We start from the raw sequence: 58490 nt of genomic DNA, 5'->3' as shown, positions 1-58490 counted from the left end.
GGATTTATTGGCACCCGAAAGAAATGTATATCGGAGATTTCTTCCTGCCGATATAAAATATTATCTTAGTCACATTACGGAAAGGTCTATAAAGTAGAGTTTGTGAGCCTGCGACGCCACGCACTCCGTGACTGTGTTAATTCATAAACTTTGCTTTTTGATTAAATATCACTTTAACGTTGGTATTTAATTTATTATTTTTATCTTATCGTGCGATCCGTGTGTTTTAAATACGAAATGTTAGCTATCCCGTTGCAACGTACAGACACGCTACCTAGTTATAACAAAGGTGTAGAAATGTGTTCGTGAAAAATACTTAGTTCGATCAACTGCACGCATGGTTAATTTGTTTCACATGATCTGTATGTCTCTTGTTCATCACGCACGCGTCTCTGCCTTCGTCGATCAGTTGGTGGCCCCCTCCTCCGGCGCCGACGAGGTGACGAAGACGTGCGCCTTGAACTCGTCCATGCGCGCGGGGTCGAGCGACACGGACAGCTGCACCTCGCCGTCGCGCCTCCCGCCGACGAGCACCATCTCGCCGTCGTGGTTCATGGACACGAGCTCCACGCGGGCAGGGCGGCCGAACCCGAAGTCGGACGCCTCGTACACGCGGAACCGCGGGCTGGCGGCCACGTTGCAGAGGCGCGTGAAGGGGAGCCCCATCATCTTCTCGAGCCACCGCTCCGTTCCCGCCAGCGGCGCCGCCTCCATCTCCGCCACGGCCGCCTGGATCGCGCGGGACGCCGCCAGCAGCCCCCGCGCGCCGTCGAGCAGCAGGTCCCCGGCGTCCGCCATCGCCAGGACGCCCTTGATGCAGTTGCCCAGGTAGCCGTCCCCCACCGGCGGGTCCAGGCGCGCGCGCAGGTCGGCGAGGAACACCAGGTACGTATCGTCGCCGGCGACCAGGCCTTTGGACCGCACGAACGACGTCCAGCCCAGCGCCGCCAGCGCCACGAACGTCGACACCGGCTTCTTGTTTCTGCTGTGGGTGGTGGTGGTGCTGTTGCTGTTATTACTGCCGTCGGCGACGACGGCGTCGTCCTTGTCGTCGGCCGCGGCGAGCGCGTCGATGCGGCGCTTGAGCGCCCGGATGTCATCGCCGGAGAGGTAGAACGTCCGGCGCGCCAGGCGGAAGCGCTGGCTGAAGTCGTAGTCCGCCACGATGCTGGCCTGCATGAACACACAAGCAAGAGGTCCCGTGAGCGAGTCCATCACGACAGACAGACAACACACAAAAACCGTGCAGGTACTACTGGACATGTACAAAAAAAGTTGTAAGCTTGGCACTGTACACGTACCACGGGCAGCTTCGGCGCGATCATCTTGAGCATCTGGCGCGCGGACTCGTCGCCGTTGGGGACGCGGATGGCCTCCCGACCGTAGTGCGGCGCGGGGAGGGACTTGGTGACGGGGGACCCCTCGTGAGCGGCGGACACCCAGGCGGCCATGAACCGCCACACGGCCTGGCCGTCAGCGACGGCGTGGTGCACGGAGAGGCCTAGCGCGAGTCCGCTGCCGCGGCCTGGGAGCCGCGTTGCCTGCACGGCCAGCACGGGCGCCGGGAGCACCTTGGTGGGGAGGTCCGGCACCAGCGCGAGGAACGCCGGGATGTCGTGCGCCTCGTCGCCCGCGAGCCCGCGCACGTCGAAGGTGTCGGTGTCGGTACCGTCGGCCTCGGCCTCGACGAAGGCCACGCCGGGGTCGTCGGCGCAGTCCACGACCACGTCCCCGGTGGCGGCCACGTACGCCAGTTTTCCGGCCAGCGGCAGGTACACCGCCAGCGTGGCGGCGAGGGAGCTCTTGAGGTGCGCCACCGCCGCAGTGAACTCGTGACCGTCGCCGTCGACGTCGCCCCCGTCGGGAAGCTCGTACAGGAACACCCGCTGGATGGGCGGCAGCACGACCCAGGGCGTGTCGAAGAAGGACAGCTTGACGACGACGGGGTCAGCGCCGGCTGTGGCGCCCTCCGCCGGCGCCGGCGTGATGCGGGACACGGACAGCACGCGCACCGCCGCGGCGGCGGCGGGTGGCGCGCCGCCTGTGGCGTTGGCGTTGGCCTCGCCCATCGGTGTCGGTCGCCGCCGAACGGTTGTTGCTAGCTAGCTAGCAGCCGTAGGGGAGAGGGGGGAGTGCTATCGGTTCGGTTCGTGGAGCACACGACGACGGGTGGATTGAAGCCGCGCCGACCGGTGTTTTCGAGGACGAGGAAGACGAGTTCAAGTGCGCTTTTTGCGCGGGCTCGTCGTCTCTCTCGCGGGTAGCTCTATATAGTTCAAGTACAACGCTGGATCGATGCCGATTGGAGGAGTGGACCGAGGTTTATGCCCCAAGCTAGCTAGGAAACCACCGTATCCGTATCGATCGCCATGTCTCGTTGGATTGGATTTGGATCTCACCACCATGCACTGAATTAATTTGAATTGAATTCGTAGCAAATCAGGCTCGAACTGGCCGGTAGATAAATCTCCGCGACCGGCCGGGCATTATATACGTCAAGAAAACAAGTGATACTGCACGCGTCTGTCTACGTAATCTATCAGTTGGGGTTGGGCCGGCCGGCCGCGGGCACGTTACGGATGCATGCGATGAACGAACGCCAAACGTAAGCAAAGTAGATGGATCCGGGCGGTGGATACGCGCACGCAGAGACATGTACACACACGTCGACAGTGTGAGCTCAGGTTGTACGTGGCACGTCTCTCTGGATCTCAGCTCCCGCTTTCTGTTAGCCGAACGGAACATACCACATGCTGGCCGTGGCCGGCCGGCCGCCTTGCGCTGCCGCTGCTACACGACACATTGTGCCAGTTGCAGGAGAGGCAGAGAGCGAACGAGAGGCTCACGGACGGCGCGGTTGTTTGGAAGCTAGCTACGTATATACTAGTAGATTACCGGAGGAAAAACATCGTTGTCGACGACTTTATTTGCATTGATGACAATGGCAGAGCAGAGGAAACAAGCAGAGAGGCCGGGAGCGACGCGAACGTCACGATCGACGGCGACGGCGACGGCGTACAGGGCTCGAACGGTTGTAGTATCGTGACACAGCCCTCCGAAATAACATATTTAGGAAGGCGTTTTTTTTCCACTAGATATTAAGCACCTCAAAGGTGAGCTACATCAGACAGTTTCGTCAAGCACACCACATGAGAAAACCCGAAAATCCACATTTTTCTATCAGGATCACAAATGAGAGAATAAACACCATGTTCGTTTGGGCTTATTTTTAGCCAACGAACAGTATTTTTTCCTCACACCAAATCAGTCAACAGTACTTTCAGCCATGGCTTATAAGTCAAACACGTCCAAGCGAACAGGCTAAAAGCTTACAACATGTTAGACATTTCTTACATCACTTTTCATGCAACATCAGAGTATAATATTCATTGTTTATAACAGCGCAAAATAACCATGTTATCAGAGTTACAGCGAAAAAATATATATATTCATGATATGATGAAGCATTGACATATAAGCTATGAAAACAGATTATAGAACTTCTATTTATAAAGACATTTAGTGAGAGTTATAGATAAAAGCTATGATCGCAGCGTAAAGGAATCCTCTCTGAGCCCACCAGAAGAAATCAACACACAAGAGTCAGTTCTAGCATCCGCCTGTCATCTGCAACAGAGGAAAAATAAAACCTTGAGTATTCAATTATACTCAGCAAGACTTATCCGTCAGAGGAAAGAAAAGACTCCAAGGGTATGCAAGGCTATCTGGCTTATGAGTTATTTCATCTACGGGAACATTACTAATCGTGTGTTCTTATATTTAATTTCATTAGCAGTCATCATTAGTTCATTAACTAACCATTCTATGTAAGCATTTGTGCTACTTTCAAGCAGGTGATAAGTAATTAGAACTATTTTACCATCTTTCATCTTTCAGTTCTTACTATGGTGCCAGATTGTAGACAAGTCGTACCGGCTTACCTGGCAATTCGCAAATCAATGTGCCCAATTGGCTACCCCGAAACACATGCCCCACCTATACCTTAGGCACAAGCAGGACCAACCCATCACTCTCCTGTCAAGGGGTCTAGGTTCTCGTCCAAACTTAGACTCTAAACCCCCACACCGGAGTCCCGAACTCAGTGTGGTGCTTAAACCTCCACCATCCCCACCTTCAATTAGTCGGTCCGGAAAGAGCCGAAACCTACGATAAGAGAGCAATTAGCCTTCCCTGCTCCCATAAATAAGTATATGCTCAGAATAATAAATCTGTGACCTAACTGAATCCAATGCAACGGATAGTCCTTAACCGACATAGACGGAACAAACACAATCCGAATCTCGCTCGAATGACAAACCAAGTCCAGATCCAAAGTACCATTCTGCCTGGTCTCCAATTATCATTCATATATATTTTTCGGATGATAATAATATAATAGCAATAATAATATATTTCCTATCTCTCGCGAGTGATAGGCAATCACTCGACTTCTACCGAAGTCCTGTAGCATAGCAATCTACACGATCCCATCATACTAGTAGGACTCATAGAATAAGGATATATATATACATATATATATATATAGGGAGAGTATATTCAGTAGCCACCTCTATTTACGATAATTTTATATACTAATTTACGATAATGTCAATACATATTTACGATAGTTGGGTTACTATAACACATGGGGATATTTTTCATAACATTATAGTAAGCCACTTGGCAAGGAGTTACTATAATCTCATAAATTAACATAGTAATTATCATAACTCAAAGTGGCTATAGAATAAGTTATTTTGTAGCCAGCTATAGGGTACAGAATATATATGCAAGTGGGTTTTCATTCAACTCCTTAAAACTTAATGCACGAGCATATAAGGAAAATAGACCCTAGGCCCATTTACTTTAGATTTTGATGTTTGATGACCAACACAACCAAGTTGGACTAATGACTTTGCAAGAGATTGTTTTATAGTTCAATAAGGTGCAAGACGTGACTTGGACGAAGACGACATGATGATCCGATGATCAACACCATAAGCAAGACCCTAGGAGCACAAGTGAAGACACAAGATATCAAGCAAAGTCCAAGCACGAAGATAGGAACCAAACCGTATGTAAGATCACGAAGAAACGAGCTCACAGAGGTGACCGAACGCTGGAGCGGACGCTAGAGGAAAGTGACTGGACACTCCGATCAAGAGGCTCGGCAACAGCAGGCGTCAGCAGCAGCGACCGGACGCTGAGTACTGAAATTGACCAGACGCACCGATGGTACTGTTCATCATCACTGGCAATATATTCAGTACTGACCGGACACTGGCGGCAAATCGACCGGACGCAGAACTGCAACGTCCGATCGAGTACAGAAAGGATCCAGAGCGGCGAAATTACGACCGGACGCGTCCGGTGGCATGTGACCAATTCTTTATTATCTATATCAAATTGTGTAACTATGTTCATGCTTTAAATTATATTTAAAATGTTGTATAAAAATATCATTTTACATGTATATTTACTGATACAGTGAAAACCATTTAAACCATCTTGTCGGTCGTCTAAACTGTAAACAGAGGGTGGCTGACTGTTTAGTTTTTAGCGTTTAGGATAACACAATGACATAAATATATAGTAAAAACATAAACATGGAGTTAGAAACAATAAAAGCACAGTACTAATAAAACAAAGAAGATTAGATCGATCTACCTATATACCGCTGCCCGCTGGACAGTGCAATGATTCTTGGATACGAGATGGCGTCACATTAAAGCATGATTACATGCATGTTTCTTCAACATAACGTGCTAACATGCAAAACTCTTCTTTTCATGGACAAATGGACCCAAAAAAAAGACCATTTGGCGTTTTACACATGCTTTAGGAGGCCGTCCATAAAGGAATGTATGTTTCGCTTTTCAATAAGTTAAACAATTTAAACTTTGACTAAATTTATATTTAAAAGTACCAACTTTCATGGCACAAAATAAGTATAATAAAATTAGTTACATAATATTTTTCCATAATTAATTTATTTAAAGATATAAATGCTAATCCTATTTACTATAAATATGATCAAATTTAAGTTAGTTTGACCGGCACGGATCACATAATTGCTTTCTTTTTTACAGAGGGGGTACTTGCTAGTAGTCATACATAAATTGGGTCCTTTCCTTGTACCGTGTATAAATCATGATCGTACGATTATATCTGAAGGACTGGAACAAGGGACTATGGACTAGAGGAGTGTGAATGGGAGTATGCCTCCAAATTTTCTGTTTTCAAGAATTAAATTGTGGCCTATCACTACTACAAAAAACATTCATAGAGAGGTCTCTTTTTGTAACACCCTAAAAATGACATTCTTTTAAAATAGCTAAATTGATTTATTTATGCAAATAGGTGTGCATTAAAATATAGGAAAATAGTGAATTTTGTGGAATTAAAATTTAATATAAGGTTAGAAATTTCTTGATGCATACATGCTGCTGCAATATCTAATTTTGTGATGATTGTTTTGGATTCAAAGTTTAAATGAATTCAAAACCTATTTGAAAACGCTTTTGGTAATCTATTTGGAAAAAGAAAAGAAAAAAAATGCAAAATCCATTTTTCCCTCCCTTCTTGATTTTCGGCCTGCAGCCCAGCGCCAGCGCCAGCCGCCAGCCCAGCACTGCTGCCAGCCCAGCACGGCCTGGCAGCAACCGCCGCCGAGCCTTCCTCGTGCCGCAGCCGCTGACTGCCCGAGCCCGCCCGTCAGCGCGTCCCCCACCTTCGTCCCGCGCCCGAGCCGTGCGGAACCACCTCTGCAGCAACCGCCGCCGCTCCTAGCGTCGTGGGAGCATCGCCCCCGCTCCTCGGCCTCGATAAAAAGGAGCCGAGCCCCCCCCCCCCCCCGCGCGCCCCAGCTGTTCCCCCGCGCCGTTTTCGCTCGCTCGTGCCTCGGAAGCCCCACAACCGCCGCACGGAAGAGCTCCGCCGGCCACCGTCCTCGCCGTCCGCGTCGCCGCCTTCTCCGAGCCTCCCTGTCCTCGTTCTTCCCCGTGGTGAGAACCCCCTGGCCACCCTCTACCTCCCGGTACCGTTACTTTCATTTTTCATGGTTTATAGAGCCCTGGCCGCATGCGCCCACGAGCTTTGGCCGCCGGCCATGGCGCCCGCCGCCTCATCTCACTCCTCCGGCAACTTCCTTGCCCTAGCCGAGTTCCCCTCCTCCCCAGCTTTCTCCCGGTGCCTCCGGATTTCCGAACCGTGGCCCATAGGCCTCTAGCTGCACGCTCCAGTGACCTCCATGCCGCCGGCAATGGAGTTTGCCATCAGCGTCACTGTTTCGGCCAGCCACCTTCTTCTCCGTTCCCCCGGATCCATTCCTGGCCGCTCGTCTCTAATCCAACGGCCGAGATCATCTGATACCCCTTTGCGGGTTATTTTTCTAAAGAGACCCTCGGTTTTCATCTATTTGAACCCGCAGTCCAATGCGTAGTTCCCCGAATGCGCATTCTCATTTTGAAAACGTAAACTTCACTGCTTAAGTCTAAAATACGTTTTTAGTATTTACAGAAATGTCATTTGAACTGTTTCGCTTATAAAATTGTCGTTTTAGCTCCGAATTGATCCATTCAAATCGCGTTAGCTTCGTAATTCCATAATCTACATGTTAGAAGCACTGTTAGTCAAGTTTGGAACTTTTTAATTTCCTGGTTAGATTTAATTAAATATATTGCTATAGGAAATCTCGTTTAAATCATAACTTTTGCATTTTAGCTCCGTTTTTCGTGAACTTCGCGTTGACGTGATCGTAGCGAGACGTAGATTATTTTCACAAACATTTTATCTTGTTTTCTATACTGTTGGTGTACTATTCTAATAATAGGAATGTTTGCTTTGCATGAATGCTTTTGGAATGTTGTATGTTGCCGTGTTGGTCGCGTTCAGACGGTGAGGAGAACGTTGGAGATCAGAAATTCTTTGACGACCAGTAGGACCAGCAAGAGTTTGTGAACCAAGGCAAGTATAGCATGGGCCTACCTTGATGTCCTATTTCACTCTAATCAATTACTCATTTGCATGTGTCTAATTTTGATACCCATAAGGACATCCTAGTGATTGTTTATCCTGTTCCTTGTCTCCTATGGGTTAAATGCATATGGGTAGATTGCTAGTGCTCTAATTGAACTTGATATACATGATGATAAATGATTCTATGGAACTAAGAGTTTAACATGAAATATATCAACTGTTCCATAAGGCGAAAGTGCAAATGACCTCTGATCATGTTGCTCCCGGCCCTCCTTAAGGACTTATCTGTCGGCAAAAGCTGGGACTGACAGTGCAACCGGGAGAGTCATATGGCTCTGACTTTAGCTCAGTAATAGGATTCTTTTTTAGCTAGTTAGAGGTTACCTTTTGGCACAAATGGGGCTTGCCACGTTGGGTATAGGGCTGCCTTTGTTCTTATGAGTATAGCCACGATGGATATGTGCCATAGGAAAGGGGGGTTCCTACATCTGCCTGCCAAGGAAACCTAGCGGCCCTAACTTGTTAGAGAAACCTATGAAATGGCTTCATAGTGTACCCTGCCCGCTCACCTCGGCAGTGACATGGGAGTAATTAACCCGGGCATATGGAAATCACGACTCGCGGTGAATGTGCACCACCTCTGCAGAGGGTAACAAACTGTTATAACAGCCGTACTCACGGTCACGAGCGGCCTGGAAAACTCACAGAATAACTGGATACTTGATGATGATCATTTAAGTTGTTCTACGATGATATATGGTACACTTGACCCTGATATATATGTTCTTATGGGATTAAATGGGAGCTTAAGCATAATTTGATAATATCTAATAATAAAAGCTTGTCGTACTAAAAATGCTAAGTGCAGTAAACCAGAGTCAACCCTTTTTGAGCTTCATAACCCCATGTTAGCTTGTTAAGTACGGGATGTACTTATGCTTGTTTATTTTCTTTATTTGGATAAAATCCCGGATGGGTAACAGATGACAACGGGTATGAGGAATTTCCGAAGGATTTTTAGGCTTGTGGTCAACCAGTTGACCTTCCCTGTGATGGTGTTCCACGAGAGAGTTATCCTTTACTATTCCGTTATGTTGTGTAAGACTACTTAATGTATTTATTTGTGATGTAAGAGACACCGTGATGATACTTTATATGATTTGTCGACTTGTGTGTGTGACTGATTCCTGGGCACACATGAGTATTGTGCATTCAATTTTATCCTTAAAATTGGGTGTGACAAATTGGTATCAGAGACGTGTTGACTGTAGGACGCAAGCCTAGTTAGAAAACAGTCATTTTAGCATCTTTGCTCCTCTGGTTTCTTGCTTACTGTCTTATTCTTGTTATTTTATTAAAACATTTATGCTTTTCATACCTTAATCTATTATTAAAATTGTTGATTCTAATTCTATCTCACTTTAAATCTATAGATGTCTCATAACCCAAAGACTGCTCGTCTCAGCACCGCCGGCTATCGTGCCATGTTCACCCCGCGTGCCCCACAGGTGGAGATGGAGATTGTGATCATCTCCGATGACGAGGAGATGGCTACCCCGACGCCTACACCTGCTCCTACACCAGTCACCGTGCCAGTCTATCCTGTTGTAGCTACACCTGAGGAGTCGACGGCTACTTCCCCTACACCTGCACCATCCCTAGTTGTTCCCGTGGTGGAGGAGGAGATTGGCTGGAAGTGCAAGTACTACTTCAAGCCAGCCCTAGAGACAGACTACTACCACACCCTCCTCACTCACGTGCTGGATGACTACTACCCCGACTTGCACGCCTCCATCAGCTACCACTGCACTGAGTACCAGCACCCATTGGAGGCTACCTTCTGGAAGGTAGAGCTAGTGGTCACCGCTTGGAACGATATCAAGAATGGACATGAGGTGGAGACTGTCCACTGTGCCCCTGCCAGGAGAGCCCATGCCTTGGATGGCATGGAGGATGCAGCACAGAACGCCTACATCCACTACCATGGTCGTCGCTTTGAGGCCATGAGGGAGGATCGCTTTAGGTTCCTTCCTCGCAATGATCAAGAGGATGTTTGGCAGGTTTTGGCTCCACCAGAGAATGACCCAACTCTGAAAGCAACAGTTGTCCACGCTATGCAGGGAGTGGATGAGGAAGTCAAAGGAGAACTGCGTGCATCTCAGAGGGCTCAGAGACGTCTTCAGAAGCAAGTGGATGAACTTCGAGCACAACTTGGGCAGCCTTCAATCTACAAGAAGAAGCGCCGGTCCTTCACCATGATTGACACCGCTCCATAGGTGTTAGGTGCCTTGATCTAGATTACCACGTCGTTAGTTCGTGTTTCTTATTTAGTCTTGTTTGGTCTTGTGAACTTGGATGATTAGATGTTTAATTTGTGAACTTGGTTGATTTGGTATTTTGCTTGATTGCTGGAAGTTTGTGGGCATGTCCACAACTTCCTTAGATTGAAACTTTAAGTTTAGAATGAAATCTTAATGCACATGTTTCGCTTTATCTTATCTCTGCTGTGCTGATTTCTGGAGCAGCCTGTGTTCTTTACCTGGTATCTCGAAATCTGGGCTGTCAAAAATTCTGAAATTTTTGTGGAGATAACTAGACCTCTGTATCTTTCAAATGTTTCTGGAATCACGTCATTAGCAGTTCAGGTTTGTGAGATCTAGCTGACACAAGTTGGTGTTCCTGCGCTGCCTGGAACCCAGAACAGATTCGGTTTAGCCCTACTTTTGACCATGTGTGTGTCAGAATCTGTAAAAGTGATCTAAATGAAAGTTGTAGCTGATCTCCTAAGCTTTCTAACAAATCTTGGTGCACCTCTGTTGGATCCCTGAAACTCGAGTTATAACAGTTTTACTGAACTGCTGAATTTGAATCTTGTCCAGAAAATTCTCAGCATTGTGTCTTATCTTTTGTAAGCTCTCTATAATTGGAAAAAAAATCTCTAAATTTTGCACATTTGTTGGAAAACAGATGGTCGCAAGAGGAGGAAGAGGCAGAGGCCACGGTCGTGGGTGTGATGCTCTCATAAATCCACCACCACCGCCACCTGTGACCATGGAACAAATATTGGGAATGCAAGCGCAGCTGATGCAAGCTATGATGCAGCGCTTGGACAATGAACCTGCAAGAGGACCACTGCCTGTTCAGGTCAGAGATAAGCGTGGAGAGTTTATGAAAGGTCGACCACCGGTGTTCACCCATGCCTCAGACACTATGGAGGCAGATGATTGGTTGCGTGCTGTGGAGAAACAACTGAACATAGCACAATGCAACGACCTTGAGAAGGTGTTGTACGCTTCTAGGCAACTCCAAGGAGCTGCTCAGGATTGGTGGGAATCATTCCAGTTTGGACGTCCCAACAATGCTCCTGCTATCACTTGGCAGGAATTCAAGGACAATTTCCGGTCATACCATATTCCTGATGGACTAGTGGAACTGAAGCAGGAAGAATTCCGATCCCTCAAGCAAGGATCAATGACTGTGGCAGAGTATCAGGACAAGTTCGCACAACTATCACACTATGCTCCAAATGATGTAGCGGATGACAAGGATAAGCAATGTCGTTTCCTCAAGGGACTCTATGATGGACTGCAGCTCCAGCTAATGTCTAATACATACCCTAACTTCCAGTCTTTGGTGAATCGCGCTATCGTGATTGACGATAAGCACAAGGAGATGGAAGCTAAGAAGAGAAGGCTCCAAGGGCAAGCTTCTGGAACCAACACTCGCCCACGTGCTTATCCCCAGCAAGGTTTCCAGCAGAGGAATCAAGGACCAACTCACCAGGGAAACCATGGTCAGTATCCTCAGCGGAACCAGTTCCAGCAATGCCCTCAGTACCAGCAATAGTTTGGGAATCAGCGTCCCCCGTAACATACCAGCAATCCTGCAACACGCCAAGGAGTGCCCAACAATGCTCCTGTGAAGAGTGGTGCACCCAACAATCCCAATGCCTGCTACCGATGCGGAGAAGTAGGTCACTATGCTCATCAGTGTCCTAAGAAGCAGAACCAACAAGCACCTCAGAACCAGACCAGCAATCAGAAGTTCAACGCCCAACCACCTCACACTGCGAAGGTGAACTATGTGTCATCTGATGCAGCTCAGGAGACGCCTGAGGTCATGTTGGGTACGTTCAGCGTCAACTCTATCTCTGCTACCGTACTTTTTGATTCTGGTGCTTCGCATTCTTTTATCTCCCAAGCTTTTGTTAGAATGCATAGCATACCTTTGTGTGCCATGAAAAAACCCCATACTAGTAAATTCCCCGGGAGATAGTATGCCCACTTCTTATTGGAGCCCCTCAACTAGCATTTCCTTAAGGGGGGTAGACTTCAAAGTGAAGCCTATTGTGTTGAGAACAGTGGGAATTAATCTTATTCTAGGAATGGATTGGATGAAACAACACCAGGCAGTGATTCAGTGTCAGGAGAGATATGTGGTCGTGACATCACTCAATGGAGATAGAATCTGTGTAGAAGTGGTAGTGCAAGCTTAGCCTATACCCACAGTGAACCAGCTAGATGGAGAAGTCAATGAACAAGATCGTGTCGTGGAGGAGTTCCTGGATGTCTTCCCCGATGACTTGCCAGGTATGCCACCTGACCGAGACATTGAATTCATTATTGAATTATTACCTAGAACTGCACCAATAGCTAAATGTCCATATAGAATGGGAGTTAATGAATTAGAAGAGCTTAAGAAACAACTAAAAGAGTTGCAAGAAAAAGGTTTCATACGCCCTAGCTCTTCCCCGTGGGGGCACCTGTGATCTTTGTGGATAAGAAAGATGGTAGTCAACGGATGTGTGTGGATTACCGTTCACTTAATGAGGTTACAATCAAGAATAAATACCCTTTGCCTAGGATTGATGATTTGTTTGATCAGTTGAGAGGAGCCCATGTGTTCTCCAAGATTGATCTCCGATCTGGGTATCATCAGCTTAAGATTCGAAACTCGGACATACCTAAGATAGCATTCACTACATGGTATGGATTATATGAGTACACCGTTATGTCTTTTGGATTGACCAATGCACCCGCATACTTCATGTATCTGATGAATAAGGTGTTCATGGAGTTTCTAGATAAATTTATGGTGGTATTCATAGATGACATACTAATATTCTCCAAGACTGAAGAAAAACATGCTAAACATATAAGGTTGGTATTACAAAAGCTTAGAGAACATAAGTTGTACGCTAAGCGGAGCAAGTGTGAGTTTTGGTTAAAGAAAGTCTCTTTTCTGGGTCATGTTGTCTCCAATGGTGGAATAGCAGTGGATCCAGACAAAGTGCAAGATATACTGAATTGGAAACCACCAACAACTGTAAGTGAGATTCATAGCTTTTTGGGATTAGCTAGATATTACTGAAGGTTCATTGAAGGTTTTTCCAAGCTAGCCAAGCCCATGATAGCTCTGTTGGAAAAGAATGCTAAGTATGTATGGTCTCGATAAATGTCAGACAAACTTTGAAGAGCTAAAGAAGAGATTGACTACAGCTCCAGTATTAATCTTGCTCGATTTAAGCAAGAACTTCTCTCTATATTGTGATGCATCCCATTTGGGTCTTGGATGTGTGCTTATGCAAGAAGGAAGAGTGGTGGCATATGCATCTAGACAATTGAGGAAGCATGAGTTGAATTATCCTACTCATGACTTGGAATTGGCAGCTGTGGTTCATGCTTTGAAGATCTAGAGACATTATCTGATTGGACATAAGAGTGATATCTATACTGATCATAAGAGTTTGAAGTATATCTTTACCCAATCAGATCTGAATCTGAGACAATGTCGTTGGTTGGAATTGATCAAAGACTATGATTTGGAAGTGCATTATCACCCGAGAAAGGCAAACATCGTAGCTGATGCACTTAGCAGAAAGAGCTATGCCAATGGACTTCAGATAACATCTATGTCAGCAGAGTTGTGTGCTAAAATGGAGTATCTCAACTTGAGCCTAGTCACTAATGCAATGGAATTGGTGATAGAGCCTACTTTGGAACAAGAGATATGCAAAGGTCAATTGGAGGATGAAAAACTTAAAGAGATAGCAGAGAATGTAGTGCTTGGAAAGGCACCCGGATTCAGAATAGATAAGAATGGTACTCTTTGGTTCGAAAAAAGGATATGTGTACCTGAAGTGAAACCTATCCGTGATGCAATTCTGTAAGATGCCCATGAGTCTGCTTACTCTATACATCCCGGAAGTACCAAGATGTACTTGGATCTCAAGGAGAAGTATTGGTGGTATGGTTTGAAGAGAGATGTGGCAGAATATGTGGCTTTGTGTGACACTTGTCAAAGAGTGAAAGCTGAGCATCACAGACCTACAAGGTTACTACAACCAATGAAAATTCCTGAATGGAAATGGGAAGAAGTTGGTATGGACTTTATCGTAGGATTGCCCCACACTCAAAGAGGCTATGATTCAATATGGGTAATAGTGGATCGACTCACCAAGGTTGCCCACTTTTTACCAGTCAAGACTACCTATACTGGTGCAAGACTAGCAGAGTTATACATGGAAAGAATAGTGTGTTTACATGGTGTTCCCAAAAAAATTGTGTCGGATAGAGGCACCTAGTTTACATCATAATTCTGGCATAAAGTACATAGATCTTTGGGAACAAAGTTGAATTTCAGTTCTGCTTACCACCCGCAAACTGATGGACAGACTGAAAGGATCAACCAGATTTTGGAAGATATGTTGAGAGCTTGTGCACTTCAGTATGGTGATAGTTGGGATAAGAGTTTACCTTACGCAGAGTTCTCGTACAACAACAGTTATCAGAAGAGTCTCAAGATGGCACCTTTCGAGGCGTTGTATCGGCATAAGTGTAGAACGCCTTTGTTCTAGAATCAGACTAGAGAAACTCAAGTGTTTGGACCCGATGTCCTTAGAGACATGGAAGAACAAGTGAGGATGATTAGAGATAATTTGAGAGTAGCTCAGTCCCGACAGAAGAGTTACGCGGATATTCGTAGAAGAGAGCTGACTTTCGAGATTGGTGATTATGTGTATTTGAAGGTGTCACCAATGAGAAGTGTGAGAAGATTCAATATGAAGGGAAAGTTAGCACCAAGGTATATTGGACCTTTTAAGATCCTAGAGAGACATGGAGAAGTAGCTTATCAGTTGGAACTGCTGAGAGTTTGACAGGTGTGCATGACGTGTTCTATGTTTCCCAATTGAAGAAGTGTTTGAGGGTACCAGAAGAGCAAATTCCTTTGGAAGAACTTGCTGTTAAGGAGGATCTTACTTATGAAGAGTATCCGATAAAGATCTTGGAAACTGCCGAAAGAGTTACAAGAAGCCGAATCATAAAGATGTGCAAGGTGCAGTGGAATCGATATACAGAGGATGAGGCTACTTGGGAAAGAGAAGAGAATCTGAGAAAGACTTATCCCCAACTGTTTGAGTAAGCAATCACCTGAATCTCGAGGACGAGATTCATCTTAAGGGGGGTAGAATTCTAACACCCTAAAAATGACATTCTTTTAAAATAGCTAAATTGATTTATTTATGCAAATAGGTGTGCATTAAAATATAGGAAAATAGTGAATTTTGTGGAATTAAAATTTAATATAAGGTTAGAAATTTCTTGATGCATACATGCTGCTGCAATATCTAATTTTGTGATGATTGTTTTGGATTCAAAGTTTAAATGAATTCAAAACCTATTTGAAAACGCTTTTGGAAATCTATTTGGAAAAAGAAAAGAAAAAAAATGCAAAATCCATTTTTCCCTCCCTTCTTGATTTTCGGCCCGCAGCCCAGCGCCAGCCACCAGTCCAGCACCGCTGCCGGCCCAGCAACCGCCGCCGAGCCTTCCTCGCGCCGCAGCCGCTGACCGCCCGGCCCTGCCCGTCAGCGCGTCCCCCACCTCCGTCCTGCGCCCGAGCCATGCGGAACCACCTCTGCAGCAACCGTCGCCGCTCCTGGCGTCGTGGGAGCATCGCCCCCGCTCCTCGGCCTCAATAAAAAGAAGCTGAGCCCCCCCCCCCCCCCCCCCCCCCCGCGCGCCCCTGCTGTTCCCCCACGCCATTTTCACTTGCTCGTGCCTCGGAAGCCCCCACAACCGCCGCACGGAAGAGCTCCGCCGGCCACCGTCCTCGCCGTCCGCGTCACTGCCTTCTCCGAGCCTCCCCGTCCTCGTTCTTCCATGCGGTGAGAACCCCCTGGCCTCCCTCTACCTCCCGGTACCGTTACTTTCGTTTTTCATGGCTTATAGAGCCCTGGCCGCATGCGCCCGCGAGCTTTGGCCGTCGGCCATGGCGCCCGCCGCCTCGTCTCACTCCTCCGGCCACTTCCTTACCCTAGCCGAGTTCCCCTCCTCCCCAGCTTTCTCCTGGTGCCTCTGGATTTCCGAACCGTGGCCCGTACGCCTCTGGCCGCGCGCTCCGGTGACCTCCATGCCGCTGGCAATGGAGTTTGCCGCCGGCGTCACTGTTCCGGCCGGCCACCTTCTTCTCCCTTCCCCCGGATCCATTCCTGGCCGCTCGTTTCTAATCCAATGGCCGAGATCATTCGATACCCCTTCGCGGGTTATTTTTCTAAAGAGACCCTCGGTTTTCATCTATTTGAACCCGCAGTCCAATGCGTAGTTCCCCGAATGCGCATTCTTGTTTTGAAAACGTAAACTTCACTGCTTAAGTCTAAAATACGTTTTTAGTATTTACAGAAATGCCATTTGAACTATTTCGCTTATAAAATTGTCGTTTTAGCTCCGAATTGATCCATTCAAATCACGTTAGCTTCGTAATTCCATAATCTACATGTTAGAACCACTGTTAGTCAAGTTTGGAACTTTTTAATTTCCTGGTTAGATTTAATTAAATATATTGCTATAGTAAATCCCGTTTAAATCATAACTTTTGCATTTTAGCTTTGTTTTTCGTGAACTTCGCGTTGACGTGATCATAGCGAGACATAGATTATTTTCACAAATATTTTATCTTGTTTTCTATACTGTTGGTGTACTGTTCTAATAATAGGAATGTTTGCTTTGCATGAATGCTTTTGGAATGTTGTATGTTACCGTGTTGGTCGTGTTCAGACGGTGAGGAGAACGTTGGAGATCAGAAATTCTTTGACGACCAGCAGGACCAGCAAGAGTTTGTGAACCAAGGCAAGTATAGCATGGGCCTACCTTGATGTCCTATTTCACTTTAATCAATTACTCATTTGCATGTGTCTAACTTTAATACCCGTAAGGACATCCTAGTGATTGTTTATCCTGTTCCTTGTCTCCTATGGGTTAAATGCATATGGGTAGATTGCTAGTGCTCTAACTGAACTTGATATACATGATGATGAATGATTCTATGGAACTAAGAGTTTAACATGAAATATATCAACTGTTCCATAGGGCGAAAGTGCAAATGACCTTTGATCATGTTGCTCCCGGCCCTCCTTAAGGACTTATCTGTCGGCAAAAGTTGGGACTGACTGTGCAACCGGGAGAGTCATATGGCTCTGACTTTAGCTCAGTAATAGGATTCTTTTCTAGCTAGTTAGAGGTTACCTTTTGGCACAAATGGGGCTTGCCACGTTGGGTATAGGGCTGCCTCTGTTCCTATGAGTATAGCCGCGATGGATATGCGCCATAGGAAAGGGGGTTCCTACATCTGCCTGCCAAGGAAACCTAGCGGCCCTAACTTGTTAGAGAAACCTATGAAATGGCTTCACAGTGTACCCTGCCCGCTCACCTCGGCAGTGACATGGGAGTAATTAACCCGGACATATGGGAATCACGACTCGCGGTGAATGTGCACCACCTCTGCAGAGGGTAACAAACTGTTATAACAGCCATGCTCACGGTCACGAGCGGCCTGGAAAACTCACAGAATAACTGGATACTTGATGATGATCATTTAAGTTGTTCTACGATGATATATGGTACACTTGACCCTGATATATATGTTCTTATGGGATTAAATGGGAGCTTAAGCATAATTTGATAATATCTGATAATAAAAGCTTGTCGTACTAAAAATGCTAAGTGCAGTAAACCAAAGTCAACCCTTTTTGAGCTTCATAACCCCATGTTAGCTTGTTAAGTACGGGATGTACTTACGCTTGTTTATTTTCTTTATTTGGATAAAATCCCGGATGGGTAACAGATGACAACGGGTATGAGGAATTCCCGGAGGATTTTTAGGCTTGTGGTCAACCTGTTGACCTTCCCTGTGATGGTGTTCCACGAGAGAGTTATCCTTTACTATTCCGCTGTGTTGTGTAAGACTACTTAATGTATTTATTTGTGATGTAAGAGACATCGTGATGATACTTTATATGATTTGTCGACTTGTGTGTGTGACTGATTCCTGGACACACATGAGTATTGTGCATTCAATTTTATCGTTAAAATTGGGTGTGACACTTTTTTAGGGGCGGCTCAATCCAAAATCTCTTCTAAAAAATAGTTCCCAAAATAAGGTGTCTCTGTAAATGCATTTGTAAGGTTAGCTGTTATTTTCAGCAGCCTCTATAAATAGCCCCTACTTGTAGGATGGCTTTAGATCCAACCGTCTCTATAAATCAATTTATAAAGATGGCTAGATCTAGAACCGCCGCTAAAAGTGGACGCCCCATAGTAAAATTAAGTATTGAAATTTGGATTTTTCAAACAATCTTTCATGGAGAAACGACCAAAATAAAAGTTGTATATCTCAAAACATCGTACAACTTTCTAGTTGACAACTTTTTTATTTAAAATCATCTATCCAAGAAAAATTATATTTAAATTTCTCACCTCTAAACTTCAAATTTTTCAAACGGCCTCGGATAGAGAAATAACCAAAACGAAAGTTGTAGATCTAAAAAAGTTGTACAAATTTCTAGTTGACAATTTTTTTATTTAAAATCTTATACTCAATGAAAGTTATGTTTGAATTTTCTCACATTTAAAATTTAAATTTTTCAAACGATCTCGAATGGAGATCAATGACCGAGTCGGTCATTGTGTAGACCCCCAAAAATTATAAAACTTTGTAGTTGACATTTTTTCATTTGAAATCATATATCCATGAAAAATTATGTTTGAGTTTATCACATTTGAAATTCAAATTCTTCAAGGGACCTCGGATGGAGAAATAACCAAAATCAAAGTTGTAGATCTCCAAAAGTTATAAAACTTTATAGTTGATAACTTTTTTTATTTGAATTCGTTTAGAGTCCCAAATACTTATTTTAAAATCAAATAAAGATAAAATAAGGAGGACAAATATCCTAAATGGACACAAGTGTCTCATGGCTAGATTGGTTAGAGGAGGAGCACACAAATGCTGGGTCGCATGTTTGAGCCCCGATAGCTGCGCGCTCTGCATTTTTCATGCAAAAAAACTCGTGACCTGTCACGCGTGTGTGGGGGTCTCCTCAAATTATTTTTTTGCTATTTCTGAAAAACGATTTATAGAGACGTCTCGTTTTTTCATTTGCCCCTATATCTAGCCACACCTACAAAACAATTTCTAGGGGCGGCCTCTACGAATGGTCTACAGCCACACGCCCACACTGTATCACTACTATAAAGCGTTCACCCATGTCGAACCAAATAGGCGTGACTTGTTCTGACTCGTATGAGTGTGGACCATAAATCCAAGTCCTATACGAGATACGTAAATTGCGAAGGAGCAAATCTTTTCCTATCCCATTTCCATAGCTCCTAGGTAAAATTTGAGTGTATTGTGTGGCTGTTGAAGAGGCTACGAGGAACTGGCTGGGCAATGTCGTGGATAGGTTCTTGCTGGGCGCAACAAAGGAGGCCAATCCATTCCCTTGCCGCTCACCACGTAGTCGAAGATGACGGCGCATACACGAACAAACTCAGTTGCAGCTGGCGGACCGGTCTGCCTGCATCCTGGCCTGGCTGATACGGGCGGGACAGTGTGGTCCAGCCGTCCAGACAGACAAACAAATACGCCCTAGCTGTCTAGCTAAGGGCACGTGCAACGGTATAAGTCAGTTACTAACTCTAAACTAACTTCTCCAATAATACTACCATTTAGCAATAGCTCATAGTATGATTAGGCTCCACATAATATTCTCATATAATCTTAGAATATGTGTATAAGCCTAGCTCTTGATCAAGAGCTAGCTTTTCTCACTCTTTATTAACAATATAAAAAAATACTTAGAGTTAGCATATAAGTCAGCCATTGGGTGCCATAAGGGTACTCACAATGTAGACTCTACCCATAGTTTTTATACCTCAAAGACATCATCATAGGAAACCATGCTCCTCAATGCAAAGTTTGTAATCGGAATTTCTATAGATAAAGAAATTTATTATGCAACACAAAGAAAGCTGATCAGCTGTGGCGTATTACCATGTGATCCACACTATACCTCTCAACAGGTATGCAACATCGATAGGCCGGATAAGGATGTAACCTTCTAGAACCATACAGGATATGATCAACCGGCAACTGACAGCCTATTCGGTAGGGCTGAATATGGATGGCTGGGCTAGCTGGTACTGGGCTTATCAGCCCAGCCATTCGGCAGCCCAGCCCCAGCCGAATGGCTGGTTATAAGCCACCCGCTCATCCCTCCGAATCCCCAGCATGCGGCGCCGTCCCTCATCTTCTCCCCTTCGCGTCGGCGGCTAGGGTTTACCCGCACAGGCATCGCTCGTCGCCGTCTCTCCACGCGAGTCCCGGCGGTCGTCTGTGCCACGTCGCCGAGCCCCGTCGGTGGTGAGCAGGTCGGCTCCCGCCCGGCTTTCTACACCGTGCCGCGGAACCTCGCCGGCGAAAGCCAAGCTAACGTTGCGCTGCGCCTCCCTCCCCCAACCCGCCTTCGTCCTCACCGACTACCAGCAGCAAGGTATTCTCGATTCAATGTCATGTCGTAGCACCAGGATGGATCTGACCTGCAGGCGCTCCTCTTGCAGTTCTCCCCCCTTGCGGCACCGCCTCCATCGCCACGACCCGGCCAACTTGCTGCATTAAGGTAAAACCCAAGCCACGCCGCCACCGTTTTGTAGGTTTTCTGGATCTAGGGTTTGCAGTGCACGGTCTCTGCTTCTTGTTTTCCCGGATCTGAGCCGCCGTTTTGTAGGTTTTCTAGATCAACTATTCCTTACTTTCGCGGAGCTGAGCTCCACGGCCTAGTTATTTCCATCTTGATTACGCTGACCAGATTTAACTTTTTGCTTGGTTTTGTCATTGATTCTGTTATCAAATAAGGTCAGTATGACTCATAGATTCGACAACGACATCCATTACTCCATTCTTTTGCCAACAAGTATCAAATGTCGCCCTCACATTAGATTGTACTCCTAACTTGATCATTGTGCTGATACTGAGCATAATTACCTTGATATTTGTATATACTTCACATTGGGGCAATTTGCTTACCAACATACAATGCTTTAGTTTGCAAGTATTTCCACAGTATAAATTTGCAATTATTATTGCTTGCAAAGTTTACATGTATAGAATGCATGCCATTATTTTCTTGGCTAGTTTGCTTGATTTATGGATTGAGTTGGCAATATGTTCATCTTCTTTCCTTTTGCTGGTGAGTGGTAACAATGGTTCTTGTAAAAAATTATGTTGGTATTACAGTTTTCCCATTTTACCTATAAATAGATTATGTTGTTTCAGTTAGTTTTTAAATTATTACAGTAAACATGGTTCATTCTTTCGTGTCCATGCTTTCTGGCACTTATATAGATTATGTGCTTTGCTGATTTTTTTTATATATAAATTAGAAGCACAGATTTGTTGATTGCTAAATATTCGTGGGTCGCTAAATGTTTGTGCATGTTTAACTTTAAAATTGCAAATTATTATCTGCATATGTGGACATCCTTCGAACTGGGTGGTGTCATGTCATTTTTCCATCTTAGGTCATGTTGCTTGATTACTGTGCAGATCTGAAATGTTTTGCTACCCTTGTTCTATGTGAGACCGTATCCTATGTTTGAACAACATAACTGCCACTTCTGTAAGTTTTGAAAATTTCTGTTGAATGTAACATGAGATCTACTGGATACACTATCTGTACGTACCAAACTGTGTTCCCAATTTTTGTACTGGATTGTACCTTCTACTGTTCCTGCATTTTTTATGGTTTGACTTCACAATGACCTCTACAGTGCCGCTGCAGAGACTGCAGCGATGATTCATCCGCTGGGGCACACGGTTACCCACACTGGCAGCGTCGTCGACTTGGTCGTGCTCTCCACCTGTAGCCAGGCAGTACCACCTCCGGGGAAAACGCCGCAAGCGGTTTGGAAAGGCAAGTTCTCTTTTCTGTCGCCCACTCTCATCTTTGCGTACTGGAACTACCCTCCGTATGACATAAGATATGCATCCGTGTACATAATCCCTTCGAATGAAGATCCATGCATCAGATGAGCCAAGAACATGCTAGCTAAGATGACAGAACCTGCTCTCTGCTTCTTGACCTAATCAACAAGCAGAAAGACCTATGTCACTGGAACACCACTTCGCCAACCTTACTATGGTGGACCAATGTCGTTCGTGGCTTCAACGAAGTCATGAGGCTCGGGTACAACAAGAAAAAGTGCCAGAACAAGTACAACGAGCTAAAACGTCTGTATTTCAATTGGCGCGACGGTCAGATCCATACTGGGCTAGGCCGTGACCCGCTTACTGGAGAGGTTACAGCTGACCCCGAGTGGTATGGCGCCAGCCTCGGGGTACTAACTACACGCATTTCCTTGACTATTTTTTAGCAATTAGGTTCCTACTAACTCAGTACTAACTTCGCCATCACCGGAACACGTGCAGGAAAGTAGCCAACCCGCTCATGACAAGTTCAGACGCCCCCAATGCTGTGAGCAACTGATCACGATTTTGGGATGCAACCCATGTGACAGGGGCGAGTTGGTATTGAAGGGGCCATCAACCTGACAAGACACCCAGTAGTGGAAACCCTCACACTCCTCCGGCCCTGTCGAACGAGCCGGTCCTACCGCATAGTAGTGCTCAGCCCTCGAAGAGAGTCCATAGGGAACATTCTATTAACAGTCCTTGCAGTAAGAAGAGTAGCAAGACTCCATCCATTGATGACTACCTTGAAGACCTGAGCCACATTATCAGGGAGGCTAGGTCCCAGAAGGCCCGTCAGGCCACAGATGCTGAGGAGTTGTCCCAAGTCAATCAAATTCTAAAGCAAGATGGTTACAGCGAGACTGATGTAGTATTCGCGCAAGCCCTTAACCTCTACCACAACAGGCTCCGCCGTCGGGCTTTTCTTGATTTGGAAACTAAAGAAGGTCGGTTGAACTGGGTCAATGTGTCGTGGGACTTCATGTGCTCTACAAAGTCCCAGTGATCAGCACTATTGTTCGTACTGCGGTTTTTTCTACTATTTATGTTTTCCACCATGTGCATGTTGAGTTGATTCTGTTTGTTATTTCGTTATGTTCGTTTTGTTTGTTTTAATAAAGACCGTTGCGGAGAACTAAGTGCATGTCGTTGTCTCATGTTTTGAATAAAATATATGTGTCATGCTCACCTTATGCATGGATCACTTTTATGTTGTTCATTCCTTACATACATTTGTCTAAGGTGGTCGTGCCAACTACCTAGTTTAGGTAATTTGACATGTTCACTTATTAGCAAATGTTTTGTTCCCCATATATGCATCAGCATCTTACTGATTTGTGCCAATTTACATGTAGCACAATGAGCAGCACTGACGAGTCGTCGTGCAGCGACACTTCCAGTGATGGACCAAGCACTGTGTTCTTGGCAAAGGCAGCAGTCGTGCTGCGGAGGTTGAAAGGTATTATCGTGCAGCAAATGCCTAAGGTAAATCCTCCTTGTCCCATTCCTAAACTATCTGGAGCCCAATGGATGCAGCTTACCCTTGCCGACCAAACCAAATGTATAGACAATTTGCGCATGACGCGTGATGCCTTTATGCATTTACGTGACACCCTGCTGATGACGGGGAAACGGGCGGCTATGACCCACCTCCGCGTCAGCAGAGACAAATTTGGTTTTGGTTAAATTTAATTGGGACAAAAGAAAAAGAACAGGTATTGCAAGTCCATACTTCCATAATTCTTATATTTGCATAAAAATTATGTTAATTACATCTTCGTAGAGAACACCCCTGATTAAGATCTCCAAAATGAGTACATGAAAAACAAGATTACATCATATGGTTTCCTATTACAAACTACAAAAGAGAACAAAAGGTCTTCAGTCTTATAGTCGCAGATGCATGCTTGGCATAGACTTGAACTTGATAATTGTCATTTCTTTTAAGCATAACATTTTAATTTGTTGAGGAGCTAACATATACTCCTTATACGATTGGTCGCTAGCTTGTTTAGCTTCTTAGCAACCCATGATATACAGGTATTTAATCTGTGCAAAGCATTTGTGAATATCTTATTGTTTGTTTAGATCATGATATGGCGCTAAATTTAGCTAACTCAACATGGGGCATCTTGATCATGCTACATACACATATACAACCATGAGGAAATGATTTGTTTGTATGTCAGTACATTTTTTGGTGCATAGTATCATGTATGTATGCACATAATTTACTTTGGAGACTAAATTTGACATAGTCTTTTTGGATCATTAAAGATCACGATTTAGCATGTTTGAGATGCTCGTTCATGGATGTATTCAGCATATAGTGCAATATTTCATTTGAGCTAAGCCAAAGTATTTATTTTGCCTTGGCCTAGAAAGAAATGTTGCATCGTCGACTTGGCCAAGGCGGGTGCAATTAATTTATTTCATCAAGGTTAGCTTGCATACTCATGGTATGGCACTTGCCCAGAGATTTGCATGCATGGTGCTATTTGATCCAATTTAATTTGGTTTGCCCTTTTTAACAACTTAGCTAGGCATGAACATTTATGGATACAATCTAACTAAGATGCCATATTTAATTTATCCATTATATGCATGGCACTTGGAAGGCCTACGCTGGGCATGGATGATGCGCCTCGAAATTATGATAAATATGACAAAGCTTATTTGACTTAGCTAAGTCTATATCGATGTTCATGACATTTTGGTTATTCTAACCCTGGCGCCGCAGCAAGTTAATTAGCAGGGACGATCATGGTATAGAATTTGATATGATGAAATCAATTTATTTAAGTTTATTTATATGGTCTAGCCGTAATTTAAAATGGAGTAATTTCATCTAATGCATGATTAGACATATTTGATTCCCCAGCATGACCATGACATGGTGTGCATGTTTTCTTATCTGCTTCCTAATTTTAATTAGGTCAAGACCATGGGAGTGGCTATTTGATTTTATCACTGCATAGCCGTGTTGATTTTGATGCAACACTAATTGGCTTTGTCTATGTGGTATAGGCGGTTTGATCATGCCGCCGTTCAGGCAAGACGGAGCAGGCAGGCTAGTTTGCATTTCGGCAAGAGAGATGCTAATTAACTGGCTTATGGCTTGCACATATGCAACATCTTTTGCTCGGTTCATTGATTTAATTAAGGGTTTTAAACTTTGAGCATGCAACTTGATTAGTACTGAGCACATACGCCCAACCAGGAGACATGACGTGATGCACAAGTGGAGGATGCAAGACAACACCGCTATTTTGTCTATTAGTTTTAATTAAGACTTTATCTTTTGGCATGCAAGAACTTGGTGATTATAGCTTGCAAAGTTATGAACCGTATGAATGCAGTAGGTGGTTCTTATTATATTTTAAAATCTCGTCTAGGGCCACAGCGACGGGAGTGGTTACCACGAGGTTTGGCGCTCTTCTGATTTGATCTGCCTTCGCTAATGACCCTGGCCTCACGCGCGACTGCTGGACGGGGCTCTTGTCGGACGTGGACTTGGTCGCGGCGTCGGACAGGACGTGGCCGCGCTTTGACTATGTTTGAATATGTCAAGCGCGCACAGGAGCTGCTTCCTTGCCTAGCATCTGGCCTTTGGACCATTTGTTTATTCTTTAATTGAAGTGATTAAGTAGAATAGGAAATAGCTTATTTCCTGGCCGGCGTGCACGTACGTGCTATACGCTTGCTGTGTATGTACCACATACGTGTTTGCATGGCCATGTTTTGATTAACCCATGTGTATGTATATGTGTGTATGTATTTATGGCCGGGTGTATTTATGGGACATGTGATTGCCGTGCTTTTGTTTATTTGTCAAGGCGTGAACACGCTCATGCATATATATACATGTGTGACTCGTGCTTTTGTTTATTTGTCAAGGCGTGAACACGCTCATGCATATATATACATGTGTGACTCCTTTTTCTTTTTGCTCCATCTTCTTTTCCTCTTTAGTGATGTTATATTATTCCTTATTTGCCTATTTCATATCCATATAAAACTTGATCATCTATACCATTTTATTTAATATGGTATAAATGTTTTCACACATTTTGAGTATGCCAAAATTGGTGTCAACACCTGCTTCCTTTCGGCCTGCCATCAACAGATAAGTGTACCTCGATAGAAGCTTTAGGCATGTACATCTGGACCTGTGCCCACCAATCTGTCAGTAGAGAGTGCAAACATAGGTTTAAAAGGTCTTTAGATATAGTTAGCAGAAAGTTAACAGCAGTTGCAGAGGTCATGTATAGGTGGGCAAAGACTGTCCTAGTGCCCGCGGATAGGAAGTACGCACGCATAAGCCAGAAACTTGCTGCATATGCACCATGGTTTGATGGATTCATAGGTGCTATAGATGGCATGAACATAAAGGCTGAGGTTAACCATGAAGCAAGGGCTGATTTCTTCAATAGGAAAGGCGAAACAACAATTAATGTTTGTGCCATCGTGGATATGGATGGCCGTTTCACATACGTGGGGGCCGGGAAACCGGGGGCATGTCATGACATGGTAGTGTTGAAAGACTGTCAGGACGACGGTTGGTTCCCATATCCCCCAGCAGGTTCGTGATGCCTGGCAAAAAAAATTTATGTCATGTTGTCACTTATTTTTACTTGGCAGTGCTTAAATATAGCTTTGTGTATGACAATACTTGCATAAGTTACAAGGACCTTGGTTGCTTGTTGTTTATTCTTATCATGTATTGCCTGAGATGATTAGATGAAATGCTAAGATTGATTGATATATGATATACATATGCGCTTTGGATTCATAGGCTTGTTATCCAAACTCTGTCTGTAGCTAGGACCTGTTGGTTGGATTTTGGTCAGTTCACAACAAACATTTCAACACTCCTTTTTTATTTTATTTAAAAAACAAACAAACTGCAAACATCTCATTGATTTAGTATAACAGTATTTGAAGGAAAATTGTTTCCACAGTACCTTATGACATCCTAGGAATTGATTGCAGATTGAATACTGTTGTTAAGATTAGTACATTTGTACATACAGAACATTTGTACATACAGAAGGAGCCAGAGTTGGCATCTCAGGGGAGAAAAACTTCTATCTAGTTGTGCAGTAATATATGTGTGGTGAAGATTATTATGTTGATACCTAAATGTTGGTACCTTTTGGCTCAGTATAAGTTTGTTTGATGCAACTAGGACTATTTATTTTTGCAGCATTCATAGTCCAGAGTTGTCTTTAGGTGTTTCTGTTGTGAGTACAAATCACAATGGCATTTGTTGTGCTGTGTTTCCTCATCCCATAGGACTAATTGGTGATCTGTTGTCATTTCTTGTAGGCCGGTACTACATAGCGGACGCGGGTTACATGGACATATCAGGTTACATGACTCCCTTCAGAAACACCAGGTATCATATGAACGATTTTAGGGGCGTAGATTTGCATCGGTTGCAGCGGGAGGAAAAATTCAACTACATTCATGCGAAGCTGCGAAATGTCATCGAAAGGAGGTTTGGGGGCTTGAAAGAACGTTGGCATATTCTGAAAGGGGTGCCGTACTGCAAGAGGAAGAAGCAGGCTATGATAATTATTTCATGCTTTGCATTAGAAAATTACTTGTGGCTGCTTAAGTACGGAGCGGATCCACCTTCGTATGAGCTGCCGGAGTGGGTTGAGCTAAATCGGGGAACCCAAACCTCTACAGTTAGGGAGTTGATATCTATGGTTGTATGGAGTGGTATCTGATTTAGGAAAGTTGAGGTAATGTAGCTACTTTAGTAATTCAATTTGAATTATGTAGTTAATGATTGGTTTAGGAGTGACAATTGGTACTGATCATAGGAGTAGGACGAAGGCGGCGGTGTATGTGCAGCTGCTGTTGTGCAGGTATGTCATGACCTAATATTTTTATCGCCTCAGTTAGCTAATGGACAGAGACAAAATCTATTTCAGATGTAGTAGTGATACATAGGAATTGCAGTATGCACGCGTGCAACTTGGTAGGCCTTTCATTTGCATGATCAGAACAGTTGTTTGTTTCATCAGCTTTAGCAGTACAGATGGCTGATATATAGGATGCATTGCCTGAAGTATGATTTAGCAGGACACATAATATTGATATATGAATAATATGCTTTGATGGCACTTGTGCTTTCTCGGTACTGCATCTCACTAGTTTCAAATTAAGGAAGGCTGTTTCTTTGCATCTCACAGTGGTTGTATGTATTGTTCAGATGCAGAAAAAGCAAAAGGGTACTGCTAAATAACAATAATGCAGCACCAATTCTGTACACGTGTGGTCATACACTTACAGATTGGTTTATGAGTTACATTTGGTATTGATAGTAGGAGTAGGTCAAAGGCGGACGGTGTATGTGCACCTGCAGGTTGCACGTATGCGTGCATTTTGGTTAGTGGCATCATGAAGGCCACAATGTTTGTATATGTTGCATATATGCTTACTGTGGTATTTGTAGTGTATGATCGTTATGTTGTATGGATGGAACAAATGGACTGTGAATTGTTGGTTATGGAGCAATGAAGGGTGTGTACCTGTTAGGTATGATGAACACAGCTGTCATTTGTTGTTGACTGTACAAGAATGTAATGTCAATTATGGATTTCATATGTGTTGGCAAGAACCTTATGTGCATTGTGGTTTGGCGCCTTTTTATGGAAACCACGTATTTGTTGGCGTCTTTTTTTCAGTTTAAATTTGAAATTGTTAAATCTGCCGTTTTGAACTGGCTGGCGGCTGGAATTGATTGGCTGGGCTGGCTGGTTCAGCACCAGCTCCAGCCAGCCCATTCAGGCCTGCCGAACAGGCCGTGAACCATACAGATACAGCAGTATATCACCAGAAGCATCCAAAAATATGATGGTCCGGCAATTGAACACAATGCATACAGTAGTATATCGCCAGAAGCATCAAAAACATATTCCACACAGAACTTCGATAAAAGTTTAGATAATAGCCATGAGTCATCCATTACAATAGCAGCCGGAAAGAACAGTGGTTGTATGTATTGTTGAGATGCAGAAAAAGCAAAAGGGTACTGCTAAATAACAATAATGCAGCACCAATTCTGTACACTTGTGGTCATACACTTACAGATTGGTTTATGAGTTACATTTGGTACTGATAGCAGGAGTAAGTCGAAGGCGGACGGTGTATGTGCACCTGCAGGTTGCACGTATGCGTGCATTTTGGTTAGTGGCATCATGAAGGCCACAATGTTTGTATATGTTGCATATACGCCTACTGTGGTATTTGTAGTGTATGATCGTTGTGTTGTATGGATGGAACAAATGGACTGTGAATTGTTGGTTATGGAGCGATGAAGGGTGTGTACCTGTTAGGTATGATGATCACATCTGTAATTTGTTGTTGACTGTACAAGAATGTAATGTCAATTCTGGATTTCATATGTGTTGGCAAGAACCTTATGTGCATTGTGGTTTGGCGCCTTTTTATGGAAACCACCTATTGTTGGCGTCTTTTTCGGTTTAAATTTGAAATTATTAAATCAGCCGTTTTGAACTGGCTGGTGGCTGAAATTGATTGGCTGGGCTGGCTGGTTCAGCACCAGCTCTAGCCAGCCCATTCAGGCCTGCCGAACAGGCCGTGAACAGTAGTATATCACCAGAAACATCCAAAAATATGATGGTCCGGCAATTGAACACAACGCATACAGTAGTATATCGCCCGAAGCATCAAAAACATATTCCACACAGAACTTCGATAAAAGTTTAGATAATAGCCATGAGTCATCCATTACAATAGCAATAGAAACCTAGATATGAATTGCAAACTAAATAGATAATAATATTTAGATACTATTAAGCCATCCATCATCATCCTCCACACAGAACTCCATGTCCATCATCCTCCAAGCAGAACTGTTAAAAAATGAGGATGGGTTAGTAAATTAACAAAATTATACAGGAGGTTGAAATATCTAGATCGTATCGGCATAAAAATCGGACGGCACTGGGAACCGTATATTCTCTATTGGGTCTACTAATTCTTGACCCGCTAAGAGCGAACGTGGCTTGTTGGTGGCGCGATGGGAAGGGTAGACCGCGTACGGCTAGGAGCGAGTAGCGCGTGTAGAAAGAAATTTTCCAATTGTTTATTATCTATATCAAATCGTGTAACTATGTTCATGCTTTAAATTATATTTAAAATTTTGTATAAAAATATCATTTTACATGTATATTTACTGCTACAGTGCAACAGTAATTATAAAAGAAGATTAGATCGATCTACCTATATACCGCTGCCCGCTGGACAGTGCAATAATGCTTGGATACGAGATGGTGTCACATTACAGCATGATTACATGCATGTTTCTTCAACATAACGTGCTAACATGCAAAAATTATAAAACTTTGTAGTTGACAATTTTTCATTTGAAATCATATATCCATGAAAAATTATGTTTGAGTTTATCACATTTGAAATTCAAATTCTTCAAGGTACCTCGGATGGAGAAATAACCAAAATCAAAGTTGTAGATCTCCAAAAGTTATAAAACTTTATAGTTGACAACTTTTTTATTTGAATTCGTTTAGAGTCCCAAATACTCATTTTAAAGTCAAATAAAGATAAAATAAGGAGGATAAATATTCTAAATGGACACACTACGGGAAACACGTGATTTGCCGAGTGCAAAAATGTTTGCCGAGTGCCAAATTTCGGGCACTCGGCAAAGACCTGCTTTGCCGAGCGCCGCACTCGGCAAAATATGACACTCGGTAAAGAGGCCTTTGCCGAGTGCCTGGCACTCGGCAAAGGCAGACACTCGGCAAAGATTGGTAGGGCTTAACGGCATCCAGCGGCGTCCTCTTTGCCGAGTGCCCCCCGTTTGGCACTCGGCAAAGAATTTACTTTGCCGAGTGCCAACCCTAGGCACTCGGCAAAATAATTTTTTTTGTTTGTTTTTTGCCACCATTTTTTTTGAAGCTTTAGTACACTACCACAAACAACATGTTTAAACTTGGGACATTTTCATTGCCTTTTGGCATATTTCTATAGTTTATTTTGTTTTGTTGAATTTTTCCAGAAAATGTAAGTTTGAACTGCAGGTGCATCGAATAATAGATTACATTTGTTCAAAAAATATTATCCTTATTTCTCAGTGTAAATTTAGGATAAATCCAGGAACTATCTCGAAATTTCGATCAATGTACTCACAGGGCAACGCCGCCAACTTGCGTGGGAGTGGTTTTTTAATTGTATAAAATGCGAACGAATTCCGAAAATCATAAAACTTGTCGAGTTGTCGCCGTATCGTATGCGTATGCCGTGGAAAAATTTTGAAAAAGTTTCGAGCACGTTGTCACGTACGATGCTCACAAATCAGGACATCTCCACATGTGACAACGTGCTCGAAACTTTTTCAAATTTTTTCCACGGCATACGCATACGATACGGCGACAACTCGACAAGTTTCATGATTTTTGGAATTCGTTCTCATTTTATACAATTAAAAAACCACTCCCACGCAAGTTGGCGGCGTTGCCCCGTGAGCACGTTGATCGAAATTTCGAGACAGTTCCTGGATTTAGCCTAAATTTACACTAAGAAACAAGGATAACATTTTTTGAACGAATGTAATCCATTATTCGATGCACCTGCAGTTCAAACTTACATTTTCTGAAAAAATTCAACAAAACAAAATAAACTATAGAAATATGCCAAAAGGCAATGAAAATGTCCCAAATTTAAACATGTTGTTTGTGGTAGTGTACTAAAGCTTCAAAAAATTGGTGGCAAAAAACAAAAAAATATTATTTTGCCGAGTGCCTAGGGTTGGCACTCGACAAAGTAATAACTTTGCAGAGTGCTGCCCAGCGGGCAGTCGGCAAAGAGCTACTGAATTTTTTTTAAAACTTCGTCGAGTGCCAGATCACGACACTCGGCGAAGAAAATTGACTTTGCCGAGTGCTGCCGATCTGGCACTCGGCAAAGCTACCGTTTCCTTCAACCGCGCCCGGCCAGCGCACTCTCTGTCTCGCTCTCTCATTTCTCTCTCCCTCTCACCTCTCTCTCCCTTAGCTGCCGCCGCCGACCACCGCGCCTCCCCGCCCCAGCCACCGCGCCTCTCCGCCCTGGCCACCGCGCCACCCCGCCCTAGCCACCGCGCCTCCCTGCCCCAGCCATCGTGCCACTGCAGAAGAGAGGAGGAGGAGGCAGGGGAGAAGAGAGGAGAAGGGGAGAAGAGAGGAGGAGGGGAGAAGAGAGGAGGAGAAGGAGAAGGAGAGGAGAAGGAAGGTGTCGGCCTAGGCCCATCGACCCTCACGCCGCTGCGGTCGTCCCCGCCATCGTCGCCGACCCTCGTCGCTGTCATTCTCATCGCGAAGGTATGCCCTACACCTGTAGTAGTTAGTAGTAGTACTTAGTAGTGTTAGTAGTAGTTAGTAAGTAGTAGTAGTTAGTAGTTAGTAGTGTTAGTAGTATTGTTAGTAGTAAGTAGTGATAGTAGTAGTGTTAGTAGTAGTAGTGTTGGTGTTGGTAGTAGTTGTAGTGGTAGTAGTACTTGTTGTACTACTTCGATACTTTCATCTGCATGGAAAGAGAACTAAAGTACATGGCTCGTCTTGGTATATATATGTTTGTTGGCCTTCGTGCCTATGTTTGGTATATATGTGGTTGTTGGCCATCGCGCCTACGTTTCTTGCAGGTTTTGGAAACCTCCCCGTGCAGGGGAGGTGCTGCCAAAATTTTCAATGGATTCTAACCTATTGCCTTTTTATGTAGGAGGACCCGAGGGAGGGACTCGGCGACCCTGATCGTCTTCGTCGGCGCTGCTGGTCTGCCTACACCGCATCGCCTCACCACTACACCGACACGCCACTGTCCTGCTAGCCTGACTCCACCGCCACCCTAGGTATAACCCCCTCCTCCTTTGCATGCATGTTTTATATGGTCACGTAGCCTAGTTAGGCATCTCCCGTTCGAAAGAGATGCGGTCGGAGGTATGCAGATCTTTGCATATCTACGACCGTATCACTTTTGGCTTGTCCACGTATTTTGGACAGCCCGCGGATGTGTAGATGAGGTTAGTTTCCATGGTTCGCTCCGGTCTAAGATAGACTTTCGGCATCACCTCCCTGTTGTTCTCCGGATACACACTCTCCCTTGTAGGACGTGTATTGGGAGAACAGCGGGGAGGTGCTACTTAAATTCTATCTTGGATAGGAGCGGAGCATTGAAACTGACCTCATCTACGCATCCGCGGGTGGGATTAGGACCTATCCTCACCCATTAGATAGTAGGAACACCATGCAGATGCAATTGCTGGTTATATTACTCGCTTACATATGTATATGCCAGAGGATGGAGAACCGTGATTGGATGTACACGGGTCACGCAAGTATGACCCCAGAATGGGTGACTAAGACTAATGCTTTCTTGGAACATTCATTTGGCGAGGCTGCTAGAGGGTCAAGTCGGATGCCGTGTCCCTACAGCAAATGTGACAACCGTGTAAGAAAGAATAGGAAGAACATGGGGGAAGATCTTTGCAAGTATGGATTCACGCCAAACTATACCTGCTGGATCCACCATGGTGAAGCCAATCGTATTAGAGAGGAGGTGGTGAGACCACGCCTCGAGGCTTTTGATGGAGATGCGGGGGTAGCAGACTGGATGGATGACTTTTAGGAGGCACGGTTCGGTGAAGGATTAGAGGACGAGCCAGAGGAATCCGCAAAGGCATACTATGATATGCTGTCTTCGGCATAGAAACCCCTTCATGAAAAGACAATGGTTTCGCAACTAGATGCCATTGGACACCTGATGGCGTTCAAGTCGCAGTGTAGCATGAGTCAAGACAACTTTGATGGTATGTTGGCAGTTGTTGGATCCCTGCTTCTGGAGGGTCACATTCTGCCGAAGAACTTGTACGAGTCACAGAAACTTCTTCGTGCCCTTAAGATGTCGTATGAGCACATCCATGCTTGTCCGAATGGTTGCATCCTATTTAGGAAAGATCACGAGAAAGCAACGCACTGTCCAAAGTGCAAATCCTCTAGGTATCTGGAGGTCGACACTAGTGATGGCAAGAAGGAACAGCTTGGTATCCCTGCGAAGGTCCTACGGTACCTTCCTGTTATACCAAGGATCCAACGGCTGTACATGACAGAGGAGTCCACAAAACAGATGACATGGCACAAACATGGCAAAAGATACAATGCTGACAAGATGGTACACCCATCGGATGGCGATGCGTGGACCCATTTCGATGGCATACATCATGGTAAAGTTGAGGAGGCTCGGAATGTACGTGTAGCGCTGGCAACAGATGGGTTCAACCCCTATGGATTGCTAGCGGCCCCGTACACTTGTTGGCCCGTGTTCATGATCCCCCTCAATCTCCCCCCCCCCCCCCAGCGTCATGTTTCAACCCAAGAACGTATTCTTGTCACTGATAATTCCTGGACACCCGGGGAACAAGATGGGTTTGTTCATGGAGCCTCTTATTGATGAATTGATCCTTGCTTGGGAAAAGGGGGTAGTGACATATGACCGAGCTACAAAGAAGAACTTCACAGTGCATGTGTGGTACCACTACTCCCTGCATGACTTCCTGGCGTATGGCATATTCTGCACGTGGTGTGTTCACAGGAAGTTCCCATACCCAATATGCAAGACAGCTGTGAGGTTCACTTGGCTGAAGAGGGGTGGCAAGTTTTCTTCGTTTGACCAACATCGTCAATTCCTCCCTCTTGACCATCCATTCAGACGAGACATCAAGATCTTTAGGAAAAGGGTTCAAGTCATCGACCCTGCACCTCAGATGATGACCGGTGCCGAGGTCCGTGCTGAGATAGAGGCTCTCAAAGATGATAAAGAGAAATGTGGTTTTATTGGATATGGTGAGGAACACTAGTGGACTCATAAATCGGGCTTGACTAGGCTCCCCTATTTCAATGACCTTCTTGTTCCACACAACATTGATGTAATGCACACATAAAAGAATATCGCCGAGGCGCTTTTTGCAACACTCATGGACATTCCTGATAAGTCAAAGGACAATGTTAAGGCTAGACTGGACCTGGCAACGATGTGCGATAGGCCAAAGCAAGTGATGAAGCCTCCCGCACTCGGCAAGAAATGGAGAAGGACTCCGGTCAATTTCATCTTGAAAAAGGACCAAAGGAAGGAAGTACTGCAGTGGATCCAGACGTTAATGTTCCCTGATGGGCATGCGGCGAATTTGAGTAGGGGAGTGAACTTGTCCACTATGCGAGTCTTAGGGATGAAGAGTCATGACTACCACATATGGATTGAGCGGCTCCTTCCTACGATGACCCGGGGATACGTCCCTGAGCATGTGTGGCACGTGCTGGCAGAGTTGAGTTATTTCTTCCACCAGCTTTGTGCCAAGGAGTTATCTTGGGGCATGATTGATGACTTGGAGAAAATGGCACCTGTGTTGCTCTGCAAGTTGGAGAAGATCTTCCCACCTGGCTTCTTCCTGGCGATGCAGCATCTGATTTTGCACCTACCGTACGAGGCATGAATGGGGGGCCCATGCAGGCCTGTTGGTGCTATACAATTGAGAGATGTCTAAAGATTCTTCGGAAAAAGTATAGAAATAAAGCCAAAATTGAGGCTTCTGTGGCAGAGGCATTCGTTCTGGAGGAGGTGTCAAACTTTACAATAGCATACTATAAGGATGGCCTTCCCAGCGTGCACAATCGTCCCCCTCGTTACAACGCGGACGAGAGTTCATCAAACCTCAGCCTTTTCAAAGGGCAACTCGGAAAGGCAAGCGCATCGAGCACCAAGACCTTGTGGCATGATGAGTGGCGCACTATCATGTTGTATGTGTTGTTGAACCTTGACGAAGTGAAGCCTTATGTGCAGTAAGTTCTCAATGAGCTTGTTACATATGCCCTCGTCACTATCCTCCATCTATCGAACCCCCTTATCTCTTGTTTTTTTAGGGAATTTCTGAAAAAATACTGGAGAGGGAATAGGGCTCCTTCCCCTCAAGAAGAAGATAGTCTTCTCAAAGATGGTGTGCCTGATTTTATATCCTGGTTTGATACGAAGGTACCGTCCAATTTACCTCGTTCAATCTTTGACATCCCACTTTGCTCCTATGAGCGAGTAATGTAATGATCTATCCGGACTCACCTTGCAGGCCCGCAAGGATGCGGAAATGGATGCTGAGTTGAAAGGGCTCACCAAAGGCTTCGCCTACAAGGTCAAGTCATTCACCGTTTATGATGTGAATGGCTATCGCTTTCACACAAGAAACTACAAGCGGAGTCGGCCCAATCGAAAAACCATGAATACCGGAGTTCGTACGCCCGACACCGATGAGCGAGACTACTACGACATAGTAGAAGAAATATACGAGCTTAATTTTGAGTGTCGCAAAGCTCCTAATCAAGTCGTATTCAAATGCCATTGGTTCGATCCTAATGTCACGAGAACAGCCCCTGAGATTGGACAAGTCGAAATTCGACAGGATTCTGTCTATCAAGGAGAGGATGTCTATATTGTGGCCCAACAGGCCACGCAAGTTTATTATCTCCCTTGGGCATGCCAAAAAGACCCCAATCTTATCGGTTGGTACCTTGTGCAGTTGGTATTGCCGCACGGTAAACTGCCTGTCCCAAACGATGAGGATTACAACTTTGACCCAAACACACGGGAGTTCTATCAACCAGAGGGGCTAGAAGGGAGGTTTGACATAGACATGTTTTCGCTGATGGGCATGGAAGTAGACAATGACATTGATCAGGACGATGGAGATTAGGACGACGGAGAAGAGGTGCAAAATTCTAAGGACTTACAAATGCTTGAGCGATTACAGTTAGGCGATGACAATGATGACAACGATGGAGATGAGCCCGATTTACTCGACAATATTGATAGTGATAACGACACCTATGATCCAGCCGTTGCCGATCGTGAAGAATATTTCTAATTCATGTAATACTATATTATTATTATTATTATTATTATTATTATTATTATTATTATTATTATTATTATTATTATTATTATTATTATTATTATTATTATTATTGCTATTATGTTTCGTTCATTTTGCATCTCTTTATAAGTACTTGTAATTTAACTGTGCTAATTGGTTTACTCATTGAAATTGCAGGCACTCAACAAAATGCCAGGCAGAAGGCAGGCCCATCGGGGGGTCAACTCCCTCTACATGAGAGAGCGCTCACCACCCCACGCTGAGGAGGACCCCTTGCTAGAGCCACCGACGAGGAGGACGAGGAGCGGCCACCCCCGCGGCTGTCCGAGGACGAGGGTGCAGCCGGCTACCACCCCGTCGGTGGACGAGGACGACCAGGCGGTGGGCCTGCACATAGGAGGGGGTGGCACTTCCTCTGACTCGTTGGACCACGGGGAGGCAGCGATAGCAACACCAAGGGGTTCCACTAGCACTGCCTCTGGCTCTACCTCATCGGGAGTCTACTTGCGTGGGCCCTCGCAGCTCCTGGTGCGGCCGATCCCACTTCACCGGTGCCCGGTGATTCGACCCAGCGGCGACAAGTAAGTATTATTTCACTACTATTTCATATGACATGTTGAAAATCAAACTGCATCTCCACAATTCTTCTTAATGACTCTTGCAGCAACTGGGAAGTTGTGTCCAGAACGGGCCGACACATCAATGGCACCCTGGGCCTTCTGATTCGGCAGCACTACCCTAGCATGGTCACCTACGCCTCGGTGACTTCGCCGCCCTGGACGTGGGACCACTTCTACGCCATCGAGGACAGCGAGTTCAGCACCGTTGCGGCGCGGATCAAGGCCGAGTTCTGGGTGAGTCTTCATCGCACTAAATTGGTTAATACTACGCATTCATTGGTCGTTCTTGAAATAATGAAATGATACATGATATCTGTATGTAGGACTTCTTCAGGTGCGATGAAGGGTTTGAGGACCGGGCGGCGCGAGTGCAGGACAAGGTCTATAGGTCCTGACTCTTGGACCTGTACTACGAGACGCGGCTCTAGTGCATCATCAACTACAATGCCGACGTCCTTGGTCAGGTGGTGAGGAAGGCCGATGCCAGGACCAGGACGCTCACCAAGGAGCAGTACCTCTTGGTAAGTACAAAACATTAATACTGACTCCTTCCATGAAGAATAGGTAGGCTTCATTTCATCTTGTGACATATCAATAACTTGATGGCATGCAGCAATGTCCTGATTGGTGCGCCAGGCACCGCCTCTGTTGGGAGGCCATTGTGGACAGGTGGCTCTCGGAGGAGTGGGCGGAGAAGCACAACATCCATCAGGACTGCCGCCTGCAGATGGGTGGGGCGCCACACCACCAAGGCAACCGGAGCCTCAGCGCGTACGCCCAGACATTGGTAATCTTCTTTGTGTTTTCATCTTTATTTATTTATTCTAATGCTCAATTCTCATTACTTGTAATCATCTTTGTGTTTTCCTTGCAGTCTTAGGCGCACCAAGGCCAGGAATGCAATGAGTTCATGGCGTACGCCCTGGCACACAAGGGCAAGGCGACGGACCCGGAAGTCACCTACAACCCAGCGGACGGGCCCGAGGCGTACACCAGCGCGAGCATCCACAGCAAGCTTAGCGAGTACACCTCAGCGGCCCGCGAGCGCCATGGGGAGGACTTCGATCCGGCCACCCAGCCCCTGGACACAGACCTCCGGATGAGGCTGGGAGGAGGGAAGCAGCACGGCCGGTACTGGATGGCGGATAGCACAGTCGACTCCGCCTCTGTTCCCAACCTCGCCGAGATTCAAGCAAGGAGCACGAGATCCTCTCTCCCCATACGCTCTCGGAAGTAGAGCTCACAGTAGCAGATGGAGGAACTCCAGGTTAGTACTGTTTTATTCGTCGTTCATTGCTTTTACACATCTACCTTGCCTTTGCATTGTTTAAACATTGCGGGTGGAATGTTGCAGGCCGACTTGCGGAGGTTGGAGGCCTAGCAGGCGGCCCAGGCGGAGGCCCATTGGCTGGAGATGGAGGCTGTACAAGCCCAGAGGGCGGCCGAGACGCAAAGGCTGCAGGACATGTTCAGCTTCATGGCGAGCCTTCAGACCTTGCCAGGTGTGGTCGTACCCCAGTCACTGCTCGCTCCAGTTGTGGCTCCTCCTCCTCCTGTAGGGACTCCGGTGAGTATATATGGTTGTTTATTCCTTTAGCTTATGCGGCCCTCCTGTAGATACTCATGAATTTGCTTCTCCTTTGTGCAGCAACAGTCGGCGGGTTCAAATCCGACTCCTCAAGGTGGCCCTTCTCCACAGGCCGGGTGGACAACTGGCCCTCCTCAAGGTGGCAGTTCACACTCCGGGTGGGGAGGCTGGCAGTAGGTACCGTTTATTTGTTTCTTTTCATATTGCATGGACTTATGTTAGACTTAGCCTTATGTTGGACTACTACTAGAGACATATATATATATATATATATTGTGATGGATATTGTCATGGATGATGCGAATGTATGATGGATTATGGACAATGAATTTGTATGTGATGTATTATGGATGGTGGATGTGTATGTGATGGGTTATGGATGTGTATGTGATGGAATATGGATGTGTATGTGATATATCTTGTGCTGTGTGTTGATATATATGTGATTTCTTTGTTTGCGCTGATGGAAAGCAAAAAAACAAAAAAATAGCATTTTTCCCCTCTTTGCCGAGTGCCACACTCGGCAAAGAGAGCTTTGCCGAGTGCCGTGACCATGGCACTCGGCAAAGCTAGGAAGCAGAGACCCAATTTCCCAGCTTTGCCGAGTGCCAGAGCCATGGCACTCGGCAAAGATTTTTTAAAAAAAAAGAAAAAATTTCTTTACCGAGTGCAAGAGTATGGCACTCGGCAAAGAATTTTCAAAAAAAAGAAAAAATTCTTTGTCGAGTGCCGCTGAGGTGGCACTCGGCAAAGAGGTCGTCAAAGTTGACGTCGGTTTTTTTTTTTGCCGAGTGCTGACGTGACACTCGGCAAAAGCTTTACCGAGTGCCCGATATGTGGCACTCGGCAAAGAAACTTTTGCCGACGGGTTCTTTGCCGACTGCTCTTTGCCGAGTGCGGCACTCGACAAAGCCTTTACCGAGTGTATTTCGGGTTTTGCCGAGTGCCGCAGGCACTCGGCAAATTGCCGGTTTCCAGTAGTGACACGAGTGTCTCATGGCTAGATTGGTTAGAGGAGGAGCACACAAATGATGGGTCGCAGGTTTGAGCCCCGATTGCTGCGCGCTCTACATTTTTCATGCAAAAAAACTCGTGACCTGTCATGTTTTTTTTGCTATTTCTGAAAAACGATTTATAGAGACATCTCGTTTTTCATCTGCCCCTATATCTAGCCACACCTACAAATTAATTTCTAGGGGTGGCCCCTACAAATGGTCTACATCCACCCTGTATCACTACTATAAAGCGCAGCCTGTATCACTGCTATAAAGCGTTCACCGATGTCGAACCAAATAGGCGTGACTTGTTCTGACTTGTATGAGTGTGTATCATAAATCCGAAGTCCTATACGAGATACGTAAATTGCGAAGGAGCAAATCTTTTCCTATCACATTTCCATACCTCCTATGTAAAATTTGAGTGTATTGTGTGGCTGTTGAAGAGGCTACGAGGAACTGGCTGGGCAATGTCGTGGATTTCTTGCTGGGCGCAACGAAGGAGGCCAATCCAGTCCCTTGCCGCTCACCACGTACTCGAAGATGATGGCGCATACACGAACAAACTCAGTTGCAGCTGGCGGACCAGTCTGCCTGCATCCTGGCCTGGCTGAAACGGGCGGCCGGGACAGTGTGGTCCAGCCACAAACAAATACGCTCTAGCTGTCTAGCTAAGGGCACGTGCAACGGTAACTCAGTTGATCCGTTCGGCTTACCCCATATCTAACTCGTTCGGTTTCTTTTTTCAGTCGGAACAGTGTTTTCTTCTCACAACAATTCAGCTAGAACAATGTTTTCAGTCAGTTTCAGTCAAAATTCAGCCAGCCAAACGAGGCCACTAGCTCTAAACTAACTTCTCTAATAGTACTACATTTTAGCAATAGCTCATAGTATGATTAGGCTCCACATAACATTATCATATAATCTTAGAATATGTGTATAAGCCTAGCTCTTGATTAAGAGTTAGCTTTTCTCTCTTTATTAACAATATAAAAAAATACTTAGAGTTAGCATATAAGTCAGCCATTGCGGATGCCATAAGGGCACTCACAATGCAGACTCTACCCATAGTTTTTATACCTCAAAGATATCATCACAGGAAACCATGCTCCTTAATGCAAAGTTTGTAATCAGAATTTCTATAGATAAAGAAATTTATTATGCAACACGAAGAACGCTGATCAGTTGTGGCGTATTACCATGTGATCCACACTATACCTCTCAACAGGTATGCAACATCGATAGGATAAGGATGTAACCTTCTAGAACCATACAGGATATGATCAACCGGCAACTGAACCATACAGATACAGCAGTATATCACCAGAAGCATCCAAAAATATGATGGTCCGGCAATTGAACACAACGCATACAGTAGTATATCGCCCGAAGCATCAAAAACATATTCCACACAGAACTTCGATAAAAGTTTAGATAATAGCCATGAGTCATCCATTACAATAGCAATAGAAACCTAGATATGAATTGCAAACTAAATAGATAATAATATTTAGATACTATTAAGCCATCCATCATCATCCTCCACACAGAACTCCATGTCCATCATCCTCCAAGCAGAACTGTTAAAATATGAGGATGGGTTAGTAAATTAACAAAATTATACAGGAGGTTGAATTAACAAAATCTCAATGGTTCTTGAACATGAAGGCTAGTATATATTTGAATGCATAATTTTACCTAATTAGTTTGATGCCCAAATTTTTGCCAGATGTGATCAATCAAATCATATTGAAGTTGCCCATGAACTTCACGATCAAAGATCTCAGCATTTCTTTGTAGTACCTCCTCCATCACCGGATCATGTCCATGAGTGATTATAGATGGCTGAACAGTAGACGTGGTTGCTTCCTTGTTCAAGTCAAAAGGAATTGTCGTCTATATCCTTCTCATCCTTGATTATCATGTTGTGAAGTATTATACAAGCTAACATGATATTCTCAAGATTCCCTTGTTCATATAGATGTGCTGGCTGATGCAAAATGCAAAAACGAGATTGCAAAATCCCAAATGCACATTCAACATCTTTTCTTGCCCCCTCTTGATGTTCTGAAAACAGCTTGTGCTCAGCTAATTGTGGTGCACGTACGGACTTAACAAAAACAGCCCACTTTGGGTATATGCCATCTGCAAGATAATAAGCTTTGGTATATTGCACTGCATATGTCAGCCTGATTACACAATGCAGATAAACAATCTAGCTATAATCCACAGATCCACTTCTCTAAAGACTTAGCCTTCGCTAGGAGATGACGTTGGCCACCATCCACCAACGGGAGAAGCACCAATTCGAGGAGCACAATTCCTAACACCAGCATCTTGAGGAACACCGGAGGCTCCAGCTTGAGCACGGGTTGCAGTAGCTCCGGCGACCGGAGCACAGGTCCCAGCAGCACGAACGGATGGAGGATGGGTTCTAGGGACACCTTTGCCTCGCCGAGAATCGGTCTTTGTTAATTGATTCATCTGTGAGATTTGGGGATGTTTTTGGGTCACACTGGATGGGGGAGGACATGGAATCGAAGGGAGCTATGGATGGATATGAATCTGAACCTCGATGGGAGATGGGCGGCAGAGGGAGGGAGATTGCCGGGAGAGCGGGAGGGGGCGAGGCCGGAAAGAGGCGCGTCTCCTCAAGATTGGTGGCGACTGCCGGAGATCTGCGAGAGGGCGCGCGGGAGACCTGGAGATGGCGCGTGCGGGAGATGGCGGGCTCGGGCGACCGCGCGCGCGGAAGAGGGGAGGAATAGCGGCGGCGGGGGTGGATGGCGTGCGGGATCCATGGAAACGAAGCTGGCCTCCCCCAACGCGCATCTCGTGGACTCGGTTTCTTATCAAGAAATGATTTCTAGGTTTTTCTCCATCTCTCTTCAATAAAAATACTGTCACATCAGCAAAATATAATAAATAGACTTAGAAACTATAGAGGCAGCGCCCTAAGCCAAGGCTCGTGAGGAATGAGATTGCCATCGTTTCTAGGAAGTCAAACCAAGAGATAGTCGGTGCATTAACTGCGTCTGGCTGCATACGTATTTCTAGGAAGTCAACACACCCTACAAGATGCGTCCTCTTCTTTTACTCTCGTCACCACAGCCGACACCATACCAACAGCAACCAACTTGTGTGTGCCGTGCCATCGCGCCATGCCACCGTCCGTCAAGATCATCGAAGAGGCCCGCGTGGCCGTGTAGCCCACCGCGGCGCTGCCGCCGGAGCCCATCCGTCTGTCCGCGCTCGACGCGCAGTGGATCACGTTCCCGCTCATCCAGCGCGTGCTCATCTTCGTCGACGACGGCGACGGCGACGGCAGCATGCCGCCGTGGACGCCGTCCGCGCGTCGCTCGTGGAGACCCTCGCGCGGTTCCCAACGCTGGCCGGGCGGATCGTGCACGTTCCTGCCACGGGCGACGCAGCCTTCGACTGCACCGCGGGCGGCGTCGCCAGCGGGGTCAGGTTCCTCGTCGCGGAGGCGAGCGAGGACGTCGACGCCTACGCGGCCCGCCGCCTCGCCGGGGACGAGGACCACGACGTGGAGTCGTTCGCGCGGCTCGTGCCGGCGCTCGACACCGGGGTGCTCCCAGCGGAGACGCTGGCCGCGCAGGTCACGCGGCTGCGGGGCGGCGGGCTGGCGGTCGGCGTGGCGATGCACCACGCCGCGGTCGACGGCCGGTCCGTGTGGAGGTTCCTCCGCGCGTGGGCGGCGGCGTGCCGCGGGGAAGGCGACGCCGACGCCGCGGCCGAGCCACCGACGATGTTCGACCGCACGGCGATCAGGCTCCCCGGCGGCGAGGAGCTGGCCAGGAGCGTGTTGCGGAAGTGGGTGCCCGATCTGCCAGTGGTACGTACGACTGCCTGCGCCTTCTCGGTCGGTCGGACTTGTTTCTTGTCTTCCCGGTAGTTTGGTTCTTCCGTACGCTGCACAGGCCGCCGCCCGGCCAGCAGCATTCAACAGTGAAGCAAGGCGGCGGCTGCGTTCGTGTGCGACTACGACACGACTGTGGCTGGCGCCTAGATAGGTCTCTCCCGTTCAAAGCCAAGCCACCCACACCCACCGCACATCATCAAATGAACAAATTGCCGTTTTTGGCTCTGCTGTCGTGTTATGTTGTCACTTTTGCAGTGTTTTCTGCCTCTATTTTATCACTTTTACAGTTTTTTTCTGCCTCTGTTTTGTCGGATCCAGATTAGATATAGAACTTCAGTGATATGAGCCCTTCAGGTACCTGAGTTTTTTACAACAGATATCATATAAATATTACTAGTTGGTAGCAAATCGAGTGATTTATAGTCAAAGGTCACCTAGGTAATGAATAGAGACAAATAACACAGATGAGGAAAAAAAAACAGCCTTGTGGTTTGAACCATCTGGTCACTCGAATACTACTACTACTACTGGGGAAAGATCAAACGAATTAGGTCCGGTTCAACCAGACGTGCAGACCGCATCCTCAACCAATTCTAAAATTGCGAGGCATGTCTCCAAATTGGTCAGCAACTTCTCTTGTATCATGCTTCCCTAGCTTTCCATTTCTGCTTCTACGAATTCACCCATGCGAGGTGCATAGTGCACTGCTACAGAAGAATTGATGTTGGTATGTCATTAGTACAACTATTTTTTCCTAGCATACATGTGAGGTCAACAGTGCACTACTACATAACGCTCACCTCCAAAGACCTCATCACCGTCGATTTTGCCCATCTGCGGTGAGAGTGGTGATGATGAGATGGGTTATCGCTGCCGGTTCAAACCAGCATTGAAAATGGTCATCAGCGCCAGCTCCTTTTGTGGACCAGTGGTCGAGATCGCGAGCGATGGCCGTCAACGGAAGAAGGTTGAGGTCGCGGTAGCCGTGCACGAAGCAAGGACGGTGGTGCACGCACGGATCTAACCTCCTGCGCCACGAATCCGGGGGGGAGTGGCCTCTGCGTGGCCACTGGAGGAGGGGTGCAACCCCCGCACCGCCACCGAATGAACTCGAGATGAGGAGAGGAGGGAAGAGGAGGCATAGGGAGATGAGAGAGAAGTGTGGTTGAGAAGTCAGGATGGAGATATGCATTTGAGATGAGGAAGATTGGGAGGGAAGGCTAGGGTTTTCCCATTATATACTTTGAGGCCGTTCGTGAGCTAAGATGGCCAGACGGGTCTTTTACAGAGATGATAGCAGTGCAAATATTTTCACCTGTGGTTGGTATACAAAACAATTGGTGAAAATGATTTTCACTGCCAATTTATATCACTAACCGATGGTAAGAAGTATTACAGACGGTTTCGTTCAAGTTCAAATAGGCGGTGAAAATATCGTAGGTCAAAACCATTTCTGTAGTGGTTATATATTTTATTATTTATTAAAAATCTATTTCTCAGGAATTTTTATCGGTTTGTTTTATTTTTAGTGATAATAAATTTGCAAGTGGCCTATTTTTTCGAGAATACGACTTCATGGGCATTTTATTAAGAGCAATAAGTGGCCCATCGTGGAGATGCCCTAGCCACGCCCAGCAGCCCGTTGATCAGCACATCTGCTGCGATTGCACAGCTTCCCTTTTTTCTCTGTCTGTGTTTTCTCATTTATTTTTGCTATATTTTTGTAATATAAACATAACAAATTTTTTGGCGCGGGCGCGCGGTTTGCAGGCCGTCGTGGCAGGGCACTTCATCCGCCCCCAACCTCTCCCGCCGGACGTTCACCATCTCTGATAGGTACTGAACTATTTCAGTACGGGGGTTGACCCGATCTTCACGGCAGTAGGTCACGATCAAGATAACTTGCAACAAGGCAGCGGGAATAAAAGGGGTAACTTGCTGAAGATCAGCGGAGTAACTAGCTTTATACCTGACCAAGGTTGGATGCGACCAAGCGACGGGGAGAGAGACACCGAGACCACGAAGACTTCGATTGGATCTCCGAACGACCGCAGAACCACAATGGGAGCTAATCCACACAAGGCGGGGCAGCCGTACTGGAACCCGCAAAGCACGAACTAGTGGATCCCAGAGGAATCTCTTCACAAGTCCAGGAAGAACAAGAAAGAACAAAGGTTTGAGTAAACACTCGGCACCTCGGCTGCAATATCACTGGAATTATCAAATCATCAAAAAGTGCCTTTCTAGTAGCCTATTGGTGGTATTTATACTATGAGAAGTTTCTAAGATAGGTGTGAACTGAAGAAACCACGTTGGAAGGTGGAAGGTCAACTGGCTAGAGCTTTTATGAGGTGATCTTCAGTTCCCACACGTCTTCTGGGCTTCTGTGTAGTCTTTAATATTTTAGTCATAACTCCTTCCTTCATAGCTTTTAGGAGACAAAAGGTATGACTGTTTCATCTGGATGGTTTTGTCATGCTGGGTTGACTCGAACGTAGCTCTTCTTTCTGATCCATCCTTGCTGTATCCTTGTATTCCTTCTCGGAGAACCTAAGTAATAACAACATGCACGACTTAGGTAGCTCGAAATTACCATCAATGTTTAATTGAAATTCACAAAGTAGCGTGTGCACCTCTTGCGGTATCTTTTGGGCGTGGCTATGGGTGATTGGTCCAGTAGGGATTTGGAGTGGTGTATCAGCTGGTGAGGTGGTTAGAGAGGTCACCGAGGTCGGTGAAGTGGTCGGAGAGGTCGCCGAGGTGGTCGGAGAGATCGCCGAGGTGGTCGGAGAGCTCGCCGAGGTGGTCGGAGAGATCCCCGACGTCCCCGGCGCTGGCGTGGTCACATCATCCTCCCCCCCTTGAAAAGGAGTCGTCCTCGACTCTTCCAATCCAAAGAATGGAGATAGGTCGGCCACATTAAAACTGGTACTCACACCATAAGTACTAGGCAGATCAATTTCATAAGCATTGTCGTTGATCTTGCGTAGCACTTTGAATGGACCATCAGCTCGGGCTTGCAACTTGCTTTTGCGTTGTTCAGGAAATCTGTCCTTGCGTAGATGCACCCAAACCAAGTCTCCTGGTTCAAATAACACCTTCTTTCGACCTTTATTGGCGTGCTTCTCATACAGCTTTGTCATCTTTTCAATGTTTGTCCGAGCTCTATCATGAAGGTTCTTGACAAACTCGGCTCGCTTGCTTGCATCGAAGTTTACACGTTCCTGCATAGGTAAAGGCAAAAGATCTATGGGAGCAGTGGGTTTAAACCCATATACAATTTCAAATGGACAAAATTTAGTGGTCGAGTGTACTGCCCTGTTGTATGCAAACTCGACATGTGGCAAACTTTCTTCCCAAAGTTTCAAGTTCATCTTGAGGATAGCTCGCAGTAGCATTGATAGAGTACGGTTCACAACTTCAGTTTGTCCATCCGTTTGTGGATGACATGTCGTAGAGAACAGCAACCGTGTTCCAAGTTTTCCCCACAAAGTTTTCCAAAAGTAACTCAAAAATTTGGTATCACGATCAGAAACAATGGTTCGTGGTACTCCATGTAGTCGTACAATTTCTTTGAAAAACAATTCAGCGATATGTGAAGCATCATCGCTCTTGTGGCATGGGATAAAATGTGCCATTTTACTAAAACGATCAACCACAACAAAGATGGAATCCCTTCCCCGCTTGGTTCGAGGTAAACCAAGAACAAAATCCATGGAGATATCTTCCCAAGGCATAGTAGGGATAGGCAGAGGAGTGTATAATCCATGAGGGTTCACACGAGACTTAGCTTTGTGGCATGATTCGCAGCGAAGAACATGTCTCTCCACATCTCTTCTCATCTTTGGCCAAAAGAAGTGGTCGGTAAGGACTTGTTCTGTCTTCTTGGCGCCAAAATGGCCCATGAGTCCTCCTGCGTGGGCTTCCTGCACAAGTAAAATTCGAATAGAGCACTCTGGAATACATAATTTGTTAGCTCGAAACAAAAACCCATTATGCACATGAAAATTTTTCCATCCTTTGCCATCTCGACACTTGGAATATGGTTCAGCAAAATATGAATCAGTTGTATATAAACCTTTTATGTTTTCTAACCCAAGAATCTTAGTGTCAAGTTGGGTTAACAAAGTGTGACGTCGAGACAACGCATCTGCTACAACATTCTCTCTTCCTTTCTTGTACTTGACAATATAGGGAAATGATTCAATGAATTCACACCATTTTGCATGTCTTCTATTCAGTTTGAGTTGTCCTTTAAGGTGTTTCAATGATTCATGATCTGAATGTATCACAAATTCTTTAGGAAAAAGGTAATGTTGCCAAGTTTCCAGACTCCGAACAAGAGCATATAATTCTTTATCATAAACTGAATAATTTAGAGTTGGATCACTTAGCTTTTCACTGAAGTATGCAATTGGCCTTTGTCCTTGCATGAGCACACCTCCAATCCCAACTCCACTTGCATCACATTCTATTTCAAATGACTTACCAAAATCTGGGAGTGCAAGGATTGGGGCTGTTGTTAACTTCATCTTCAATTCTTCAAATGCCTTCTATTGTGCTTCTCCCCACTTGAAGAGCACGTCTTTCTTTGTCAACTCATTGATTGGTGCAGCAATAGTGCTGAAATCCTTCAGAACCGTCGATAGAAACCAGCAAGTCCAAGGAAACTTCTTACTTGGCTCACGTTCTGTGGAGGCGCCTAGTCCCGTACAGCCATGATCTTTTCTTCATCTACCTCCACTCCTTGTCCTGTAACAACAAATCCAAGAAAGACTACCTTGTCGGTGCAAAAGATGCACTTTTCAAGGTTAGCGTACAATTTCTGTTCACGTAGGACAGCAAGCACACATTGGGTATGTTCAACATGTTCATCAAGAGACTTGCTGTAAATTAAGATGTCATCAAAGTAAATGACAACAAACTTGCCAATGAAATCTCTAAGCACATGATTCATCAATCTCATAAATGTACTTGGTGCATTGGTTAACCCGAAAGGCATTACCAACCATTCATACAACCCAAATTTTGTTTTAAAGGTTGTTTTCCATTCATCTCCTTCTTTCATACGAATCTGGTGGTATCCACTTCTTAAATCAATTTTAGTGAATATGATAGCACCACTAAGTTCATCAAGCATATCATCTAGCCTAGGGATGGGGTATCTATACCTTATGGTAATGTTATTTATTGCTCGGCAATCCACACACATCCGCCAAGACCCATCTTTCTTAGGAACTAAAAGGACAGGAACAGCACAAGGTGACAGGCTTTCTTGTACGTACCCTTTTCTCATCAATTCTTCCACTTGTTGCTGAATCTCCTTGGTTTCTTCCGGGTTGGCGCGGTAGGCAGCACGGTTTGGGAGTGAAGCACTGGTCACAAGATCAATTTGATGTTCGATTCCTCTCTTAGGTGGTAGTCCTGGTGGCACTTTATCTGGAAACACATCTTCATACTCATGTAACACATCAAAAACAACACTAGGCAAAGTAGAGGGTAAGTCGTTAGTGACAAGAAAATTATCCTTGTACAGGAGTACATAGAACACAGCATTGGGTTCACTCAATTCTTTTAAATCCCCCTTCCTAGCCATCATCACTAAACCCTCTTTTCCCTTTGGCTCGGTTCTTTGCGGCTGTGGAGTTTTATTTGGCTTTGGAAACACTCCTTCACTATATTTGTGTGTCACTCGTAAGTGGTTCTCGCTCGCTCGCTGTTTTCTTTTCAGATCATCTCTCACAATCTCCTCCGGTGACAAGGGAAGCAAAGTGATGCGCTCTCCTTTGTACATGAGAACAATCTTGTTGGCACGACCGCAAATCTGAGCATCTTGGTCATACAACCAAGGTCTTCCTAACAGCAATTGGCATGCTTCCATTGGAACCACATCACACTCCACATGATCATTGTACCGCCCAATGGAGAAGGGAACAGTCGCAATATTTGTTACACGCAGCGCACCACAATCATTTAACCATTGCATCTTGTATGGAGAAGGGTGGCGCCGCTGTTTTAGTCCTAATCTTTCAACTAATTCTCGACTGGCAATATTATTGCAGCTGCCATTGTCAACAATGATTTGACACAACTTGTCCTTGATCATGCCCCGGGTGTGAAAAAGATTGTGCCACTGATTATGCTCTTCTTGGACAGCAGTAACACTAAGCACTCGGCGAGAAATGAAGCAGTTGTTGTCTCCATCATTAGGTTGAATTTCATCACCTTTATCTTGCATAATTTCTTCATCATATATTGGAGCTTCTTCCTCAGGTTCACTTTCAGATTCCCATTCACCTTGCTCATTTATAATCATGGTCCTTCGACTAGGACATTGAGCAGCAATATGTCCTCGACCTTGGCACTTGTGACAAACAATGCCCCGGGTATGGGAAGAAGAAGCAGCAGCTGATGCAATAGAAGGGATTGTTGTGCTTACAGCAAGACGCCGCTGTTCTTGCTGAATTGCAGGTGAAGAAGCAGTAGAAACCGTTGTCTTTGCAGCACCAATGGATGGAGAAGGCCTAGTAGCAACTCCTTGTGATCTTCCCCCACCAACAGAGGTACCGGGCTACTGCCGACGCCATGGGGCTGAAATTGAATGGATCCCATAAGACCTTCTTCGTCCCTCTTGCTGAATTTTTCTCTCGGTGCGCATAGCTTGATCAACAAGGTCTTGCAAATTATGATATGGAAACATCTCAACAAAACCTAAAATTTCTTCATTGAGACCATTCAAAAATCTTGCCATTTTTTACTCTTCATCTTCTCTAATTCCAGATCTCACCAAGAGTAACTCCATCTCCTTGAAGTAGTCATCAATAGATTTTGATCTTTGTCTCAATGTTTGTAACCTATTGCGGAGGTCACGCTGATAGCTTAATGGCACAAAGCGTCTTGTCATCACTCTCTTCATCTCAGCCCATGTGTTGATATGATCACATCCTAACACACGCTGATTTTCTTGAACTTGGTTCCACCATGTGAGAGCGTAACCCAAAAACTCAATAAAAGCAAGGTTGATATGCCTCTGATCAGAAAGATTGTGCACTCTAAAAATCTGATCACATTGCTCCTCCCATTCAAGATAAGTATCAGCATTTTCTTTCCCTGAAAATTTTGGAACACTCAACTTTACACGAGCAATGCTATCCGGATCATCTCTATTGCGACGACCACGATAATTTTCCCCATCAGGACCAGCACCACGACGATGTTCATGTGGCTGTCCAAAACGCCCATGGTGACCAAAAGGATTTTCATTATCATCAAATCCCACCTCATACTCATCATGAACCTCATCTTCATCTTCAAATCGTACACGACGATCACGTCCACATCCTCCTCCACGCTGATGATCAAATTCAGCATGCCGACCACCACCGCGCTGATCAAAATCAGCACGACGCCTTCCACCCAGACCACCTTGACCATCGCCGTCGCGGCCATGAAATCCAGCACCCAGACCAGAATTTTCATCACCAAATTCTTCACGGTGATTGTCTTCATGTTGATGTTGTGGACCTCGACCACCCGCTATAGGGAGACGTTCGTTGAACATCCTCTCCATCGCTTCCAAGAGCGAGTTGGCCATTTGGCGTAGCTCCGCCCGTGCAACAGGGGGTTCTTCATCTCCGTGGTTCCCACCATGAACACTCGAATTGGATCCTAACATGTTAGACTAGTTGCAAGAAAAAAATGGAATAGGTAAATTTGTGGAAACACACAATCTCACCGCTTACTTACCCAAGTTCTTTCCTGATCTCAAAGACCGTGACAGTGCTGGTATGGCAGCTTCAACGGAGGTGGTAGAGAGGTCGTAAGGATTACGAATCGAACGTCCCGGTTCAGGTTTTTGGTGGAGCTATAGGTGGCTAACAAGGAGGGCTACGGTACTGCCAACTGAGTGGTTTGATGTGCTCAAAGATACGACGTTGCTGCTAACAAGATTACCACCAACTCAAAATATGTAAACTGAAATTTTCAGCAGTACATCGCAACACAAATCCTTCAACTTCTTTTCACTTCTCTTTTTTTCTTTGAAACTAATCTTTCTTTCTTTTTTTGATCTTTTTTTTTGTAACACTGACAGCGGTAACGAACGAAACAAAATGGTGGTGACTAGCAACTCGATGAACACAAAACACAACGTAATAGTACCGCGAAATGGTTATAGGTTTTTTTTGTGGCTTTGGACTATAGGATATCAATAAACACAAATATATGAAGTAGATTAATCAAGGATAACGATGTGGATGACGGCAAGACCTACCGTGTCAATCCAAAGCTCTGATACCAGATGATAGGTACTGAACTATTTCAGTACGGGGGTTGGCCCGATCTTCACGGCAGTAGGTCACGATCAAGATAACTTGCAACAAGGCAGCGGGAATAAAAGGGGTAACTTGCTGAAGATCAGCGGAGTAACTAGCTTTATACCTGACCAAGGTTGGATGCGACCAAGCGACGGGGAGAGAGACACCGAGACCACGAAGACTTCGACTCGATCTCCGAACGACCGCAGAACCACAACTGGAGCTAATCCACATAAGGCGGGGCAGCCGTACTGAAACCCGCAAAGCACGAACTAGTGGATCCCATAGGAATCTCTTCACAAGTCCAGGCAGAACAAGGGTTTGAGTAAACACTCGGCAGCTCGGCTGCAATATCACTGGAATTATCAAATCATCAAAAAGTGCCTTTCTAGTAGCCTAGTGGTGGTATTTATACTATGAGAAGTTTTTAAGATAGGTGTGAATTGAAGAAACCACATTGGAAGGTGAAAGGTCAACTAGCTAGAGCTTTTATGAGGTGATCTTCAGTTCCCGCACGTCTTCTGGGCTTCTGTGTAGTCTTTAATATTTTAGTCATAACTCCTTCCTTCATAGTTTTTGGGAGACAAAAGGTATGACTGTTTCATCTGGATGGTTTTGTCATGCTGGGTTGACTCGAACGTAGCTCTTCTTTCTGATCCATCCTTGCTGTATCCTTGTCTTCCTTCTCGGAGAACCTGAGTAATAACAACATGCACGACTTAGGTAGCTCGAAATTACCATCAATGTTTAATTGAAATTCACAAAGTAGCGCGTGCACCTCTTGCTGTATCTTTTGGGCGCGGCTACGGGTGATTGGTCCAGTAGGGATTTGGAGTGGTGTATCAGCTGGTGAGGTGGTCGGAGAGATCGCCGAGGTGGTCTGAGAGCTCGCTGAGGTGGTCGGAGAGCTCGCCGAGGTGGTCGGAGAGATCCCCGACGTCCCCGACGTTGGCGTGGTCACATCAATCTCGGTGCAAGCCATGCACCGCCTGAAGCAGCGCGTCGTCGCCGAGCTCTCGCCCGCGCATGAGCAGGACGCCGCCGCCGTCCAGCTTCGTGGCGGTCGCGGTGCTCGCGTGGGTGTCCTTCGTGCGCTCCAAACACCCGGCCGGCATCGTCTCCGCCGACGACGAGGTCTACCTCTTCTTCTTCGCGGACTGCCGCGCGCGCCTGGACCCGCCGCCGGGGGACGGCTACTTTGGGACGTGCATCTCCGGGTGCCTGGCGCGGGCCACCGCGGGGGGCCTCCTCGCCGAGGGCGGGGCGGGCGTCTCTGCGGCGGCGGTCGCCGAGGAGGACCAGCTGATGGCCGGGTGGGACTGGATGACAACCCTGGGGCAGGTGGACATGGACCGGCTGATGAACCTGGCCGGGTCCACGAGGTTCCCCGCGTACGAGGCGGCCGACTTCGGGTGGGGCCCGCCCGGCAGGACGGAGCTGGTCACCATGAACCACGACGGGCAGGTCGTCCTCGTGGCCGGGAAGGGCGGCGCCGGCGGCGGCGTCCAGGCGTCCGTGTCGCTGCACCCGGCGCACATGGACGCGTACAAGTCGCACTTTCTCAGCTACTTTGGGTGATTTTGTATACTTCTATGTAATTGCATTTATAATGGTGTTCGATCAAGTCTGTTAACAGTACTATTCATCAAAGCAGTTTACCTCGTTGAACAACTAGCTGAACTTCTTCCAGGTCAATAGAAATACTTTGAGTTTAAATTCAAATGAACTCATTAAACATTTGACGAAAAGCAGAAACAGCAATTAATTAGTACGCAAATTTAGTTACGAAGCACTGCACGAGCAGCAGCCAGCAGTGCAGGTGCAGGTGCAAGAGTGTGCAACACCAACGCCATGCAAGTATCGTTTGTCGTCGTCTTCTATACCTAGCTACGCCGTTCACCATTGCACGGCGCCGTGGAGGTGGTTGGCAAACCCTCTCCCCCTCTGCACGCCGCCGTTGTCCTCCTCGCCGCCGATGCCTTCGAACTCCATCACCTTGGACACTTCCCCCGCGCCATACGACTTCCGTGCTGCCGTGTAGTACGACGCCGCCGCCGCGCTGCCCGCGCCGAACCCGACGACGCTGCTTGCTCCCATCATGAGCCCGACGTGCGCGTCGGCGTCGGCGGCGCCGTCGTAGCCCGCGCGGTCACCGGCGCCGCCCCCGGACGGCGGCGCGATGACCCCGCCCGCGGCGAGCGGGCCGTCGTCCGCCACGCCGTCGCCGTGGCGCGCGCCGCCACCGAGCACGGCGGCCTTCTCGCCCTCTGCCTCGCGGTAGCGGTTGAGGTAGGACTTGAGCGGGGCGACGTAGGCCTCGAAGCCGAGCGTGGTCATGGCCCAGAGCAGGTCGTCGCCGTTGATGGTCTTGCGCTTCTCGCGCTGGCACTTGTCGGAGGCCTCCCCGGTGACGAAGCTGATGAACTCGGACACGCACTCCTGCACCGTCTCCTTGGCCTCCTTGGAGATCTTGGCGTTCGCGGGAAGGGACCGCTTCATGATGCGCGACACGTTGGCGATCGGCAGGAACCGGTCCTGCTCCTTGGCGGGCGACTCGCCGCCGCCGCTGCAGTACCCCACGCTGCTCCCGCACCCGCCACCGCCGGCCGTGGCCGCCGCTGCCGCGGCGCCGGACTCGTTGTCCGACGGCGGGCTGCCCACCGGGCTCAGCAGGTGGCCCTGGTGCCCGTAGCCCTTCCTGCTCTTCATGCCCTTGGTCCTTGGGTGGGGGTGTATGGATGGAGAGATGGTGCAAGAGAGAATGAGAGATGATCTCCTTTTAAAGTTGGAAAGGAGGGAGCAAAGCTAGCAGCTTGGTATGTACTGTAGGAGAGATGCGAGTGGGAGGACGGTATTGATGCCGACACAAAGCAAAGCAAACACAAGATCATTATGTTTATGGGAGCATTGCAAGATTCTTGCCCTGCTAGGACTAGGAGCTAGTCAGCTAGCTTATGGTGAAGTCAAAAACTACTACTACTATGTATGTTTGGAACATATATATTCTCCTCTTAATCGCCTTTCTAAAAAAAAATTACGCCTTTCTAAAAAAATATATTCTCCTCTTAATGAAACACGAGCCGGAGAGACCTGTTCGCGAAAAAAAAAAGAACACATATGTTCTATAGATTTACAAGAATTTCAGATGAAACAAATCAACTTACTAAGTATTCAGAAACGAGTTCCATGGTTGAACTAAAAAACAAAATTCAATCGAGATTTAACTCCGTTATCTAAAACATAAAATTGAATTCTTGCTTTTGAAGCAAGGACTGCTTATGTGCCACCGTGAAACTATACTATTCAAATTTCAGAGAGCATATCTTATATATTGTTTTATGTATATAGCTAAGTACGTCATTATTTGCATATAATGGAACAATGTGTCATGTGTGTGACTGCCCCCGCTGTTCTACATCTTCCGTTCCAAATCGCAAGATGCCTTTTTTTTCTTCTAAATACATTATTTTTACTATACATTTAGACATAGCACATATCTAAAAATATAGTAAACACTGTGCATTTAGAAAAGCCAAAACGTCTTGCAAAATTTAGGATCAAGGGAGAACGTTCACGTTCGTCTGAATGAAAATTGAGACTTATCTAGTGCTGTGGCGGCAGTGGAGCATCTATCCTATGCAAATCGACCCGAATATATATGTAGTTCCAGAACTTGGAGACCAGAGTTCCAAATTGAAGATAAAGACAGTGGAAACACCAAAATATTCCATGTGATAGCATGGCATACTCCACAGCCTGGCCACTGCCCGTGTCACCTCAAGCAATGCAAAGCTAGGCATCTCACAAAGATTTTTGAGGTTCCTAGACCAATGGCAAGGGCATCATTCACACTAGTGGAACAGATGCACAGCACCCTTTTTACCAAATAAAAGGGGCCTCCTCAGAGTCTTTGCCTTCACAAAATTTGTTTAGCCCCATAACCAAAGATGGTATCTACAAATGCGTACTCCCTCCGTGTTGGTAATTCAAGTCGTTTTGGACAAGGCTTGGGTCAAACATTAGGAATATAAATCTTGAATAACTTTTAAGTTGTTGAGTTTAGAAATGTGAAAACCATATGAATAGATTTGTCTTGAAAAATACTTTCATAAAAATATACATATATCACTTTTCAATAAACATTTTTATAAAAATAAGAAATCAAAGTTATACTTTGGAGACCATATCACTGTCCAAAATGACTTAAATTATCAATATGGAGGGAGTATTATATTAATTAATTGCTGAAATTAAAAACAAAAAAACCTTAGTTTAGGGTCCAAAATATCTATTGTACGAACTAATACAGCTCTCTCACTCTCTCTAACTTGCATTGGTCGAATATGGTATCTCTTGTTATTTCAAAAAAGCCGGGCCGGGGCAAAGGCCAAAGGGCAGGATGCCTCTCTTATCTCCCTCTTTTTCTTCTCTTTCCCAGGTTCAAAGGCGCCAAGGATTATTCATTTATTCACGCCATCGCATCTCGCACAATAATAGAAGAAGAGGAAGAATATATATATGTTAGGGCAACTTGGGCTCAGGAGGGGGATTAATTAACGTAATCCGGGATTAGTTTAGCCGTTCTTGCAGGCTTTGCATTATGAAATGCGTGAAGGTGATGACAGTTTTGGAGTTGAATGGTAAACGGATGCGTAGTTTAGTTTTAGCAACCGGAGATTAATTGCTAGCTCTTTGAACTGAGATTGTGCCATTTGTCAGCTTCTTGTACAGCCGAAATGGCACGTTTTTAAGTGGTTATTAGATGATGCCGGACCTACTTTTCTTTAATTACGAGAGGAGCTAGGAGGAAGATGCTAATTGCATTGTCTTCGATGCCCTTTCCATAAACGGTAGAGATCTCGTGCATTAGCAAAGTTGACCCAGCTCACCTGTTTTGACCTTTGGAAGAAGTGCTTGTACATGGTTATTAAATCGAGTTTTGAAAGAACGTACAGTGTGCTTTGTGGTTAAGTGTGTTTGGTAGTGAAAAACGTTTTAGATTCTCAATAAAACCACTAGAATAACTGTCAAACGTCAGAAAGGGAGAAATGTTTTAGGGAGAATCACTTGAAACTCACAATTTTGAGTAAATTACACTCACCATACAACAACTATCCGAGTGGGTACATGTTATTCCAACATCTTGTGATTTGTCCAATTTAATGTGGCAACTATATACGTGGGTGCATGTTGGTCCAGCATCTTGTAGTCTGTTTAATTAGATAGAACTTGGTTCATTGATACATATACGGTCCAAACACATGTGCCTGATGTCATTAGGAGCTACTACATCATAACGTGCTCAGCTCATCCAACGCTTAGCTGGAAACGCTGGGATAATGACTCATTTGCAGGCAAGATTGATCTCTCATTGGATTTAATTTATGCTTGGTCCATTTTTAATTCAATGAAATCAAATAAACCTTTGCCCATGTTAAATGTTATAGTGCTCGGGTGTGCCAGACGATCAAGTTTTTGGGAGCGCACGGTTGAAAGTGCATCTAGGACCCTAATGGGCTGGTTTTGGCACATTGATATTAGCACAAGTAAGGGTGTAATGATATTTGTGAGATATGGACATATTGTAAGCATACGTGGGTGCATGAAACACAAGGAGAACACCCCCCCCCCCCTCCCCCACACACACACACAATTCAAATCGTAGCGCCGTATTGACCATTGAAGGCTTACTTTAAATTTTTGTTTTAAATTTGAGTATAGAAAAAGTCATACTATTAAGGGGGAAACAAACCGGTAAGCTTAAGGGAACCAAGTGCTCACTACCTATCCTTTTGAACAAACAAACCTCAAAGGACCAGTATTACAGTATAGAAAGAAAAAACCACTGTACCGAATTTCAT

At 45.7% G+C, this 58490-nt stretch overlaps 2 protein-coding genes and 1 pseudogene across 2 annotated transcripts; 1 reads left to right on the top strand and 2 right to left on the bottom strand.

The window, feature by feature from the left end:
- Nucleotides 1–300: 300 nt before the first annotated feature.
- Nucleotides 301–2435, bottom strand: LOC136472098 (malonyl-CoA:anthocyanidin 5-O-glucoside-6''-O-malonyltransferase-like). Its single transcript, XM_066469824.1, has 2 exons — nt 1302–2435; nt 301–1173 (listed from the first exon to the last, which is right to left on the bottom strand). Exons 1-2 carry the CDS (start codon nt 2067–2069, stop codon nt 406–408), a joined length of 1536 nt encoding a protein of 511 aa, XP_066325921.1. The 5' UTR covers nt 2070–2435; the 3' UTR covers nt 301–405.
- Nucleotides 2436–43592: 41157 nt separating this feature from the next.
- On the top strand, nt 43593–54207 carry LOC136472096 (phenolic glucoside malonyltransferase 1-like; annotated as a pseudogene).
- A 115-nt stretch (nt 54208–54322) lies between these two features.
- Nucleotides 54323–55365, bottom strand: LOC136472097 (nuclear transcription factor Y subunit B-11-like). Its single transcript, XM_066469823.1, has one exon. The coding sequence runs from the start codon at nt 55336–55338 to the stop codon at nt 54526–54528; it is 813 nt and encodes a 270-aa protein (XP_066325920.1). The 5' UTR covers nt 55339–55365; the 3' UTR covers nt 54323–54525.
- Between the last annotated feature and the right edge of the window lie 3125 nt (nt 55366–58490).

The sequence above is a fragment of the Miscanthus floridulus genome, chromosome 8 (genome assembly GCF_019320115.1).
Source record: "Miscanthus floridulus cultivar M001 chromosome 8, ASM1932011v1, whole genome shotgun sequence".
In the NCBI taxonomy this organism is placed as follows: Eukaryota; Viridiplantae; Streptophyta; class Magnoliopsida; order Poales; family Poaceae; genus Miscanthus; species Miscanthus floridulus.
This window is presented reverse-complemented; position numbering and strand designations above follow the sequence as displayed.

Bases quoted from the DNA above. Each gene is read 5' to 3' on its own strand.
- LOC136472097 (XM_066469823.1), bottom strand. From the start codon at position 55,338: ATGAAGAGCAGGAAGGGCTACGGGCACCAGGGCCACCTGCTGAGCCCG.
- LOC136472098 (XM_066469824.1), bottom strand. From the start codon at position 2,069: ATGGGCGAGGCCAACGCCAACGCCACAGGCGGCGCGCCACCCGCCGCC. The intron at 1,174-1,301 runs GTACGTGTACAG...GTGTTCATGCAG, and splicing joins TCGCGCCGAAGCTGCCCGTG to GCCAGCATCGTGGCGGACTA.